Here is a 72,089-nt window from a genome sequence, read left to right as displayed (position 1 = left end):
GCCATTAGCGCCAGAAAAGCAGCAGACAATCCACCAAAAATACCCTCAGCAAAAAACTGGAGGTAAAAGAACAAAGGCCACAGCAATAAGGGCCCAGGTGAAAGCAATGCAAATCAGAGGCCCACAAAGGACCCACCCATGCACAACACACCCTCCCCAACACCATTCCACCAGTAGGAGCAGGGAGGACACAGCAATAAGGGCCCAGGTGGAACCGATACAAATCAGAGGCCTACAAAGGACCCACCCATGCACAACACACCCTCCCCAACACCATTACACCAGCAGGAGCAGGAAGGAGACAGCAATAAGGGCCCAGGTGAAAACAATGCACATCAGAGGCCTACAAAGGACCCACCCCTGCACAACACACCCTCCCCAACACCATTCCACCAGCAGGAGCAGGGAGGAGACAGCAATAAGGGCCCAGGTGAAACCAATGCACATCAGAGGCCTACAAAGGACCCATCCCTGCACAACACACCCTCCCCAACACCATTCCACCAGCAGGAGCAGGGAGGAGACAGCAATAAGGGCCCAGGTGAAACCAATGCAAATCAGAGGCCTACAAAGGACCCACCCATGCACAACACACACTTCCAAACACCATGCTGCCATTTGGAGCCGGGACCCTTGATGTGGACTTCTACCTGCTGCACCTGGAGCTACAGAGGCCTGCCAACCAGGCCTGGGCCCTGGGAGTGCAGGGGGCGGTGGGGATGAGGAGAAGGAGGAGGAGAGCAGCACCAGCAAGGTGGCCAGCTATCCCCAGGGTCAGGCCAACACGCTGGGCCCTGACTGATGGCCAGTTGGTGACTGAATATCGGCTGGACAGGGCAACCATCACCCAGTTGCTGGACACAATCCAGGCTGACATTGGCAGCCGCATAGCCATCAGCACAGCAGTACCTCCCCCAGTGAAGCTCGTGTCTGTGCTACAATTCCTCGGGATTGGCAGCTACCAACACATCGTTGCCATGATGCATGGCATGGCCCAGTCCACCTCCAGCGCCATGCTGGGACAGGTGGTGGATGCACTGTTGAATCATGTATTGCCAGCAACACAGGCACAGGTGAACCAGCTGAAGGGTCAATTCCATGCCATTGCCCAAGTCCCGAATGTAATAGCAGCCCTGGACTGCACACATGCAGCACTCGTACCACCCCAGGCACATGAGCCAGCCTACAGAAACCGGAAACAGTACCATTCCCTGAATGTGCAGATGACATGTGGCCCTGACCTCACCTTCAGCCACTGCTGTGCCAGCTACCCAGGATCTACCCATGACTCCATGGTCCTGCGCAACAGTACCCTGCCAGCGTACATGGAAAGGCACCAAGGCCAAAACACATGGCTGCTGGGTGAGTTCAAATGTATACCATATTGCATGTTAATCCACAACTGATGGGGCTGGTCACACACAATGAAATCCCTGAATGTCAATAGGCAGCACCATCAGTGCAGCATTTCAAATCAAGCACTTTGCACGTGAAACCTTGGACATGTCCAACACAGCAGAAGACACCCATTCAGGATGTAAAAGACAAGTGGCAGCACAGTGACATATGGAAGGCCTACCACCACAAAGCCTCCTGTGTGAGTAGCACTATGCCTTCCAACACTGACACAGTACAGACATCCCACCCAGCCCACCTGACAGTCATGCACATGTAACACAAAAGTCTCCACATCCACAAATGCACCACACATAAGTAGCCTGAGTAATGGCAATGTACATCCCACAAACCCTGTCCCCTGAATGTCGAATGAAATGCATGGAGAACATTACAGAATAGTGACAACCAGCAGATGCAACTGCAGCCAAAGGGAATGGCAATGACACATGAGGTAGCCACTTCTCGCATGCACAAGCAGATGGAAGGGCCCCCTTACCCAGTGACAAGTGAATGAGTACTGTCACATACTGAAACAGAGGCGTACCAAGTTGTGAGTACCTCATTGATTCAATGATGCTCGTAGCACAACACACTCCACAATGTTATTGACGAAATGACAAGTATGGCAATATGACACTGCTGACTGAGCCCTGTACACCCACTGATCTTACCTTGTCCCCAAACCTGCCTTCTCTCCCCTGCAGGTGATTCTGGATATCCCCAGTACACATGGCTGATGACCCCTGTGCGTCATCCACACACTGCAGCGGAGAGGGCATACAGCCTTGCCCATGCTCGTACACGGATCTGCGTGGAGAGGGCATTTGGACTGCTGAAGGCACGCTTCCGGTGCCTAGATCGTACGGGAGGGGCATTGATTTATGCACCAGAAAAAGTTGGAAAAAAATTGGACTGACATGTGCCATGCTGCACAACATCTGCTGTCGCAGGAATGTGCCACTGCCCACCTGATGCTCATGTGCAGCCACCTGAGGATGGGAGTGAAGGTGATGACATGCCGGAAGGTGTCGCACGTGCACAAAGGGTTGGGCTGAGGGAGTGGAGGTTGGCCAGACAGGGATTGATTGATGTTTTTCTCTGAAACGGATGACGGCTACATTTAACAAATGTCACTTCCACATTAAATAGCACTTTTTCACAATCACTACTGTCCATGCTTTGTGGTTTTTGAAACGTGATTTATTCTCAGTGTAACAATCCCCCTCCCCAGTGAACACCCAAAACACAATCCCCCCTCCCCCCAGTGAACACCCAGCACACAATACCCCCCCCAGTGTACTCCCCACAACAGTGCAGGTAGGTGCATGTTTGTTTTCAAGGCACCCACAACAATGCCATGTCCGACTAGAATGGTTGTGGACGCTTTCCTTGACCAGGCCCCTCTGGTGTGTGTGACCTCAGGTGGCGCATTGAACGGCGCCTACGAGACGGCTCCAGGTATCCCTCCGTGGGTGTGATGGAGGTTGAAGGGACTGACCCGGTTGCCTGCATGTACTGTCGGAGAAGGTTGTTCCCCTCCCTTGTCTGCTCAGCAAGTGCTGACACTGCCTTGCACAACTCCCTCACCCTTTGTCCAAACCAGGTCAGGACTTTAGTGCATTGTTTTACCAATCTGCGGGTGCGCGTATTGTCATGCGCTATGTACTTGCATCCATGGCGTATGGATGCACTGATAGCCTTGATGTGCCGGCAGTGCACCTTGGCCATAGATTCAACTTTGGCCTGTTTGGCCTCGATCACGTCCAGTCGGCCCATCACTGCTGCCCCCGTGATGAAGGGTACCCCTGGTGAGGCAGGTGCACATGTGCGCTGTTGGGGGGGGCTGCATGGGGACATGTTGCCGGGTGGGATTGGGCTGCCGCGCTCTGAGTGCTGGTGTTCAGGGCTGTCATATGATGGCGTGTCCTCGTCTGGCTGTGGTGTGCGGACACGAAGCACATGTACACATGGGGTTTGTGCTTGCTGTGTGCCTGGCCCTGGGGTCCCCTGTGGTGTGACCATCCCTTCAGCGTCACTGCTTCCGGGTGAATGCAGATGTCCTGCCTGATGCGCACGTGGAGGTGCCACTTCCACGTCGGGCTCCGATCCACAGGTGAGTCGCTCTGCATCGGGGCTATGCCTGGTGGCTTGGGGCGAGCTGGCCGTGGACTCCCTGCAGGCATGTGGGTGCTGCAGCGGTCTGGTAGGGCGGCGTTGTGGTGGAGTGGTAGGTGGCCTGCGTCGGTTCCCTTCCCTGCGGCCCCTTTGTGGGGTGGTGGTGCTGGTGGAGGCTCGCTGCCTCGGGCGCCGTAATGGTGTGGCCTCCTCCCCATCATCTTCATCCCGTGGGGTTTGCCGTGTGCCTGTGGGGTACATAGGGTGTGGTTTGAGTTCAAGACAACCTACATTAGTATCATGCAGTTCATGCCATCAAGTGGGATTGAAGACAGTATCAATCATGCATTCAACTTGCATTTTGTTCAGTCGCCATGTGGTGCTTGGTGTGAGTGTGGAGGTACACTGCATGGGAATGTTTGGGTGACAAGATTACATGTGGGGTTGGGGTGCACTGCACTCAGGGTCCTGGGGGTGTATTCTTGCACACTCACACTCTACATAGCTGTCCCATGAGTATGGATGTCTATCCCCTGCCACTTCTATTGATGCACTGTACGTGCACGGTAGTCTAGGCAGCACTACGGTTCAATGGATCAAGGGGTCACTTATGGGTGTCTGCAGTGCCTCACAGGCATTTCTTCACATTCAGTCACTCACGGTCTGCATTTGTGGTACTTTCAGTTGCATGCATTTGGGGTGGGACTCACCTGCAGTTGGATCAATGCCAGTGCCTGTCTCCGCTCCACCAATTCCCTCGATGGTGCCAATGTCAATCAGGGCACTCATCTTCTCCTCCCAAGGTGTGAGTTCGGGTGGGGGTGGTGGTGGCCCTCCTCTAGTGCCCCTGCTTGCACTCCTGTGCTGTGAGAGGATGCCGCAGACTCTGACACGCAGGTCATTGAGGCGCTTGCGCCAATCCTCCCCATCCCGGGGCACACGCCCCACTGCAGTGACCCTTTGGCTGATGTTGCGCCAAATCTGTGTTCTGTGCTGGCCACTGGTTTTGCGCTGCTGCAGCTCTTCGTGATGGATCTCGGCCTCCTCCACCAGTACAGCCAGCTCCTGGTCACTAAATGTGGGATTTCTCACCCTGTCCAGGGCAGACTTGCCCTTAGTGCGCTCCTGTGACATGATTTGGTGTTCAATCGGGTGGATGGCTTCCAGGGGCTGTGATATCCGACGGATTGTGATTTCCAAGATGGCCACCTCTTTGTTTCCCGTTCCGGCAGTGACGCGTTTCCCATGCGCTAATAGCGCGCGCTCATGGCATGCGCTATTAGCGCAATGTGGCTGTAGCGCACAGTGCGCCGGATTTACGGGTTCTACCCGTTGCGCGCTATTTGCGCTACCACCATGTCCCTGTGCGCGTGCACGAAAACTCGTGATCTGGCGGATTATCCGCCGGGGGAGCTTGGCGTTAGCGCTATTTACGTTCAACAGGAAAACCGCTGCATTACTGCCAAACTCGTGATGAGGCCCACTGAGTTCTCTGAATGCTTCCTCCAGTATACCAGGCGTTCTTATGAAAATAGGCTTGTGGAGATTACTTTGGATATGTTCAAGCTATTACCAGATGTAACCACAGTCCAAAGGTCTGATGATGGACAACTTTTTTGGCCTCTTGCTGCAGGGCTCAGCACTACTTCATATCCATCAAGGGTAGGTTTTTCACTTAGCCAGTTTTCCTGCAAAAAGATAAGATCATAATCCCCCAATTTAACATCACTTTCTGCGATCAAGTATTTTAAGCCCCTTGTGTTCCAAGAGGCCATCTTTATGCAGTTTGGTCCAGACGGTATGAAGATGAGGGGGGCTATTGTTGTCAGGAAAGCAAAGGGTGTCTTGGGTGGCTATGTGTAGTCCCGTTTAGCCAGGGATCCTGGAAGTCAGGACCAGTGTAAATGTTGCAGGTTCTGGTTTAGGTTCGATGAAGAAGGGATTATTGAGTTGCTTGATTCTGCAGGGCAGTCCGGTTTGAATGTGATATTCAAGTTACATCTCTGACCTTTTGGGACTCGACCAGAATCCAATGGGTCAAGAAGAAGTTGCATCTCCCTTGGTCTTCTCAAGGTCAAAACACCATGGAGAGTGAATTTGCATAATCATGCCGCTAGAACTTTTATCCCCCCGGCAGCCTGCTCATCATCATGTGAGACGTTCGGCGGGTCCACGGATGCTTTCACTGGGGTTAGGTCAAAGCCCAGCATTAGTAAGCTTTCCGCTGCATCCATCAGCATCCCCTTCAATTTGGGTTAGCAGGTGGATTGCGCAGAGGGGCGGCATCGATGGTTTGTTTAAGTCGGGTCTTAGTTAAGGTTCCCTTTATGCCACTGATAATCTTGCAAGTGTAGGGTCCGGCTGTTGAGGAGTTGGAAGTTTCTTCTCTGAGTTGATTATTCAGTCTGGGTAATCTGGCTCGCAGTGAAGGAGTCAGAGATCTTTTCCTTCTGCTTTCAGATCGAACATGGCTGGTCAGCTTTGTGTCAGGTATAAGTGACTTATTGTTCGAAAAGTTGCCATTACTGTGTCTCTTGGCCACTCTTTTCCTTTTTTCCGAGAGGGTCAAAAAGGAAGAGAGATGTGGGACCTCTGCCATTGGAGCAAGTGTGGCTGTATTTCCCCCACTTGTTCTTGGCAGGGATGTTGATCTGACAATCCAAGCTCAATCATGACCAAATTGGACTCGGAAACCTTCGATCGAGTACTGAGTCAAATCCATCAAGTCTTGCATTTGAATTTCGTAGTTGGGTGCCCGGTGCCCGAACTGAGGATCCCAGAGCTCCTGCTGGGCAACACGTTAAGGCTGGTCCAGAGATTATCAGTGTATCCTTTCTTAAGGCCCTCCTCTGGGCAGGTTTGGGGGCCAACATTTTGGGTGAAATTAGACAAGCAATTTCAATCAGCAGGGGCGGTGGAAGGGGACTTCTTACTGTGGCTTGATCCATTATGGAGGATGAGATTAAAACCTTGTTCCTCTCTGGCCTTGCACGAAAATTGTGAAATCGTGGTTATTATTAGCAGTTGGTGCTAGATTTCCTCTCACAATTGTTTCTTGGTTTGTCTCCCTTTGTCCCGGTGCGAGGACTAGATTTCCAAGGCTGGGATGATCAGTGGCCCCTCTCTTCATTTTTACTGAGACGGATATGGTGAAATTCCCTTCAGTGCAATAATGATCTCCTTCCTTATTTCCGGGGCTTTGGCTTTTGAATTTAGCAGACCATAACCAGTGAGGTCCGCTCATGGGCTATCCCATGACTGTGTCTGTGCGACTTGTTCACAGAGAATACCATGGACTCCCTTCCGAGAGTTTCTGGCAAGTTCGTGTTTGTCGCGATTTTCCCTTGCATCATAATTCCTTGCTTTATTGGCTGCGATGTAACCTTACATAAACAAGAGTTTAGAGTGCATCATGGTCATCAGAGTGGTGTGGTCTTTTAGAGTATCATTTATTGACTCGTACATTTTGGTGAATGGAGCCACTGCAATGGTTAAAGATGACACTGTGGTTAATAAGCCAGGTTTCTTCTGTTTCTTTTCTCTTTCTGAATGCGAGACTGAGTGTTCCAATCTTGAAGAATAGTCTTTGTTGTGATGGTCAGAGTGCAAGTTCTATGATGAATCAAATAAGGACGAGACATGTTCAGATGGAGTCCGCTGTTGTAATGCCCCCTCGGACCTACCTCTGGCAGGACTCATAAGGGTACAAGACCCTTTGAGGGCTGGTGATTGCTGGACCCTCTTAAGCTCTTTAGGCAGAGATATTGATCTCCGCTCTTCAGTTAGATGTTCTAGGGTAGATTTTTCCCCCTTTCTCGTTGAATCTGATGGCTGGACTAAAGGCAGATGTAACTTGTTCCGCAGTACTGCATCATTGCTACTAGGGCGAAGAGTGGTTTGAACCGGGAGAGGGTCATTGTCACGACCACTTCGTTCCAGGGCTCCTCCCTTCCCCGGGTCGTTGTGCGAAGAGATTCTACTGCTTGAGAGGGGGCTAGAGACATTAGGATATCATGTGGATGGAGGGGCTTGAGTTGATTCTCTCCGAAGGGAGGTGACATCTTTTGATTGAACGCTTTCCACCATTACCTTCTGGTGCTGATGACTCATCCGTGAATGACGGGATGCAGTACTTTGCCGCCTCAAGGAGTAAGCAAAAGAGTTTAGGATTTACCATTTTTATGCTCTTATGTTGAAAGAAGATGGACAAGCTTAAATCTGGGCAGATTCCGCTTTTGTTCACCTTTCAGTACATTCTCGGTGGGTTTGTTTTGCCCCCTCTCTGCTCGGATAAGTTGGATGTGTTGTTCTCTGAGGGGGTAGATTCTTTGACTTTCTTTTTGCTGACCTTTTTGGTCTGCAATGTCACAAAGTCTGAAATTGTTGGTACGTTCCCAAGGGACCTTACGAGTCTTTCATCTTCCAAGTGTGATGTTATGCAATTGCTCAAGTTTGAGATATCGTGATCAGGTTGTGGTTTAGTTGAAAAGTCAGCCTCAAAATCTAAACGATGTTGGAGGACTGCAAATATCGCACAATCCCGCTAAGGCGATGATCCATCTGGCGGGGGAGAGGTAGGGATTTCTCATGCTTCACGCAGGATTGAGTCTTCAGGCAAACCAGAAGCATGGCCAAGACTATTATGCACTTCCGTCTGTAGAGAAGTCCAGAACTCGGGCGGCTCTAAAGTAATTAAAGTCAGTGGGCTACGAAGTCGCCCATGAACAGGTTTCTTGGAGAGCCCAAGGGGGTTAAGGCTGGATCCACGTTAGAATTAGTTATGTCATCAGCCAGAGATGGAATTTCCCCCATTTCACACCACCTCTGGCCCTATTTTGCCTTACTAGGTTGTGGAGCAGAATTATTCTGTGCTTTAGATGATTCGATAGCAGCCTTCAAAATAGTTTTTTCTTGTGGAACCATACTGTTGGGGAGGAGCCAGGGATGCGACCTCTGTCATCTCCCCAGCAACACCTGGCATAATTCTGCGACCTCTGGCCTGGACTGGATCCTGAAGCTTGTGCATTTTTATAAATAGTTTGTTACAAACTATTTTTAAAAAACAAGCAAGCTCCAGACCTGACGCCACCCAGGCCTGCCCAGTTGACGCAGTGTGGCGCACCAATGCCTTCATGTCTGTTACTTGAGCTATGGTTGCTTATATTTGGAAGGATATCTCAGGGGCAACGCACTTGCTTGGGGAAAACGAGGATGCAGAGCAGCATGGGTTCAGTTCCTGTTCCAGTGCTTAGAAGCTGGAGGAGTCTGGCATTAAGCAAGATATAAAGGACCAGATAAAATAAAATGGGCCTTTCCTAGGGGTGATGTCGTGGAGCTGCTGCTGCTGTTTACATTTTAAAATGTATAAAAACCTGCAATTATGAGGACCTGCAACTATGGGTGTCACGGTATTAGTTTTATGGCGGTACGAAAATCTTCACGCCAAATGATGGTATATCATGGTTACCGCAGTATAGCAGGTGGAGTTAACAAATATTTTCTAAAAGGTCCCAAAACGAGGCACCCAGGGCCAGAATTGGGTTTTTCAACATACTTTCCACTGAAATGCCACCCCTTGCTTCCACCAAACACAAACGCGTGTGGAGAGGAGTGGGTGGGGAGGAGGCCTGCTGGGACTGGGAAAGCAAACTGAATAGCTTTTCCTAAGTGGTCATTTAGGCTTTTAGCTCCCCCACTGGCTACTGGTGAAGATGAACATGTTGCCATCTTGATAACCTGCATGCCACAGATCAATGGAGGCTGATGGTAGTATAAGCTTGTGCGCATACACACAGACACGCGCACACACACTCTCTCTTTACGTTACCGCCTTTAGTTTACTTGCGGGCCAAAAGGTGCTCAGTAATCACGGATATGTTACCCTTTGGTATGGCAGCCGGGAATACCCACAGAGATTAGTGCATTTTGCGGTTTGACTTATTATTTGTAAATTCAATGATAGAACCCGGGAAATCCCCCATTGCCATATGTTTAGCAAACATTATCCATTATAAATATATAAACCCCAAAGCCGCCAACCCAAAGTAAACCCTTTTCCTTCTAGGCACGGTACTTATTCTTCCTATTGCTAACATATTGATTTTGTGTCAGGCACGTGTGGTTTATATAATGGCATTAAAAACTGGTCCAACTGAAACTACTTGGCATACGGCACATCCAACAGTGCAAGACCAAGACTGTGCAGCACTTGCTTACTGCAGCCTTTACAAATCAGATTGAAAAGCACACTTAACGGTATAAACAGTATACCGGTGTAACCAACGTGATGGTTATTATTGTTCAATTAAGTAGTTCACGGTATCTTTAACGGTATACCGTTATACCGTTTCATCCCTACCTGCAACACATCCTTCTCCTCTATCTCTCATCTAACAAAAAGAAACTGTGGGTTACTTTCCAAATATGCAAACAGAAAGGTGATGGCTGGAAGGTTTTAAATCATTCATAACCACTGGCATAGCTCTGGGCAACCCTCCAGTCCATTGTTTTTCTGGTTGGACTTGTGTTGCTGAGTTGCTGTCTCCTGTCTGTGCCCAGACACTTGGCAGGCACTGGATGTTTGCACTTTGGGGTTTAGGACTCTTTGAGATTCTCTGTTTACAGTTTAGCCCGAGTGATGTACAATAGTCCAGGTGGTTGTGTTGGACATCTGCTTACATTCACAGTAATTTGGTAATATGGACCTGTACACACTGATATCAATGCTACATATGGCGTTCCATTCTTGTATGAAATGTATATCATATTACATTGATAGCATAACCATATTTCTCTTAGTGTACTGAGGAACAATGCTATGTGATGCCACTTCCTGTTTTGTCAAGGGGTGAAAGGTCATCTGCCACCACTTCCCGTGATGTCACTTGGGGTGGGGTCAAATGTCATCACTTCCTGTGATTTCATCAGAGGTCAAGGGTCATGTGATGTCACTTCCTCTACCCCAGGCATTTTTGTGAAATGATGTTCCTGCCAGAGATTTTCTGCTTGATACATTGGCTATGATTTCATCTGCATACAAAGACAAATTAGGGCTCATTACGCTTTCAGTGGTGAGGTGAAAAGTGACAGTAATTCTGTTACCACCATTTCTTTGGGGTACTAATGGAATTGCTATCAACAGAACGTTGAAGTCTGCTGAAAAAATCCTAAAAACCAATATGTAATAGAAAGTGCAGCAGATATATAATAAACAAAAGAAAAAACAATTAAAAACATCACAAATCACACATAGCAACAAACATACAGTAAGGACAGATTTAATTCGATAACGACCATAGGGAGAACACTCTTAAACAATGCAAACTGACAATGATTATAAACGTTTAAATCTTGATATGGTTAGATCTAAACAGTTACTTGAAGTGCATAAAAAAATGTGTACCGGGGCTAGTGGCCTGACACCGAGCAGAGCGGATGTGAGTTTGGGGAGCTTCGCCCACCCAAACTGAAAAATCCTGAAAGCATCCTTCCCTCTGAGGGTCCTACTGCACAGCGAAGCTGGTTGTGGCTCTCCAAGGGACTTCTGCATGACTTGCTGAAGTGGCTGGAGCATAGGCTACCTACAGCAGAAGAACAGTGCTGGAGACTGCGGGTACGACGCGGCTGCCATATTGGATGCAAGAGCATGCAGGTGATTGCTAGCTGGACGGCCGCCATCCGTGTGTTGAGCAGACCCGGCAGTGCGGGACCATACGGTGCGCCACCAGACACACAGATGGGCTGACATCAGGGTTCTGTGACGACCTGCGGGATACGTCATCTTGGGTGATGACCCCCTTGCTGTTATGACACTGTACGGGGAGCAGAGGGCACGCAGACATGGATCCACGGCTGGCTCCGGTGGCAGGGCTGGGAGCGACAGGACACCCTGCTGGGTGTTGCTAGCAAGGTTAGCGGCGTCGATGGTCAGTAGTAAGCATGGTCCGCTGCGCACAGATCGCACACTGTGTGGAAGGTGCGGGGAGCCGCGTTCTCTGCCCTGGTCAGGCCGCACAGACCTCTTAATTGTTACAGGGGACTGCTAGGTGACCTATGGGAACACTGAAGGACTGCTGTCCAGTGGTTCCCACTGAAAACTCGGACCTTTGGGCACGCCCACTATTGTACTCATTTGTTGTGGCACGTTCCGTGGATCACCATTGGGGCCTGTACTATTCCTGCTGCGTGAACTGCACAAGCATAGGGGCAGCAAGCTAATATCTAGATTTGGTGCGCCCACTCCTTGACCAGTCCGGATTCTTGACAAGCATTCATCACGGTGAAAGGCCAACAGCACCAGCAAAAACTCAGTGTTTGGGGACTAAAGGTGGTTGTGCCAAACAGGCTCAACAGATGGTGGAAAACGTCACAACAGACATGGGACCAGAGAGTGGGATCACGTTGGAGATATGCATGGGAGCGATTCAAGAATCCCACACGTCACTAGAAAACAAAGCGCAAACAGTGAGTGTTCAAGTATCCCTGGCCAGAGCCGACATTCAGAAAGTCAGCAAAAGAGTAACCAAAGTGGAGAGGATAATGGGAGACGTGTAGGATACAGTTGCAGTGTTACAAGCTAGTCTCAATGCTCTTCCTGCAACAACAATATCCTTAGAAGATCGGGTGGAGGACGCGCAAGAGTGTGCCCGCAGGAGCAACGTGAGGATTCCTGGAGTGGCGGAAGAGGCAGAAGGTCCCAGCATAGAGCTGTTCCAAGAAAAATTGCTTGTGGACACTTTGAAAATCCATGGCCTGTCGAAATGGTTTTCCATTGAGAGAGCACACAGAGTTCCGGTTAGATGCCCTCCTGTGGGTGCACCGCCGCAAGCCGTTGTGGTGAAGCTAGTCGATTTCCGGGATGGTGATGCAATCTTACAAGACGCCAGACGGAATTCGATGTATCAACTGGAGCCGGCCAGAATCATGATCTTCCCAGACTTCACTGAAGAAGTGCAAACGCTGCACAGATCCTACGACGCCATGCGACAAAAGCTAAGAGACAAAGGCTATAATTATATGATGTTCTTTCCAGCTAAACTGAAAGTACCAGCAGAAGGGCAACCTCTTTTCTTTCATGGCCCCAGGAAGTCTGGCACTGGCTAGGCACTGCCTAGCTGAGGGGACTGGCAGGAAGTGGTGGCTCGGGAAGAAGGCTGGGTGGAACTGGTGGAGATCGGGCAGTGGGGGGCACAGGTGGGCCAGCTGAAAGGGCTTTAGTGGAGGAAAACGGTACCTTGTTTATGGAGGGGGTTCCGAGCAGTGATGTTGAGTGCGGCTGATTGGGAATGGTCCTCTGGTGACCTCAGACTAATTGCAGAGTTTATCAAGTACTGGAATGTAGTAGGGAGGCTCCTTGGGTCTGTTATTTAAGGTGGTGGGACTACAGGTCTGAAAATAGGCTGTAGAGTGCGGGTGGGGATTCTTTTGGGGGGTCGGGTGGTCGCATGTAGAGCAAGGCGGAAGCGTGTGGTGTTGGGTTATTACCCTTCTCGCATGGAACCACACAGGCTGCTCTGGATCTGAGCAGAGAGGCTATGTTGGGTTACAGGTAAATCGAGTTTACAGGTTGAATGGGATGAGGGGAGTTGGGTGGAACACTTAGGTATTGGTTAGTTTTGGTTAGTTTTGGGAGTGAGGGTCTATTGTGTTACAATAGGACATCACAACATTAGAGGGCAGATCCATAAGATTCCCGAACTTGAAACCACTAGGTGCACACATCCTGAGCGACTGTTGCCACAGCCGACCCATTGGCTGATATACAGGACCGGAACATAGTAGCGCTGTCGTGGAACATCAATGGTCTGTGCGACAGAATTAAAAGAAGGGTGGTATTGCAACTGCTGAACAGGCACAGACTCGCATTTGTATTTTCTCTGGAAACACAACTGTCAGGTACCGAATGCATGTTCTTCAGGAGATCCAACTACCCCCCCCCCCCCCACGTGTTCATGCAGGATTTACAAGGGGATTACGGGGAGTGAAGGTGTTGGTGCGTAAACATGTACCATTTGAGGTCCTGGGTGCAGTTCAGGGGACGATATGTGTTGGTGATGAGGCAACGTAGAGGGGAGATTTAGGGGCAGATAAATATCTATGCCCCACCGCCCCTGAACAGGGATCTTCTACACAAACTCCAGGGATCTTCTATACGAACTCCAGGGATTGTTCGTCCAACGTCAGGTTGACAGATGGCTTGTGGACGGAGACTTTAATAAGGTGATGGATAGTAGCAAGGATGTCTGTGGGCTATGGCGCGGTAGAAATAAATAAATAAAATAAATAAAATAAGGACAGGTTTCCAGGTCCGAGAGGGACTCGTACGAGGCAATCACCACTGAGTGAGTTTATAAGTGCCAATGGGCTGATAGACATATGGCATCGTAAACACCCACATGAGTCGGGCTACTCTTTTCACTCCGGGGTGCACCTCTCTTTCAAGGATTGATTATTTGTTCGTGCCTCACTTGGATATCCATAAGGTGGCTGAAGCACCACTCCTGCTGAGGGGCATCTCTGACCATTCTCCCTTGCTGATTTCGATAGGATCAGTTACTAGAGGGGAACACTTCTTCTGGTGACTGAATGCGTATTATCTGGGGTTCCCAGAAATCGTTGACAAACTATGGGACAAGACAGTGGAGTACTTTGAAATGGATACCCCGTCTGTAGGGATTCCTGGAACACTCTGGCAAGGCTACAAGGTGGTTGTACATGTGCAAAACACGTGTCTGGGGTTGCTGTTGGTACTCTTGTTCAGAGGAGAATTGCCTAGCATTTTGGTGCTGGACTGCCCCAGGGCAGAACAAAGACAGATATGTTTTGGATATTTCTCCTCTGTGAAAGATAGTGAGCTACAGAATCTGGGTAAGGCTCTGGTAACCAGGACTAATGTCTGGCAGAGAGACTCCCAGGACCCCTCTTGTTAATTTGCATAATTTAAGTAGCTTTGGGTCTCACCCTAAGTTACTAGGGGAATCCTGACGTGGACCCCTTGTCACTAGTCTCAGAAAGGCACAACTCCACCCTACTGATGCGGTCCAACCAGACCGAAAAACGTGTCTGGGGTTGCTGTTGGTATTCTTGTTCAGAGGAGAATTGCCTAGCATTTCGGTGCTGGACTGCCCCAGGGCAGGACAAAGACTGATGTGTTTTGGATATTTCTCCTCTGTCAAAGATAGTGAGCTAAAGAATCTGGGTAAGGCTCTCATAACCAGGACTAATGTCTAGCAGAGAGACTCCCAGGACCCCCTTTGTTAATCTGCTGGTAGTGATGGCTCTAGATTTTGAAAAGGCCTTCTTCTTAGTCTATTGGAATTTTGTCTGGGAAGTACTTTTGTGCATGGGTTTCAGAACGACCTTCCTCGAATGGGTTAAATTGTTGTATGTGCGCCCCACGGGCGGGGGTCTGGGTTAATGGGGTACTGTCTAGCCATTTCCCGCTGGAGAGAGGCACACACCAGGGCTTTCCCCGGCCCTATTCATTCTGGTTACGGAACCCCTTTGCGATCTAGCTTGGAGAAGACCCTCTCATGAAAGGTTTTGTGTGGCCAACGGGATGGGCGGTCCGGGTATCCCAGTATTTGGATGATTTGTTGTTGCATGTAGGTGAGCCAATCTGGTCGATTCCAAGGATAACAGAGGTTTTACGGGTCAATTGTTCTAAATCGGTCTTCCTCCCGGTGAGGTCCGTCTGCCGGCGATCCCAGATTGTAATACAGTCATAGTGGCGACAAATTCATTTAAGTATCTAGGAGTCCAGGTGGGTCTGAACTCTGCTGCCTTGCTTGACCCCAACTTGAAACCTATAACAACAAGATTTGCAGCGGATGCCAGATTCTGGTCGGCCCTACCCCAGAATATATTGTGGAGAGCTGCAATGTTTAAAATGATGATGCTGCCCAGATTTATGTACATTTTACACAATACCCCGGTCAGGATTCCAGAACAAGAATTTCAGACCGTTATGGCAGGAATCTCACCCGAGAATAGCTCTGCGGTGTCTGTACGGTTCGGGTTGGGATGGCGGGATTGCCCTCCCAGACCTTAGAAAATATTACTAGGCCTCATAGTTGACGGTGGCGAATAGGTGGAACGGGTAGAAGACTAGTCCACATATTGGTGTGGAATGCAACAGTATGGTTCACAAAGATCCGTTGCCGATGCCGCATGGGCACAGGAATGGGGTCGGATTACCCCTTATTTCCCACCAAGTAGTGAGATTATGGGTCAAAGCCAGGAAGGAGATGGGATGGAGGAGTAGTAACATTGCAAGTCCACTATGGCACAACTGCATGAATTAATGAAGCTGATATTCACAACCAATTGGTGTGGCAAAGTTATAAGGGTTATGGCAGATGTGATAGTGGGTGGACATGTACGGTCATTTCAGGAACTACAACAGAATTCACAGTTACCAAGGCATGACAGTATCAATATGTCTGGTGCCGACATACCATGTGGTCACAATTCCATGGCAATTACAACTGCTCAGTACAATCCCCATTGAAGAACAATATAACTGCTGAGCCTTCAGTTTGGAGGGAAATAGCAACCCTATATCAGGTGCTTTGCAGTTTTACCAGATGTCCCCTGACGAGTCTTCAAAACAGATGGGAGACGGACATGGGCCCTCTAGAGGCAGAGGAATGTCAGGAAACCAGGATCTCCCGAGGCGCTATCTCGGGAGATAGCGCCCCGGGAGACAGCGAGTTCTATCTCATTTGTAAAGCTGTAGTGCATGCATTTATATGCATTCTTTGCATTGTTCACAAGGCCTTCTGCGGCCTGGGACCCACCTACCTTCAACGCTGCCTACCTAAATACTGTCCCTCACGAGCCCTCCGCTCATCTACCTTCAACCTTCTGCGAGGGAGCCGGTTCTCCGAGCAGAGATTTGGTGGGACATCCTTATGCTCAGCAGGTTCCTCCCTCTGGAATATCCTCCCTGCCGCTCTACGTCTTGAGCTAGATCTTCTGAAATTCCGGAAAGTCCTCAAGACCTACCTCTTCTCCTCTTCCTTCTCTCTCCCGCTTCCCTGCAAACCTAGTTCTCGGTTCTTTCCCTTGCACCCTCCTCTTCCTTGCAGCATGCTGACTGGCCGCCTGGTGTACCTCAGAGTCCCACTGGTTCCCTGCACCCCCACCAGTCCTCTCACACGCTTGCCTCAGGGCCCTACACCCCACCCACACTCAATGCACTGAGAAATTAACCCAAGAGAGTGTCTCTCTCTGCACTTACCTCAGTCTCAACTGACAGGGTGCACTTGATCCTCCCCTCCCTGTGACCCTCTGTGCACTTGCACGATCCGTACGCACCACACCTGAAGATCGTCTGTCTGTTTCCCCCCTGTCTTCACCCCTAATTGTAATGTTAAAATTGCAGAATCGCTGTCAGTCGTATTTGCTATATCCCATACTGTTAAATGTATTTTGTGCACTTACTCGACCTGTGCAGACTATTATCGTCTCAGATTGACAAGGGCTCTGCGCGATTGTTGTTTTTTCCCCGTGTTCCCACCCTCCTTCAGCGCTTTGAAACACTTGCCTGTGTATAGGCGCTATAGAAATAAACAATACCATACCATCCAGAAGTCACCAGAAGACCAACCGGTTTGATGTGAAATGCTCATTAATGCACGTCTTCATCAGTGGCGGGGATCAAAAGGCAGGTTCACCTTGCTTTGCGGGAGTGAGTTCTTGAACAGAACAGTGTCTCCCATGCACAGTTCTGCTTCCTTCCTTCTGAGACTACTTTCAGTTCTTTGGTGCTCCAACCTTCGTGCCGCACATCTATGCACACCCAAAACTGTGGTGTCTCAGTTGGGTGCCATCAGAGCTGTGGTTCTAGATAAAAAGCCAGTAGGGGCCACACCCGATGGGAGAATGGGTTCAGAAATAATAACAAATGACAAAGCAAGACTTGCGTGTGGTGAGGCATCCCATCACGCTGGACAGACTTGGGGTATAAGGTTAACTTGAGAGAGTGAACCATACTGGAATGTAATCGGTCCCAAAGTGCCAAGGAGTACAAAGCATGCACTGTGGGGTGGGGTTGGGGGATCACAGACTCCTTGCATGGCTCGAAGGAAAGTCAGAGCTCTGGCTACTCTGATCCCAGATCTGGGATGCCTTGGGAGACTGGGCCTTGATGACGAAAGTGGCCATCAGAACCACTGCTTCACCTAGGAAACTGACCAGAAGCCCTAAAAAGGAGCGAAAGCCTAACAGTTCTAACCTAAAACAAATCCTGCCACTCGCTTCTAACTATTTATCTAATTGAAACAGGTGAAGTCCACCAAGAAAAGGATCCCCCAACAATTCTTCACACCATATTTTGAGAGTCCCCCCTTCCCTGGATCCATTTGTTGTTTGGCCAAACCAATGGTAATTTAAGGCGCCCTCCGATAGCTCGTTTTTCACCTAGTGTTACCTACGATGAGTCAGTGGTGCACCATCTAAAGCAGTGCTCCTACCTCTCCTGCCTTTTCTGCCACGACCTTTCCCCACCAAAGGAGATGTGCTCTCTAAGTTTCCCTGAACTATTGCACTGTTCCTTGCTATTATCATGGTGTTAGCACCTGTTAACCACTTTAGAGAGAGTGAGTCAGTGTGTGCGTGTGTGTGTGTGTGTGCGTGCGTGCGTGCGTGGCAATCAGGCCTCCTCCCTTGACCTCACCCAAGGACATCTGGAAAGGCCATCAGCTGATAAACAGATGAAATACTGATAAGACCACATATCTTTGCTGATAATGCTTTGCAGGAATGTCTCGGTTCCTCGGTCGTTAGCTCCCACGTTAAATTGCTAGACAAGCGGCTTCAAATGGGATCTCAGTAGTTGCGTAAAGGCAGGTGGGCCTGGAGACGTAGGCAGGTGGGCTTGGAGACGTAGGCAGGTGGGCTTGGAGACGTTCTGGAACCTGATAATGCAGCATTGATTACATAATTTCCGAATACTGAAGGTCGTTGAATGCTGCAATATAAGGTGGCAAAGGATGTAACTAGGATATGATATGATATGATATATCATATGATATGATATGGCATTTATAACGTGCCCATACGCAAGTGTTTCAAGGCGCGACGAGGGGGGAACAGAGGGAAGACAGACAGCGATCCTACTAGGCCAAGTGTCATTCAGATCGCGCAAGTGCATGGGAAGGGGGGAAAAGGAAAAGTGCACAGGGAAGGGAGAGGGGAAGTGCAGTACATAATAGAATAAATAACAGTAAGTAAAAGTACGGTCAGCAGGTGGCAAGTGCAGGGGTAAATGCAGATAAAAAGTGTCAGGTGCTTGTAGTGGGACTGTAGAGATACAGAAACAGTCCCCAAGTGCAGGGGTTGCCTGGAAGGCAGTGCAGGTGGGCGACTGGCAGGGGAGGGGACCTGGGCCAGAGATCAGAAGGTGGCCGGTACCCAGCGCAGTTTCAGTTTCGGTCAGAAAGTAAGCAGGGGAGAGGAGGAGAAAAAGCAGAAGCAAAGAGAAACTTTTTGAGGTACTTCCGGAACCTGAGATGATTCTCCTCAAGTTTCAGGAAGGCAGGCAGTCTGTTCCAGAGGGAGACCCCAGCTGAAGAAAGAGATCTACCGCCAACTCGTTGCTTGGAGAGGCGAGTGACCCTGAGGGCGTTGGAGGCGGATGAGTGAAGAGCTTGTGAAGGAAGATATTTAGGAAGAGAGAGTTGGAGGTATTGAGGCCCCAGGCCCCAGAAGGCCTTGTGGACAATGCAGAGGGTTTTGAACTTAATTGTTGCAGCCACTGGGAGCCAGTGGAGAGATTTCAGTCCTGGAGAGATACGATCCCTGAACTTGATGCCAAGGACAAGTCTTGCAGTCCTGTTCTGGATGAGTTGCAGAGGGCGGGGGGTAGAAGCAGGAAGATTTAGAAAGATTTAGAAAGAGGCTGTTGCAGCAGTTGTTGTTGTGAGTTGTTCGATGCCGCAGAGACGCAGGCTTCGATATGAGCTCTCTTCTTGGTTAGGACAGAGAGCTGGTATTGCCTTTGGAGCAGGCGGCAGGCCAGTTTGTCAGAGGATGTACATGAAGCACACCATTTCCTCTCAGCCACCCTGCACTTGCGTTTAAGGGTGACGAGGTCAGAGTCGTACCAGGAGTTGAACTTGGCTTTGGGTTTCTAGCGGATCCTCATGATAGGGGCAAGAACATCAAGAGTATCAGATATAGCAGAGTGGAGAATGGAAAGGGCTGTGTCAGGGTGTGAGTCAGCCAAGAGGGGGGGGGGTGAGAAAGAGGCGACGGACGCCTCAACTGACACGCGCTTCATGGGTCGGATGACCGAGTTGGCTTGGCCTGATGGGTAGAGAGTGTGAGATGGGAGGAAAGGAGAAAGTGATCTCTCCAGGAGAGAGGAGTAGTGAGAGGGATAGAAATGGGAAGGTTTGAGGAGATCACAGTATCCAGAGTGTGCCCTGCAGAGTGAGTCGGGCCAGAGGAGAGAATAGAGAGTGAGAGATTGTCGCAAAGGTCGCGAAACAGTCAAGAGGAAGGACAGGAAGCATCCAGGTGGATGTTGAAGTCTTCAAGAAGGAGGAGTTGAGTGGCCGAGACCAGGAGGGAAAAGGAGAGGTCCGCCCACTCAGAGAGGAAGGAGGAGAGCTGACCAGGTGGCCGATAGATAGTAGCCACAGTAAGGGAATGGCTAGGAGAGAGAGCCTGCAGACAAGGCATTCGAAAGAGGAGTAGGCCTGCGTAGGAATGACAGAGGCAGGAATCCACCTGGGGAAGATCAGGGCTATACCCCCTCCGGAACATTTAGACCTGGGTGCGGAGAGGATCTTGTAGTGATCAGGGAGAAGAGTCTCAAAGCTTGTGACAGAGCTGGCCTTGAATCAAGTCTCGGCGAGACCGGGGACATCAATGTCAGGTTCCTCCAGAAGGCGGCAGATGTCAGAGGAGTGTTTGACAGCTGAGCGATAATTAAGAGTGGCGATATGGAGATGGTTGCCGTCCTTGAAAGACTTCTGGGGAGGGGTAGAAAACAGAGGTATGCCCTGCAGAGGTGTAGAAGAAGTCTGAGGGGGGGGAGAAGGGGAAGGAGGAGAGGGCAAGGTAGCCAAGAGGCGGCAGCAGGGGGAGGCAAGGAAGCCGTGGAGGGGGGAGAGGGGACAGCAGGAGAAGAAAGGAAATAGATGAGGCGCAGGAAGCGTCTATCGTAGAGGAGAAGGTTGGCCTGAGGGCCTTCGACCAAGGCGGTACCATTCAAATAAACATTACTGATGACCTTGGAGGAGAGGAAGGAGGCCGGGAGGACCTCCCACCGGGTGCCACCATTAATGGGAGAGGAGGAGAAGGGAGAGAGCACAGAGACCATGTGTAGGGTCCATAGGTCTGGTGAGGGAACGGCAAAGAGGATGTCGGTGAGAGATTCCATGGATGGAGGCACTGGTGTAGGTGTCAGCGATAGGGAGGCCTGGGTTGTAGACCAGGGTGTCCTTTTTAAACGTCTTCCTACCAGATCTAGTGAGAAGAGCAGTATAGTCGATAGAGAAGAAGTTAGAGAAGATAGGAGAGACAGAGAGCACCATAGAGTAGGTAGGGAGAGGAGAGAAGAGGAAGGGAGAGGGAGGCCATACGACTATGGATGGGACACAGGGCACAGTGCAAGCGGACGAGACAGAGAGGCAAGACAATTTGAACAATTGGACAGGACGACAGACACTCAGATTTAAAGACTATCACAGTGCAACAGGAGGAAAAACACACCTAAGTTTGAGAGTCCTGAATAGGGGGAAAAAGGCCTAGGTTTCACAATGCAATTTAAATACTTTCCCAGTGCGATTTAAATACTTTCCAATACACTTTTTTAGACAGGAGAAAAACACACCTAAGTTTGAGAGCCCTGAATTGGGGAAAAAAGGCATAGGTTTCACAATGCAATTTAAATACTTTCCCAGTGTGGTTTAAATACTTTCCAATGCACTTTTTTAAGACAGGAGAAAAACACACCTAGGTTTAAGAGTCTGGTAGGTGGGGGGGAGCAGGGTATCGTGAGGGTCAACCCTGGTAGATGGCTGGCAACTGGCTTCACCTGCGGACAACTGCAGACACAGCCAGGAGCCGCCTCTGTGGGAGCCGCCCTTTGCCTAGTGGCCCGTACCCGTGGGGTGGCTGGGCAGGGGCTGCCCTGGGGGGGTCAGTAAAGGCAGAGGGGGGCATCCAATCAGGGTGGTGGGCGGGAGACAGGGACAGGAACAACAGAAGGCACGCCAAGATTAGAGAGAGAGCAACGCAGGCACACAAAACAAAGAAGGAAACACCAGAAATGTTACAATAGGCCCAAGGAGGGTCTCACCAGCACGGTCCTGTTGCCAGCAGTCACCTGCTCAGCCGAGATGGAATGGCGAGCACGGGGTGCTCCAGCTAATGTTACAGTGACCAGGAAGTCTCTCCACCAATCAGGGTGGTGGGCGGGATAGAAGGCGGGAGGGAGGGGAATAACAGAAGGCACAGCGAGGGGAGAGAGAGAGCAACGCGGGTACACAAAACAAAGAAGGAAACACCAGAAATGTTACAATAGGCCCTAGGAGGGTCTCACCAGCACGGTCCCGTTAGATTATAATATATAATATACAGTACCCCCGTCCGGTCTCATTTCCACAGCAGACTCTCCACAGAGAAAGAACTTCCCAGTATCAGTGCTGGGGTAGGGGTTAATCTGCTCGCCATAAACTGCGATCAACCAGTTTATGATGGGGAGAAAGGAAGAGAGCTAATTTGAGGGTGAGGTGGGGGGTTAAGGGGTGAAGTGGGATGGGGTGCTGCAATTCTGGGTCCGAGGGGGCAGAGAAATTTGGGGTGAAGGGAATGGGACAAGAAAGGGAAGTAGCAAAGGCAAGGGACACATAAAGGAGGGAACGGCGGGTTTAGCGGAATACTGGGTTCAGGAGGGTGGTAAATTCAAGTGCTATGGGGTAGTGTGGGGTGGTGGAAAGGGAAAGCAGGGGACCCCCCTGCAAAAAAGATTTAAAGGAAGTAAGACGGGAAAAAGGAACAGATGAAAAGAAGGAACGGAAGAAAGGAAGAAATAGTGAAGCAAATTATAGATGAAGATGAACAGTGCATTCCTGGAGGCGACCAGTCACTACATTAGGATTAAAATGTAAAGATGTGTAATCCAGGAGCAGAGCAGTCTGTGTGTCTGACCAATTAGCACCACCAACAGACTTAGAACCCACATGTCTCTAACTGCCCCACTACAGCTCCCAGCTACCGTCTAATCTATCACCTAGTTGACACCATTGGTCAACACTCCCTTCTTCAGACTCTCTCACATCTTAACTCTCAGGCCACCTTAGTCACTTGGGTGGCCCGCTACTTGACTGACCACTCGGTTTGCATTTCCAGGAACACTGGGACATCCACCAGCACCCGTCTCCCAGAAGGGGTCCCGCATGGGTCTATCCTCACACCTCCTGCTTTGCATTCTCTTGTCGGCTCCTTGCAGGTGGGGATACTTCTCGTTCCCCTCTTCCATTAACTGCCTGTCTGTCATCCATCGCTGTATGACGCCGCGTTGCTTGAAGCTCACATCCTCTAAACCGGAAGTGATGCCCCCAGCTTTCAATGGCACACCTCTTTTTTAATATACCCTTGACCTCCTGACATGACTCAAGACCTGCAACATGCAGGTTCTCTTTACTGCAATCTGAAATATCAACACCACCAGCGCCCTGCGAGACTTACCCTCCTGAACACCCAACCAGTATCTCGCCATCACTAAGCACCCATTAGCACCCTGGTCCTACCTTTCGCAAGTTGTATTACTGGCCCAGCCTCTTCACGGCGTTCCCCCTGTATTCCGCGCCTCCTGTCAATAAGGTAATGAACTTTGCAACTCGTGCCCATGGAATGGCTATCCATACAAGCCATTCCCTATTCAATGTCATTCTTGTTTTTAAGGCCATGCATCGGCTTGCCTCCACCAAAGCTGCCTGTCTGAATCCATATCCTGATACTCAGCCCCTTGAACTCCTTACTCCTAAGCTCTGCTACTCCTAACCCTCCCTGTCCATTCTGTTCTGTCTCCTGCACACCCAATCACTGGAACTCCCTAATCTCTACAATTAAGGACATGTCAACAGTGACTGGCTTTAAGATCCCCCTTCTCAGCTAGGAGAGAGTCCCAGTGCCTTAGCATACAATAATCTCCCTTCACCTGTGATCCCCATCCACCATCACATCACCCCAGGATTGCATGTTTGTATCTGCCTGCAAATACTGCAGTTACTTAACAAGTGTATAGCAGGAGCCTGCAACCTTTGACACCCTTCTGATGGTTTGGACTACAATTCCCATTACTCATTCTCAGCACAGTCAATGCTGAGGGATCATGGGAGTTGCAGCCAAAAACATCTGGCGAGGCAACGACTGCAGACCCCTAGTGCATACAGTTGCTCTTGTGCTGCCCACATGGATCCGCTCAGTCCCCAACACATGCAGGTTTAACGTATTTATAACTATATCGTGACTTTGCAAAGGTTTTTAAAGCTAGAGATGATTGTACAGTTCAAACCCTCTACAGGCCCTGTGTTCAGTGCTTCTGGGTGAAACACTTCAATAAATACTGACAATGAAAACAGCATTGGAATACCAGTAGGAGCATCTATAATTGGTGCAACTGTTGCACGAGAATATAACACGCAGTCACACCAGCAGGAGTTTTAGGAAATAGTTAATTATTTAAAGTGAATATGTGTTTTACGGTAAAAACAGCCCTTACCTTGCAGCGGGCTGTACCGATGGGCCCTCCAAAACCCTCCTTTCCGAGGAGTCTGTGGCATGACATGATATGATAGTTTATTTATATAGCACTTATACACAATGGGCCTCATTACGATCCTGGCGGCCCCGGAATGAATGGTGCCGGTAAGGGATCGGCACTGTTCATTCCGGGCCACCTCATTAAGAGGTCTGCTGCGGGTCGCGCTCAGGACGCCTGGCCAGACCCGTTGTTAGCATCCTTCCCATTCCCATTGAGCCCTATGGGGCTTAATGGGAATGGGGATACATTTTTACCAGCGCCCAGAAAAGGGCAATTACCGGGTCCTCCAAGGTCGGCATGACCCGATTATTGCCCTTTTCTGGGCTCCAGTAAAAAATCATTGCCAGCGGCATAAGGGCACGGCTACCGCCAGGGTCGTAATGAGGCCCAATGTGTTTCAAAGCGCTTCAAGGCAAGGAGGGGAACAAGGGAAAATACAATGACATTCTTACAAGCCATGAACAGTAAGGATGTGAAATTAACTATCGTACTCGGCCTGACGACATTTCAGATAGTGCAGAAGCTAAAACATAGATAAGGAAGGGATGGGGAGAGTGGGAAGGAAATGAAAACAGACAGGTGACTACCGTACTAGGCCTGATGACATTTCTGGTAGAGCCGGAGAAAACAAAGCGTAAGGGAGAGGAGTGCTAAAAGGGAGGGGAGGAAATAAACAAGCGACTATCGTACTAGGCCTGATGACATTTTAGATCTTGCTGAAGGTGGGGGGCGGGCTCGAGACAGATGAGGTTGCTATCATGCTGGGACAGAGGACAGCGGTCAGCTCTCCCCTGTCCAGATGGAGTGGACTGGCTCTTGGAAGGGACAGCCAGGTACTAACTTTTTTTAAATGTATTTGTTTACGTTTTTTTATTCATAGTTTGTAACTGATTACAAAAAACATTTCTCACATATAAAAAGAAATGGATACAATTCAAATACATTTTTAAGTTACACAATATTCAGGGGAAAATCATAGAAATCGATACAAAATCTAAAAAGTAATGTACAAAGATGATATTATAGCATTGGCATTTATTCACAAGTCATTTCTAGCCCAAATCAGACTAACAATCAAAGTATTGACTACAATATCATCATTTTTATGAATACTTGTGATTCTGTTGTTATTTCGCAAATTTTTCTGGTGGTCTATAAAAATGAACATTAGTTAATAACATTTAATGGAATTCATGTAATTTAAAAATGTAATCAATGCAATAGTTAAAGGGACTTCATTTTCGGTTAAAATACATTAGCAAAGCCAGTCAGTTGTTATCCATTCTTTTGAGTGTACGAACCTATGGAATGAAGTGCTTCTTAATTAATTCAGGGCTGGACACCTAATTTACCCGATGGTCTAAATTTTCTTTTTCATTTTCCACTTCACGATATTAGCAGATAACTTTTTCCTTAGCTTGTAGACCTCCTAAACTACATATTTCGCCAGTAGGCAGCATATTTAGTCGAAAACGCATAAATTGCATATGCTAATATGCACTGGGAAATTTAATTAGGTATTTACGCAAAACATCGATACCTCTAATATAGATCGATAAGTGGCAATGCAATTTGTATTTTTAAACCATATCTCGGGTTTCCCACCAATTATGTATGAACAGTTTTTCCTTGGTCTCATTCGGATTTGTAACCAGCATATTGTTACCAGACTATTTTCACCCAGATGTTTTCACAGTCTATTTTTAAGGCTGGGAGGGGACCAGTTGTGTCCTTTAGCATTTAAAGTTGAATATCTACATATAGTGATGTTTTATGTGGGATCAGTATCTGTCTGTACAGTTGGATTTTCCTCCAGAGATACCAGTCTTCCAACGAAATCAGACCTAATTCATGTCTGATCACGGCCATAGGGAGACAATTTGGTAATAATATAGCAACTCTCCAAATAAGGCCTTACATTTTATTTAAATTGATATTTTTTTGCCTGATGGGTTGTTTCGAGACCCTACACAAGCATTGGAATGATTTCACCTTTAAAAAATGGAATCAAAGGTAATATGGAAAATCTGACCTACTTTCTTGGACAATTGAATCCAAACTCTGCTGAAATCTGATCCAGAAATATCATACCAACAAATCCAGTACTATAAAAAGAACAGCACCCCTGCAAAATAATTAAATCAAAGGAAATGCACCTCATAATCGCCTGATGAGCCACGCAAACAGTAGTGGGGAAACACGTGTTGAGGATGTACACAATTTGAAGACTCATTTAGAGGAATATTTAAAGAGGATGCGTACATATCTGACACATACTTTGGACAAAACCTTGCTAGAGTCCAAAAAGAGGAATACTTAAAGGGGATGTACACAACGTATTGAAAAAAGGACAGTGCACCAATTGGAATACACACCAAGAAACTATGTAACCTGTTGAAACCCAAACCTTTCAATCAATAGCTAAACACCAAACACCAATAAATGAGTATGTACACAAATTGAAGACTCAATTTTGAGGACTAGTTAAAAAGAATGTATACATTTTGGAAACCGGCTTTGAACAAAACCTTGTCAGAGTCAAAAAAGAGGAACACAATTTATTGGAAAAAGGACATTGGACCAATTGGAATACTATTGAAGAAACTGTTTATTGTGTTGAAATCTAAATCCCACAATCACTGTCTAAACACAAAAAACTACCAAATAAGAAACCATCGCTTTGAACACTCTCGTAGTTTGTGAATATTTATTGATAACACCCAAGGTTGGCGCAACTTGTATGACAAGAATCAGAAATCAACATGCTTTAAGTTAATGCACTTCATTTGACTGATATATGATGTTACTTTCTCAACAATGTCACCAGTGAAAGCTTCATTATTTTTGTATGATCTTAATTTAAATCCCAGGTATGTACATTTTTCTACCGTACTCAGGCAAAAATGTCCTATTTTCCATGTATAGCCTTGTCTTTTGCACGTAGATTTGGTGGATCTCATGACTTGTGTCTTCTTGGTAGTCACAAGTAATTCATTGTCATGAGTACATATTTGTTAAAGGCATGAATTAACCTTTGCAATCCTATTTGGGTGTGATCCAATAGGCTCACATCGTCAGTATATGTTGGCAAACAGAGTTTAGTAGCCCCCAATTAAGGTGAAATAAAAGCAGATTGTTTCAAAAAGTCACCCATATTGGACACACATAGGTTGAAAAGGCTGGGCGCCAGCCTTGCTACATGCCCTTAAAAGTTGGAATATCTTTAGTGATGGCACCCTGTGAATCCAATCTTATTCGTATTTTAGTGACTTCTTTTTTTTAAAGGTTGGAGGAGAAAGGGGACAAGAGCGCTGAGCTGGGACTCTCTGGGGGGGGGGGGATTGAAACCCCAAACAACGCCCCCCATGGGTTGAAGAACTCCTGGCCATGGCTGTGCATGCCAAAAGCACCTGCCTGAAGTTAAAATCACAGGCAGCGTGATTGGGGTGGCCCGGAGACAGAAATATCCAGTGGGATATGTCGGCCTGCCCCGTGCCCAATCATGGTGGGCCAAAACGATTTCATCCTCCCCCAGTCCCAGACCACGTGGGTTGTACGGTTTGGGAACAAGCAGTGGCCTGAGAGATGAGCCAACCTGCCCCAGAGCCAGACGGGACAGGCACAGAAGATTGTAAGTCCCGGGCCTTGTCAGTGTTGTGGCCCGGCTCAAGACCTGGGCGGGTTGCCCCAGACGAGGGGGGCAGCAAAAACCGGCGGACCCAGAGGCAGACAGATAAAAACCCAGACATAGATAAAACCCGTAATACCCCCCATGTACCACACAAGACATTGGGTGAGTGTTGGCAATAAAAAGGCTGTTGATTTTTATTGTACATCATTATGTGATAATAAACAAAACAATCATAATCATAATAACCATAACATAATGTCTACTTTTGGGCACGGGGTCCTGAGGTTGCGCCCTCTGGCCCATGCCACCTTCCTTGTCCCACAAGAATGTGGGCACCGTATGGTGCCCTGTCTTCCTTCTCCTTCTTCTCCTTCTTTTTCGTGGGTCGGAGGGTTTTGGGAAAAGAAAAAAAGTGTTCTGCATAAGCAAAGTACTCGTTGTTTGGGTCCCTGTGCAGGGTCCCAAACTAAATTCTGCTTTCTTGCTGAAACGCAGCTCCTTGTATTGGTCCCAGGGGCTGGCCCTGGGCTTTGTTCTGCCTGTGTGGGGGCTGTGTAGTCCAGCTCCCGGCCGGCTGGCGCCGGCGGCATGTTACACCCTGAGGTGCTTCTTTTGTTATTCCCTACCTGTTTCCTGCATGCCCTACCATAGGTGCTTAGCACTTTTTTGGTGAATTTCCTCTCATCTCCTGCTGTCCCCTCCTCTCCCCCCTTGGCTAGCTTGCCCTCTCTCTCCTCCTCCTCTGCCCCTCCTAGGGCTCTTTCTCCTCCGCAGGGCGTACCTCTGATCTGTACCCCTCCCCAGAAGGTCTTTAAGGCTGGCAACCTTCTTCATATTGCCACTCTCAACTCTCGCTCTGCCGTCAAACACTCCTCTGACATCTGCCACCTCCTTGAAGAACTAGACCTTGATGTCCTTGGTCTTACTGAGACATGGTTCACGGCCAGCTCTGTTACGAGCTTTGACACTCTCCTCCCTGATGGCTACAAGATCCTCTCAGCACCCAGATCCTCCCGGTCCGGTGGGGGGGTAGCCCTGATCTTTCCTGAGTGGATTCCTCCCTCTATCATTCCCACTCAGACCTACTTCTCTTTTGAATGCCTTGTCTGTAGGCTTTCTCTCTCACCCACCCATTCTCTTACTGTGGTTACCATCTACCGGCCTCCTGTCAAATCACCTCATTTCTCTCTGAGTGGGCAGACCTCCCCTCCTGCCTCCTGGCCTCTACCACTCAACGCCTCCTCCTCGGTGACCTAAATATACATTTAGACTCTCCTTGATCCTCCTCTGTACTCTTCCGTGACCTCTATGACTCCCTCTCCCTGTCCATCCTCCCCTCTGGCCCAACTCACTCTGCAGGGCACACACTTGATGTCTTGATCTCCTCTGACCTCCCCCTCTCCATCTCTCTGACCACTCCTCTTTCCTGGAGAGATCATTCCCTCCTCTCATCTCATCTCTCCCTCTCTTCCCCCCAAGCCAAGCCTACCCCAACACTGCCACCTACCTTCTCGGACATCCAGCCAATGAAGCGTGTGTCAGTTGAGGCTTTTGCCGCCACTTTCTCTCCCCCCTCTCCACCTTTGGCTGTCTCTCATCCTGATATAGCCCTGTCTCTGCTCTACTCTTCAATTTCTGATACGCTTGATGCTCTTGCCCCTGCCATGAGGATCCGTTTGAAGTCCAAAGCCAAGTGCAATTCCTGGTATGACTCTGACCTAGCAACACTTAAATATAAGTGTAGGGCAGCTGAGAGGAAATGGAGGACTTCCTGTTCATCCTCTGACAAACTGGCCTGTCACCTGCTACAAAGGCAATACTGACTCTCTGTCCTCACCAAGAAGAGAGTCCATATTCAAGCTCGTGTCTCTGCGGCATCTAACAACTCGGCCGAACGCTTTAAAATCTGCAAGGAGCTGGCCAACCCTGCTGCAGTCTCTACCCCTCCTGTTGCCTCCCAGGCTCTTTGCAATGCCCTTGCCTCTCACTTCATTTCAAAAACCCAGGACATCCTGTCCACCCTCTCCACCCACACTCCTCCTCTTCCCTCTCCATCTGTGCTTGCTAACCCTCCTTTAGCCACCCTCCCACCATCCTTCTCGTCCTTTCCTCTTTTCACCCCTGACGAGGTTGCTAGACAAGTCCGATCTATGAAAGCCTCTTCAAAACAGGTTCATCCCTGTTCCTCTAAAACCATCAAGGACCACATTGACACCCTCGCTCCGGCCCTTGCTGATTTTTGCAACCACTCCTTTGCCTCTGGATCCTTCCCCTCCCCTCTGAAGCACTCCTTTGTGCATCCTCTTCTCAAGAAACCCACAGCTGATCCTTCTTGTCCAGCTAACTATCGCCCAATTTTCATTACTCCCTTTCTTGGCAAACTCCTGGAAATGTTGGCCATCTCTCAGTTTAACCTTTATTCCAATTCTGTTGGCTGGCTCCATGACCACCAGTCTGGCTCCAGAGCTGCCAGCAGCACGGAAACTGCTCTCCTAAACATCCGTGAAGATCTGCTCACCAACCTTGACTCTAACATTCCCTCTGTCCTCATCCTCCTCGATCTCTCTTCTGCCTTCGACATGGTCAACCATACCATCCTGCTCAACCGTCTCCGTGAAAACGTGGGTATCACTGATTAGGCCCTGATCTGGCTGACCTCTTTCCTCTCAGTTCGACCCTCCCAGGTCCAACTTGGGTCCTTCCTTTCATCTATCTTCTTCTCTACCTGTGGTATTCCCCAGGGGTCTAACCTCTCGCCCTGGCTTTTCAACCAATACCTGGCAACTCTCGCCCACTGCATTGCCATTTTCTGCTCAAATTTCCAGTGCTACGCTGATGACACTCAGCTCATTTTCAGGCTGCTCTCTGCCACCTCCTCTCCCTCTCTCATCTCTGATTGCCTAACTGGCATTCAACATTGGTGTGCCGCCAATGATCTTTGTCTGAATGCCAGCAAGACGGAGATCCTCCTCATCGGCACACCTTCACCATCCTTTCCCCTCACTCTCTGGCCGGCCTCCCTTGGCCCTCCTCCTACCCCCACCTGCGAGGCTAAGAACCTCAGGGTCATCTTTGACTCCACTCTTTCCTTCTCCACCCTCATCTCTGAGGTCTCTAAAAAGTCAAATTTCCGACTGCACCTCCTCAGAGGTACTCTGCCTTTCCTCTCCTTCCCCAGAAGCTCATGGTATCTCAAGCTCTGGTTCTCTCTAGCTTGGACTATTGTAACAGTCTCTATCTAAATCTACCTGCCTCTACTCTCCGCCCTCTGCAACTAATCCAGAACAGGAATGAGAGACTTGTCCTTGGCCTCAAGCCCTGGGATCGTATCTCTCCAGCTCTGAAATCTCTCCACTGGCTCCCAGTGGATGCAAGGATTAAATTCAAAACCCTCTGCATTGTCCGCAAGGCTTTCTGGGGCCTAGGTCCAAAATATCTTCAGCTATCCCTCCGCAAATACCTCCCCTCTCGAGCTGTTCACACCTCTACCTCCAACTCACTCAGGGTCAGTCGTTTTTCTAAGAAACGAGCTGGGGGTAGATCTCTGTCTTCGGCTGGGGCCTCCCTCTGGAACAGCCTCCCTGCCACTCTAAAACTTGAGGAGAACCATCTCCGGGTCCGGAACCACCTCAAGACCTTCCTCTTTTCGTCTGCCTTCGCTCCCCCTCTCCCCTGCTGATCTGTTCTCTCTTGGCACCGTGCACCTACCCACCCTCTGTCTTTTGGGCCCAGGTACCTGCTCATCCTGCCACCCTCCCGCACTGCCTCCGGGCCACCCCTTGCACTGGGGTCCAGGGGCGTTGCTAGGGGGGGCTAAGGGGGCTATAGCCCCTGATCTTTTGGTTGTAGCCCTGGATAGAATCTCAGGAGCTACAGCCAAAAGACTAGCTAGCCCCCAGTCCCAACAGTTCTGACACCAGCGTAGCCCCGGGTCTTTTCCAGACCTAGCAACTCCCCTGCTGGGGTCTGTATCTGTACCCATACAGCCCCCCCCTTTTTCTTCCTGCACTTATCAGACCTACCCTGTCTGCTGCCTTAAACCTAGCACTTGCAAATTGCTGGCTGCATTGCCACTGTTTGTTGCCTTTATTACTTATTTATTGTTATTTATCTGTTTCTCCTCTGCTTCGCACTTTCCACCTCTCCCCCCTTCCATGCACTTTTTCCCTCCCCCCTCTCCCATGCACTTGTGCGTTTTCAATGTCACTGGACCTAGTAAGATCGCTGTTTTGTTCTCCCCTGTTCCCCTCCATTGCCTTGTCGCGCTCTGAAACACTTGTGTACGAGCGCGATAGGAATAAAATATCAATCAATCAATCAATCAATCAAGAGGCCAAGATGTTGCTTCCACCTTGCCCTTCCTCCTGCCTGGCCCCAGGAGTCATAGCAACTGACAACAAGCATAAAAGAAGAGGAACAGGGGGTTTCGCACAGAGAGGTGTTCATGCCCCCTCTCCCTATCCTGTCTGCCATGGGGCACAGGTTACTGGCCCCACCCTGGAGCTGCGGGGTTCCCCCTATGCGGCATTGGCTACAACCTTTTGCCACAGACACAGCCCACCACAGGCAGCAGAAGTCCTGGGCTGCATGTATGGTTCATCGTGGGTGAAGAAGACAAAGATCCCGCCGAGGTGATACGGGAAAGATTGGGTGAGCCGGTCGCCCTCTGCACTGAACAGGTGGGGAGTGAGAAGTGGGTCGGGGCTCGCGCCTCTTCCCTGTATTGAGAAAGGTAACAATGGTTCTGGCCATGATGATAATCGTTCCAACCTGCGGCTGTGACAGCAGCACCCCCCAGGCGCAAGTCATGCTATAAAGACAGCATTACCATGAGCCACATTGGTGGAAAACGAGCAGGAAGTGGGTCCACACACCCAGAGCACCAGCAGGGAGGTGGGCCCCACCCCCGGGAGAGAGCTCATGCCCTGCTCAGGCCACAGAGGTAATGGTGGAAGATCAGAGTAGCGCAAGGAGCGTGCAGGGAACGCATGCACCGCGGGCCAGGAGAAAAGGGACTGAGGTCTGTAGGACAAATGCAACAGTTAGGTTTAAATAACTGTTAATATATGTATGTATGTGTAGCATGTTACTGAAGAATTCATTGTAAAAAAGTGGGGGCTGATTAGAGCCAATGGCAATGTCATATTTTTGGTTCAGGACATAGGGGTAGTACAGGTTGGAGTAATAAGGTAACGTGTACAGGTGAATGATGAAGTAGAGGGTGTCCTGTTATAGGCCCTCAAGAGATTGGGGGGGGGCACGTATGGTGGCATAGAAAAGGACATCTGGCCAGCAGGGTCACACAACATGGTCACTTAACTCCCCATGTCTATGGATAGCAGATGAGTGACTGGAGCACGGGTGGGGGGGCAGTTATAGATGCCCACCCTGGGATTCCCCTTTGTGACTATCTTGACACTGGGGTTACTGGGTAGAGCAGGACCCTCCCACCCCCCACCCCCGGAGAGGAGTGATTGTTGGACTACGGGCATTGGAAGAAGAGGTTTCGAGCATGGTCAGGTTGTGTTTCAAAGCAAAAACGGCCGATCTCCGTTGGAACCCCACAACAAGTCCATCCAGGTGTTATGTGTTTATTGAGAAGCAAGATCTAGTGTGTCTTCCCTTCGTATGACAACATCAAGAAACTGGGGTGAAGCCCTTCATCCGTGCGGTAATGGTAAGATCCTAAAGCAGGTTGCCTATCCCCGTCTTCCTTTGCAGCTCGCCTGGGAAGTGGGCTGTTGATAAGAGGTGAACCCACTCTGGCCTGGGAGTGAGGGAGCTCAGTAGCTGCCAGGCCATGGCAAAAAGACCAGGGCTCCAATGGAGGTGCTGCTGAGATGCCGGGCCACTAGGTCCCTGAGGCAGCGACACCTTCGAAACATCCTTGGGGCACATTCTAGGAACAGGAATGTTCCCACAGGGGGAAGCAGTGTACACCCTGGCACAATTGGGCCTAGCTAGGTGGGGCTACACTTATACATGTAACCCCTATAAGCAAAAGAATCAGTGAAAATGCACAGGTACACCATGGGTTTATACAACAGCCTACTTAAGGGGACTCCTGAGAGATTTGGGGACAGATCGTGGAAGGGAGAGCCTGGGACTGAAAGAGATGATCAGCACTATTAGGAGAAAGGGGGTTAGTAAACTGAGCTGAGATTCTCTGCAGGGCCGCGGCCTGGAGTGCCCCCCACAGGTCTGAAGAACTCCTTGGCTGGGCCGCATATGCTAGACCCGGCCTGGCTGAAGCTGAAGTCCTGGGGCGGTCCAGGGATGGAAGTGGCCGGTGGGATATTTCGGTATGCCCCGGGGCAAGTTGGGGCGAGCCACGTGAGCAGTACGGCCGGGAACAAGAAGTGGATTGAGCAGAGAGCCAGCCTGCCCTGGGCAAGGAGGGCTGGGCCCAGAAGATTCGAGGTCCCAGGCCATGTTAGTCTTGCAGCCCTATTTAAGACCTCCCTTGGTTGCCTTGAGCCCGTGTACAGGTACAGCCTGGTGGTGCAGGGAAAGCCCACCCCCCCCCCGCGCCCCTGGGATTTAAGGAAAGCAGCACAAGCATTAGCAGAAGTCCTGGGGCACATGTCTGGTGCATAAAAAGACCCCGCTGCAGAGGAGGAAGCATACCCACCCTCAGCACTGCACAGGTACATAGTGAGAAATGGGTGGGCAATAATAGCAGTGCAGGCTGGTGGCAGTGACGTCAGTGTCCACCTGAAACCCAGAGAAAATGTGCTTTACGAACAAGTGGGGTGATTAAAGGTGCCCTGCCATGATAATTTTACCAGCCGGCGGCAGTGACAGTATTTATTTTTTATTTTATTTGCATTTTTAAAACGCTCACACAGCCCAGGTGCATCGAGGCGGGCATCAAGGCACTGTTACAGGAATATGTTTCTTAGTTATGTATTTATAACCTAGTTAATACCCAGAGGTTTTAAAGAGCAGACCCAGGGATCAAACCTGTGTTGCTTCATGTCACCTTGTTTCCAAGGCGAACATGTTGCCGCTGAGCTATCCTCCCGGGACGGGACAATGCCCCCACTAAAAGAGCATTGCCTGAGGTGGCCCTGCTCACCAGGAGCGTCAATAAGGAGGTTGGCCCTCAATTTCAAGAGAGCCAGTTGTGTGCTTGGACCCCGGCAGTGATTGTGGAACACCTGTGTAGCATGGGGAGAGTGTGCGGGCAGCACACACACAGTGGGCTAGGAGAAAAGGGACGGGGCTCTGCTGGACTCTGTTGGGGGTTGGAAGGCCCCAAGGAATACACGGACACCAGCAGATGAATGGACATCTTACTTTATTTCAATACAATCTCACAAGTGCTGTTCCCCGGCACCTTCCTCCTCTCCTCCCGTCACTTCCTGTGGTGACGTCTCACCACCTAACGAGGGCTGCCTTAAAGGGGCAGCCACTCATAACAACACCCCCGGACAAATATCCTTGTAAGTGATTTTGAAACTGTCCAACTGACAATAACCTTAACACTCCTCCACTAACCTTGGAGGTCTCCTGATGCTCCTTTGGGGTCTTCCTCGCGGCTCTAGACTTGGGCCGCCACCAGCGTCTTCCTCAGGGTTGACCTGATGTTGAACATGTGGTCCGAGGGGGACCCACACTTCATCGTGAGTGTCAATATGTTCGAATTCAGAATCTTCGGGAGGTGGCCTGTCTTCTGTTCCTCTCACGACATGCTTAAACCTCGAGCTGTTGCGAGTCACTTCGCGCTCTCCATTCGCGGCTGTGACCATCGTTCCTTTCACCGCTATTACTTGAAGCGGCTCGGGTGCAAACTGTGAGTCTGTCTTTCTTGTTACAGCCCTTTGGACCCACGCTTCATCTCCTAATTGAAATTCCTTGGACTGGGCTCTCCTCCTTCTGTCAGTCTGCTCCCGAGTTTTCTCTTTTGTTTCTTCATCTCTTTTGATGACTTCTTGGTCTGCTTTAGGCCGCCTTGCTCGATTGGTGACGATTCTGGTCCTGACCTGGTATTTCATCTTGATGGACGCCATGAACCTTTCTGCCATTCCGTTCGCTTGCGGCCACCTTGGTGTTACTCTCTGGTGACGGAAACCCATGTGTTTTGCAAACACCCCAAATTCATGACCACTGAAAGGCGTTCCATTGTCTGATTTCAGTGTGTCCGGTATTCCCCAATCGCTGAAGACTTCATTGAATGGGCAAACACTGTTGACTTCACACATTTCACAATGGGGAACCTGGATTGTTCATCGATGAACAAGTAAGTAATCACCTTCCTCCCGTGGTCCATAAAATTCAACCGCGACTCTTTCCCAGGGATGTTCCGGGATTGTGGTTATTCTGGGCGGTACTGGGGGTTCAGGTTTTGCAGTGCACTGACATGCTGCGCAGTTCTTAACCCATCGGTCGACCATATCGTCCATGAAGGGGAACCATACATTGCATCTTAGTTGCTTTTTCGTGTTCTCTGCTCCACGATGTCCCTCATGTGCCGTCTTGATGACTTCCGAGCGTAAAGTAGTGAGGATAACTATTCTGCATCCTCGTAATAGGTTAGACTCATCCTGGACTGCCAATTCCGTGTGCACTCTGGCCAGTCTCTCAGTCTCATCGCAGCATGCGGCTGGGTGATTTTGGACCGCTCTGCGAAAGTCTTTCCATTTGCAGTTTACTGTTAAGCTGATAGCAAGCGCCATTGATGGGTCTGCGGCTGACGCAACAGCAATAGTTTCGATGGATATGGCGGGTGGTAACGCGTTGGCAGTGACATAGCTAATGTATTCCGAGTCACCCTGCCCTGGCGTGTGGTTATCAACCGGTTGTCTAGAGAGGTAGTCCGCTGGATTGTTCACCCCTCCAGGTATGTGTATGATGTCAAAATCATACTCTTGCAGACGGATACCCCAGCTCTCGATCCTGGGGGGCATTTTCGTACGTGGGTAGCCAAAACGGGACAGTAAGGCTTGATGATCTGTGATTAAGGTGAACTTCTTACCAATGATGAAATTATGGAAGTGTTCGCACGCCCAGACAGCTGCCAGGCTTTCCTTCTCTGCCTGGGAATAGGCAGATTCAGGCGGGGTTAGGGCTCTGCTGGTGTACGCCACTATGTGCCTCGGGTGCGTGTCCTGACCACTGGTTTGTGCTAGGATGGCGCCTAGGCCCACCGGACTGGCGTCTACCACTATCTCCGTGTGCTACTCGGGGTCGTAGAATGCTAGCTTCCTCGCCTCTGTGAGGGCGTGTTTAATAGTGTCAAAAGCTGCTTGGAATTCCTCAGACCATGCAAACGTGACATCTTTCTGCAGTAGGCACCTCAGGGGTTCAGTGATGGAGGCAAAATGCGGAATGTAGCGAGCGCAGTACCCGGCCATCCCTAGGAACGATCTGATGTTGGCCACCTGGGTAGGTTTGTCCAGCTGAAAGATGGTTGACACTTTTTCAGGGTCAGGGGTCATTCCATCCGCTGAGAAAATGTGGCCAAAGAACTTGAGTTTGGCCTTGCTGAACCGACATTTGTCAATGTTGAGGGTTAGTCCAGCATCCTGCACTGCCTGGCATGCCTCTCTGAGAGCTTCATCATGTTTGCTGTGAGATTTTCCAAAGACCAGGATGTCATCACTGTAATTAAGGGTCCCTTTTACAGGACGTATGATCTGTCGAATTGTTTCATGAAAAATCTCAGCCGCAGAGGAGATCCCAAAATTGAGCTGCTTGTAGCGGAATAGTCCATCGTGGGATGCGAATGTGGTGATGGGTCGTGAATCAGGATGAAGTACCAGCTGATGGTATCCCTGGTATAGGACTAACTTCGAGAACAGGACGGCTTTGTTTAGCTGAACTATCATGTCCTCAATCTTGGGTCCCGGGTGTCGCTCTCGCTGAATGGCCGTGTTGGCTACTCTCATGTCCATGCATAGTCTCAGGCGACCACCCTCTTTTGGGACAATTACGAGAGGTTAAACCCACGGTGTCGGTCATGTGGCCCTTTCAATGATGTCGTCGCATAGCAGTTGGTCTAGCTCTTTTGAGAATGCATCCTGTAGGTGGAATCCTACCCGACGCGGGTGTTGTGGGACTGGTTGAATGGCTGGGTCTATGTGTAGCTTAATCGGTGGGCCTTTCATTTTACCTAGACCCTGACACAGTTGTGGGAATTCCTTGATGATGTCAACTTTCGTGATGACAGAGCTGTCATGAGATGCCATGGTACATATTTGTCCTTGCTTGTTGGCATTTGACTCTGAAGATCCGACGACATCTCCCTCTCGGACTGGTATATTGATTAAACCTGGACATGATGCCGTCCTGTAACTCATCAAGCAGCGCCCTTTGGTGGGGCTTCTTATGACGTGAATGACGGTGTCGGTGGATTTATCGGCAAAAGTTAGTCTCCTTTTGAATGACCCTATGCATTTCAACGGCGCATCTGCTCCCCATTGGTATATTTTCGAAGTTGACGGGTGCAGAACTGGTTTGTTGTGAAGTGATTGAAATTCTTTTTCTCCCATGACGTTTACTGTCGCTCCTGAGTCAATCAGAAAACAGAATCGGTTGTCACCAATGTCTATTGGTATTCTGGGCGCTTCCTGGACTTCCTGTTCATCCATTATAAGATTGACAAACTCATCATGGGCATGCGGGTCAAATGCGCTATCGTAGTCGTAGTCCCTCTGAGAATCGAATAGCGATTTGCGTCGTATCGATGGTGCTCCATCATATTCATCCATGACTTGCACGGTTTGTCCTTGCGCCGCATATTCCTGGCTGTCTTCATCAGGATATACTTCCTCCACCACTCATACATATCGCCTCGGTCCTTGTGGATAGAACCGTGCCTGGTGAGTTTGGGTTGGAAACATTTTTTGAGTCGGTCTGTTCGGTGAGCTCACACCCAAACGTGGTGTGGGAAATGGTATTCCTTCCCTGCATACAGACTGAATATGTCCTTCCCTGCCACAGTTGCCACATTTTTGGGAGAGCGCCGGGCAGGAACCTGCATGCGGAAATGCCATCCCACATCTGTAACATTGTCTTTGCATGCGTGGGGTCGATGTACCACTTTGGTTGCTGTTTCTGTCGTAGCTTTTGAAATTGCCAGCCTTGATTGCCACAATGACGTCACGCTTGTCGTGTTTTGTGGAGGTGTTGCTGGCCATGTGTGAGGCTTGTTTTTCTACTCTCTCCAGTATGCGTGCCATTTCGCTCACCTCTTCAATAGTAAGAGGTTTTTTTAGAAGCTGCTTCTGTAGCGTCGCTGACACGCATCCCTCAATCACCCTGAGTCGAAATGCTTCATACAGTGAAAACGCGTCAAACTGGCATTGCGCTCCTTTGAGGCGAAGTCTCGTGAGGAATTCATCTACCGTCTCGTCGCTGCGCTACGAACATTGGTTGAAGACATATCTTTTGTAATCCCTGATGGGGACAATGATGAGGCGCTTGTTTAAAGCGGCTATGAGACTGTCAAAGTCAGTGATTTCCGCTGGTGGAATGGTTTTAATCAGCGTTTTTATCGCTGTACCCACCTTGTTAATGAACATACTGCGTAGACGTGGGGAGGTTTCTTCCCCTGCAGTATCAATGAAGTTATTGAAGTCCTCCAGCCATTCCACCCACCTTGCCCCTTTTTCAGCTTGAGGCGTCATGGAAAACGGGGGCGGCATGCGCCACGCGGTGGCGGTGGACCTCGTGACTGCAGGTGGTTGTTGTGAGCTGGAGGTAGCTTGATCTGCTGCAGTACTCAGGGTGAGGCGATTGTTGTTCCTCACGGGGAGCGTACCTCTCAAGGGATGACACAGTTGGTTGGGATGACCGTGTTGTGATGATCAGTGGTGCCAAATTCAGTTGGGAGGGGCTCTCTTGGGCGTTTCTGTTGTCGTGTGGCAAAAGAAATGCTTTGTGGTCGTTTTTCTTTTTTTTCTTTGGGCTTGCCCACGTGTCACATACTGTGATGAGGAAGAGGGTTGTAGCAGGATGAGGAGTAGTCCATAATCAAAAAATATATATATTTTTTTCTTAGAAATGGCCGCCAGATTCTGGGGACCCCGTGAAAATGTCTTGGGGGCCTGGCATGTTGCACACAACTCCGGCAGCAGCCTTGATCCTGCTGCCTGTGCACCGATGCGTGTGGCGGGATCACTTGCACAGCTGTTCCTCCGCTTAGTGAGACTGCAGGCGGGAGGGAGGCGGGATGCAGGGATGGCGTCCACCCAAGTGCGACGCGCGAAGCAGGAGCGGGGATCCGCCCGCCAGTGGGATCACCGGGATATCAGGAGGCGTACACACGGAGGGATCTCCGGCGTGGGCAGGAGGAGGACTGCTGGCAGGAGGTTTCCTCGTCGCCAAATGTTGGGGGTTGGAAGGCCCCAATGAATACACGGACACCAGCAGATGAAAGGACGTCTTACTTTATTTCAATACAATCTCACAAGTGCCGTTCCCCAGCACCTTCCTCCTCTCCTCCCGTCATTTCCTGTGGTGACGTCTCACCACCTAACGAGGGCTGCCTTAAAGGGGCAGCCACTCATAACACACTCCCAAAGGGGACACTCTCAGAAATAACATTGGCCCATATTATGTCATGACATGGCTGGCCGTAGCAGTCTTGTGTAAATAACTGTGCCCTCAGAGTGCTATTATCTGTCCAGCTGGAAACTCTGCTACCCGAGCTGCCCCGGGCACTTTTCTCCTGCTTTGCTGCTCTGAAGAAAAAACAATTTAAAGGAATCCTTGCCCACAGACGCTCAGCGCAGTACTTCATTTATGGGTTGCGCGCATCCATGCGCGCGCCTCCCTGAGTGCCCTCAGAGTGCTGTTGGCTGTCCGGCTGGAAACTCTGCTACGAGCTGCGGTGGGCACCTTTCTCCTGCTTTGCTGCTCTGAAGGTATTGGAATATCATCAAGCTCTAGTATCCCAACTGGTCTATAGACTTTTTCTATACAATTACGTGCTCTTATTAGGCTTGTTCTATTATTGTTCTGTTATTATTTTAACATAAAAACCACTTTAAAGGAAGCCCCGCCCACAGACCGCCTAGCCCAGTACTTAATTTCCGGGTTGCAGGCAAACACGCGCGCGCACCCCAGAGGGCCATCTGAGTGCTGTTTACTGGCTTGTGGTGCTGTGGTAGGTGATAACATCTCTCTCTGCCCCAAAAACGGGTACATTAAATGGTGTTAAATGCAAATGGAACAGGGCAGTACTATGCTAAGCTAATCTGCTCGTTCTCAGGGGGGATATTTCTTGATTGATTTCGTGTTGCTTGACTGGAGAGTATTTTAAGGGAAAATGTATAAGCCTGAAGAACGCACAGCATCTTCAAAGAATGAAATAACTAGCGCACCCCTGATCTTTACATCAAGAAGGAACAGTCTTTCTCGGGCGATGACTCTGCCACCCTCCTTCCCCCGAGCCGGTAGATTCTGTCACAGCTTGTTTAAGATCGGATAGAACGACTTTTTGTGGGTGTGCTTCTTGTGAAATCACATCCAACGACCCCTACCAGACTCCTATGGAGGATGTGGCGTTGCCCCTTTAAGGGACACGCACGCGGCGGCATGATGTTGCACGCCGCCGAATGCATTATAAAAAAAGGGGGCATTCCCGACCGCGGCAGTGCGACTGGGAAGCCCGATGCGAGCAGACGTGTCTGTGTGAGTCTGTTCGTAGTTGGGGGCTTACGGGCATCGCGAGTGGGGGTCATGATACACTCCCAACAGTGGCGACGAGGTCGGTGTTATGCCTGGGCCCGGCGGTGAAAGTAACTTAAATTTTTCTTCCTGGAACAGGGATCTTTGAAGATTTTCTTTTCAAACCTTAGGCCGTGCATCAATCACACGGCAGGTGGCCATCTTGGATTTCGGGCCATGGACACTCACTGAGCTCCGGTTCGGCCGGTGAGAGGCATCCAGGCCCAATTTTTGGACAAACTGATTCCAGGCAGTTATACCTGCACATCCATGCCCGGATTTTGGATTTTTATTTTATTTCTGGGCCTCCTACGTTGAGTGAAGGCGAGGTGAAGGGCTAAAATGGCTGGGCCTGCTTAGCCCAAATCCTCCCTGGCTCAATTTTTGGGACCTCTGTGCCTGCCCACCGCATTGCTGCAGCTGTGGACATCCAGTGGGTGTGGAGTACTGCCACTCATCATCTTCATCATGATCACCACCAGGTTTGGACTTGTGTTTGCTGGGTGTGTCTGGACTGGTGGCAAGTGGTTCCCAGGAGGGGACTGGACTGTGGTGGTAGGGGCGAGTTGCGGCCCCCAAAGCCACACTGGGGGGTGCCTGTGCGCTCTAACCCATGAATGTGCCTGGTGACCAGGACGGTGGGCAGCCTGCAGACCTGCAGCAACCTGAAGGGTAGCCACAACATCAAGCGCAGCCTCAAGCCCCGCAGTTGCCTCAAGCTCCACCAGTGGCACAACCAGTTATACAGCAGCCCCCTCCAGCCATGGCGCAGATGCGGGCTCCGGCGGTCCTGCCGCCCATCCCGGAGTTTGAAGTCTCGGGCCCACCATCCAGCCTGTGGCCCAGATGGAAAAGGTGGGTGGACCGTCTAGATATGTATTTTAGGGCAACAATGGAAACAGACGAGGACAGCAGGCTTGCCACTATGCTGTATGCGGCTGGACCTGCGGTGCAGGAGATTTTTGAATCGCTCCACAGAGCTGATGGCACCTATGCGGCTGCAAAGACTGCTCTTCAGGCTCATTTCTTGCCCCTTGCCAATGCCGACTATGAGAGGTTTGTGATGTTGTCGGCTTGGCAGAAGGTGGAGGGCCCGTCTCCGAGGGTGTCCCCAATTGTCGTGGCAAGAAAACCTAAGCAGCCTGAATCCGTCTGCATATGTGTCGACATGAGGCTACCCAACAAAGCCATTAAGCGGGAGAGACATCTTACCCCAGCTATCGACGACATCGTTGCGGAGGTGCAGGGTGCTCAGTTTTTCTCCAAACTGGACCTCCGGGCCGGCTATCATCAGGTCGTTCTACACCCGGAGTCGAGATACATAACCACATTCTCCACCCACTGTGGACTGTACCGGTATAAGAGACTCAGTTTTGGCTTATCATCGGCGGCGGAGGTGTTTCAGAACATCATCCGAGGAGCCCTTGCTGACCTGGAGGGCGTTATAAACATTAGTGATGATATCCTAGTGTTTGCCAGAACTGTGGTGGATCACCTGCGCAAGATGGCAAGGACTTTCGAAAGGTTACAATCGCTCGGCCTCACGCTTCATAGGGAGAACTGTGAATTCCTGCGGCCATCCAATGAATTCTTTTGCTTTGTATTCAAGGCGGGAGGGGTGTCACCAGATCCAAGAAAGGTTCAGGACATTAAGAAGGCCCAACCGCCTGAGTCGGTGTCGGATGTGAGGAGTTTTCTTGGCATGGTAACCTACTGTGGACGTTTCATCCAGAACCTGGCCTCAAGATCTGAGCCCCTGAGGGCCCTTACGAAGAAGGAAACCACCTGGCAGTGGGGCTCCCTCGAGCAGATGGCCTTTGACGATATTAAGCGTGCACTCACGGCAGAAGACACCATGGTGTTCTTTGACCCCACCCCGCCCTCAGAAATCATCGTGGATGCCAGCCCATTTGGCCTGTGGGCCGTGTTAACACAAGTCGATCGGGATGGCGGTGTCCGCCCAGTGGCTTATGCCAGTAAGGCGCTGTCCAACACCGAACAGCGATACTCACAAATCGAACGTGAGGCTTTGGCAGTGCTATGGGGCTGCCGGCACTTCAGACTCTATGTCCTGGGGTGCCCGGTGACTGTTGTAGCAGACCACAAGACCCTGCTTCCCATTCTGGCGGGGTCCTCATCCAAACCACCAGTGAGGATAGAGTGATGGATGCTTGCCCTCCTGGAATACGGGGTCACTCTTGTGTATCGGCCAGGAGTGAACAATGCAGCAGACTATTTGTCCAGGCATCCAGGCATGACAGGAGGGGAGGAACAGGACACCTGTGCCCGAGCAGGCAGACAACCATGTTCGCATGGTGGTGGAAGCGGTGTAACGCTCACCTGATTTCCACGGAGGCGCTGCGCTGGACTGAGCTGTCGCCGTGTCTTCTAGTGTGACTCGTAGATCTCGGCCTTCTCCTAGGGCTGGTCCCCTTCTCACGATGTACCGGACGTGTAGAGTGAGGTGTCTGCAGACGGAAGAACAAGGATTTAGGAACTGGATTGACTGAACTTCTCCTTCCTCAGTCCTCTTATTCGAACCAAGGGCGTGGCTTGCTCACCTTAGATATTTTAAGGCCGGGCTCTCCATCCTGCGTCTTTGCAGGGGCGCAAGTACCAGTTACTTCACTGGTTCACTGACAATCCTCTTGATTGCAGAGGTTGATGTTGGAAGATACCGCCGTTTACCGCACGAGTGGTTTCTTGATAGTTATTGGAGCACCCTTAATTTAGTCCCATGCTCAGTCTCAGGGTGTCAAGATTGAAATTGTAGAGGAATGATGCGGCGAGCAGGTGAGTAGGAAAGATGACCGGTTGCTGTCACCCTTTCTAATGTCTCTCTTTGTCCTGCAGGTTTAGGTGCAATGGACGCTGATGAATAAGTGCCCAGGATCGTGCAAGCGCGTATGTACGAAGAAGATGAAGCGCGGTGCACGTAAGTAAAATGACTGCTGTTTGTTTCAAAAGCCTTAATGTCTCTTTTGTCCTTGCAGATCGTGGATGCAGAGAGCGTTGCTAGATGGATGCCGGCGAACGTGCGAGCGCGTAAGTAGAAAGTTTATGGTTGGTGTAGAATGCGCCTTAAAATGTCTCCCTTTGTTTTGCAGATGCCGGCATGCAGCGCTTCTTGAAGTTCAGAACGTGCGGAGCGCAGGTAAGCAATTCAAGAATGCAATGCTTAATCAAGTCCTTTTCTTTGCAGATGTCGATGGGGAGCCGAAGAAAGCGGCGGAAGGCTTTGGAAGATGCCGCCGTATTTGGTAGGTAAGAGCGCTGCTCTCGAATTGAATTCTGCTAACCTGTTGTTTTGTCTTGGCAGGTGCAGCTGAGGATCGGATCTCTAGCAGGTAAGGAATTCGTTTTCACAGGAACTGGAGCTGAAGAATCTCAGGAAGAATGGAGCTGACACGGTGAGCGTCCTGCTGCAGATGCAGAATAACGCGAAGCACGTTTCATCAATCGGGTGTGGTTTAAATAGCCTTCTGTAGTGCTTAGAAGTCTTCTTCCACAGCCTCGCCCAGGTAAGAAAAGAGTTCCTGTGTTCTGATTCCAGGGAGTGGCTCCTGCCCCACCCAGACAGGAAAAGTAGTTCCAGGCAGAGAAGGATCAGAGGACCATCGAGCTGGTAAGTAAGCAGCATGGTCTGCTGCAGGTAGGTCCACCCAAGCACTCTTAAGCATTATGAGCCCGGCGCTTCCAGCGCCGGGTCCGGTCATCTTTATGAGCCTGGTGCCACTGGCGCAAGGACAAGGTCCAAAAGGTCCCGATAGGGACTGGCTGGTACCCAGGATCAAGGTTATGGGCCTGCTCCCAAGGATGTGAGGCAAGTCCTGACCCCTTGGAAGCAGGGATCATGACAGCACCCCCCCTCAAGGCCCCTCCCAAGCTTGACTTCTCCGGGGTTCTTGGTTTGTTAGGAAATGTTCGATGAAATTTCTTGACTAAACGAGGTGCGTGGACATGTTCTGCAAGTTCCCAAGACCTTTCCTGGGGGCCATAACCTTTCCAGTCAATCAAGTAGTATAGCCTTGATTTGGAGATTTTGGAATCTAAGATGTTTTTGATTTCAAACTCGAGTTCTCCATCAACTAGGATAGGTTCTGGAGATTTAGTCAATCGGGTCTCTGGCTGCACAGGTTTTAGTAGCGAGACATGGAAGACTGGGTGCATTTTCATATGAGGGGGCAAGTCCAACTTGACTGCCACTGGGTTTATTATGGTAGTGATTGAGTAGGGTCCCAGGTATCTTGGGTTGAAGGTGCGCGGTCCTTTTAGGGGTAAATGTTTGGTGGATAACCAGACTTGATCTCCTACTTGATATTGAGGGGCCTCCTTCCGATGTTGGTCTGCTCCTTTCTTGTATTGTTCCTTAGCCCTTTGCAGATGAGAAGTGGCTTCCTTAAAGGCTTGGGTGATTGCAGAATGCAGGTGGTCTACTGCTGGTGTCCCTAGATCCTGAGGTGGATCCAGACTAGAGGTTCGAGGATGGCTACCATATAAAAGAAAAAACGGGGTTTTTCCGGTTCCAGAGTGGACTGAATTATTGTAAGCGTACTCGGCTATCCAAAGGATGTCCTTCCAAGTTCTTTCTGTTTGTTGCAGCATGCAGCGTAAGTACTGTTCCAAAGTTTGATTGGTCCTCTCGGTCTGTCCGTCGGTTTGGGGGTGGTGACTGGTTGAAAGCCTTACATCAATTTGAGCCAACCGACAGCAACTCTGCCAAAAGTGGGAGACAAATTGACTTCCTCTATCCGAGATTAAAACTGAAGGAAATCCGTGCAACCGAACGATGTTTTCGAGAAACTCCCGGGCCAGGATTGCTGCTGACGGTAGACCTTTCAGTGGGATGAAGTGCGCCATCTTGGAGAATAGGTCCACGATTACTAAGATCGTATTATATCCGGAACATGAAGGTAAGTCGGTGATGAAATCCATGGAGAGAGTATGCCAGGGACGAGGTGGGTAGTCAAGTGGGCGTAAGAGGCCTGCTGGTTTCTCCTTTTGACTTTTATTTTGAGCGCACACTCCACAGGACATTACAAAGTCTCTGATATCCTTTCTCCAAGACGGCCACCAGAAGTGACGCTTGATCTTTTCCGAGGTCTTAGCCATACCGGGGTGTCCCTCCATTAGGGAGTCGTGATAACAAGAGATGACTTGATTATGTAAACTAGCACAGGGTAGATATAACCGTTCTTGGAAGTACAATAGGTCGTTCTTCACCGTGAAGTCTTTTCCCTGAAGATGCCAATTCTGTATGTCTGCTGGAGTTATAAGTTGTTTAACTTTGGCTTCAACTTCTTCGATGGATTGTGTGCCGATTAGACCTAGGATTCTTTGTTCGGGAATAATAGGTACGGGTTCAGGATTGACCATGTGCTCTTCCACTCCCATCCGGGAAAGGGCATCAGCTTTACCGTTCTTGTTGCCTGGTCGGTAGGTAATGACGAAGTCAAACTCGGCAAAAAATAGTGCCCAGCGGAGTTGTCTGGAGGATTGAGCTTTAGCTGTCTTTAGGTATTGTAAGTTGCGGTGGTCTGTAATCACTGTGACTGTGTGTCTGGCACCCAGAAGATAGTGTCGCCAGGCCTTGAAGGCGGACTTAATAGCCAGAAGTTCCTTATCGGTAATGGTGTAGTTGATTTCAGGAGCCGAGAATTTGCGGGACCAAAATGCCACGGGGTGTAACTGGTTTGTTTCTGGATCTCTTTGCGATAGGACTGCACCCATCGCAAGACTGGAGGCGTCGGTTTCTACGATGTAAGGAAGCTCTGGGCGGGGATCTCTCAAAACAGGAGCGGAGATAAACTTGGCTTTTAACTCTTGGAAGGCTTGCTCCGCCTCGGTAGACCACACAAAGCGTTTGTTTTTCCTTAGAAGGGCAGTAATGGGCTGGACTATTCGGGAGAATTCTGGAATGAATCTACGGTAGAAATTGGCGAAACCCAACATGCTTTGGACTCCTTTCACCGACGTTGGTGATGGCCACTTAATGATAGCGTCTACCTTTCTTGAATCCATGTGGACTCCATTTGGTGACAGAATGAATCCCAGAAATTCGACCTCGGTGACATGGAAAACGCACTTCTCAAGCTTGGCAAAGAGTTTATGTTGGCGAAGCCTCTCAAGAACTGCCCTGACGTGTTTCCGGTGATCGGCCTCAGAGGACGAATATATAAGGATATCGTCGATGTAGACAACTGTACACACGTCAATTAGTTCTCTGAGGACGTCATTCATGAAGTACTGGAAGGCGGCCGGGGCGTTACATAGTCGAAAGGGCATTACTTGATACTCAAATAATCCATACTTGGTGAGGAAGGCCGTCTTCCATTCGTCGCCCTCTTTTATTCGGACCAAGTGGTAAGCTCCTCTGAGATCCAACTTTGTATAAATGCGAGCATTCTTGACTTGGTCTAGAAGTTCAGGGATCAATGGCAAAGGATATCTGTTCTTGACTGTAATCTGATTCAGTGCGCGATAATCGATACATGTTCTGAGATCCCCTTCCTTTTTAGGAACGAAGAACAGAGCTGAAGAGCCTGGAGACTTAGAAGGACGAATAAATCCATTGGCCAGGTATTGGTCCAAATACTGCCTAAGGTGGAGATTTTCTGGTTCGGTGAGAGCATAGATCCTACTACATGGAGGAGTGGACCCAGGTACCAGGTCTATCTGACAGTCGTATGACCTGTGCGGGGGTAGGGAGTTGGCTTGTTCTTTCTGGAAGACATCTTGAAACTCTAGATATTCAGGAGGCAGTTGGGGACCCTCGGATGTAATTGCTGCCAGCTTAATGTCGGACTTCAGATAACAAGTGGAGGCACATTCCGGAAACTGAATCGTCTTTGCTCGCCAATCAATTTGAGGATTGTGTTTTTCTAACCAAGGGATCCCCAGGATAATTTGAAACTGAGGGGCCTTGATCACATCAAACACGATCTCCTCACGATGTCCATTTTGGCTTACTAACGTCACTCCCTCGGTGGTATGGGTAACTGGTCCGGAAGCTATTTCCGTACCATCCACTGTGGTAATAACGTCTTTAACCATTTTAGGACAGAGAGGTAGATTCATCCTGGATGCCATCTCGCGATCCACATAATTGATGATTGCTCCACTGTCAATGATGGCCTTGATGGCATGCAAACGATCTGGCTTCTCGGGGCTTATTAGGACCATGGGCACGATGAAATGCGAGGTCAAAGAACTGGTTTTAACGCTCGGCAAGCGGACCTCTACACTTGTCGGGCGAGGTCGTTTCCCGATTCTGGCTTTTCGATGCTTTTGTCGGAAGCTCCCACGGTCTTCTTAGCAGGTTTCACCGGGCATTCACGAAGAAAACGTCCTGAATTCCCACAAAAGAGGCACAATTGCAGCTGTCTTCTTCTTTCTCGTTCCTTTTGTGTTAATGGCCCTTTCACGACTCCTATTTGCATGGGTTCTACGGTATCGACTCCTTTGGCGGAACTCTGTGGTCTTGAAAAAACCCGAGCTTCGAATCTGGAGTGATCAGCCTTCCTATTCTGTAACCTGTGATCCAGTTGAACCACCAGGTCAATATATTCAGAACAATCTTGCGGAGGATTTACTACTTGGGCCAGGACATCTTTGAGTTCTCCACGCCACCCCCTATAAAACAGCGTAATCCTTTTATCCTCGGGCCATCCGGCTTCAACTACCAGTCTGTTAAATGATGCAATATATGCCAGAAGATCCTGATTACCTTGTCGTAAAGAGAGGAGTTCGTTATCTAAGGCCTGTCCCTGAGAGTGTCTGGCAAATAGTCTTTCCATACTGGACTGGAAGGCCTGAAAATTACGAAGAATCGGGTCATCCTGGGTTACCAGGGGAATTGACCAGTCTGCAGCACTGCCACTTAGATATGAAAGTACGAAGGCCACTTTGGCCTGATCAGTGGGAAATGCAGCTGGCCTACACAGGAAGTGCAGACGACATTGATTGATGAACACTCCAAACCTTTTGGGATCGCCTGAGAAGCGTTCGGGTGGAGCCAAAGGCACATTTCCAGGTAGATTAATTTGTACAAGATTAGTGGAGGTCGCTGGGATATTACCCCCCCCCCCTGGGGTCGGCAGCGGTGTTTGCCCCACCTGCGTTTGTAACAACTGTCTAGCAAGATCATCTGTGCGCTCTTTGGACACAATTATCTCCCTCCTTAGGGCGTTCGTTTCCTGGCGAGCTGCTAGTACTTCTGCTCTTAATTCCCCTAGCAACTGGGCTAGTTGGTCAGTATCTGAGGTTTCCATTGCGCCTGGTTGGAGGATTTGTGGTGGGCTTCGCGTTTTGTAACGCTCACCTGATTTCCACGGAGGCGCTGGGCTTGACTGAGCTGTCGCCGTGTCTTCTAGTGTGACTCGTAGATCTCGGCCTTCTCCTAGGGCTGGTCCCCTTCTCACGATGTACCGGACGTGTAGAGTGAGGTGTCTGCAGACGGAAGAACAATGATTTAGGAACTGGATTGACTGAACTTCTCCTTCCTCAGTCCTCTTATTCGAACCAAGGGCGTGGCTTGCTCACCTTAGATATATTAAGGCCGGGCTCTCCATCCTGCGTCTTTGCAGGGGCGCAAGTACCAGTTACTTCACTGGTTCACTGACAATCATCTTGGTTGCAGAGGTTGATGTTGGAAGATACCGCCGTTTACCGCACGAGCGGTTTCTTGATAGTTATTGGAGCACCCTTAATTTAGTCCCATGCTCAGTCTCAGGGTGTCAAGATTGAAATTGTAGAGGAATGATGCAGCGAGCAGGTGAGTAGGAAAGATGACCGGTTGCTGTCACCCTTTCTAATGTCTCTCTTTGTCCTGCAGGTTTAGGTGCAATGGACACTGATGAATAAGTGCCCAGGATCGTGCAAGCGCGTATGTACGAAGAAGATGAAGCGCGGTGCACGTAAGTAAAATGACTGCTGTTTGTTTCAAAAGCACGCCTTAATGTCTCTTTTGTCCTTGCAGATCGTGGATGCAGAGAGCGTTGCTAGATGGATGCTGGCGAACGTGCGAGCGCGTAAGTAGAAAGTTTATGGTTGGTGTAGAATGCGCCTTAACATGTCTCCCTTTGTTTTGCAGATGCCGGCATGCAGCGCTTCCTGAAGTTCACAACGTGCGGAGCGCAAGTAAGCAATTCAAGAATGCAATGCTTAATCAAGTCCTTTTCTTTGCAGATGTCGATGGGGAGCCGAAGAAAGCGGCGGAAGGCTTTGGAAGATGCCGCGTATTTGGTAGGTAAGAGCGCTGCTCTCGAATTGAATTCTGCTAACCTGTTGTTTTGTCTTGGCAGGTGCAGCTGAGGATCGGATCTCTAGCAGGTAAGGAATTCGTTTTCACAGGAACTGGAGCTGAAGAATCTCAGGAAGACTGGAGCTGACACGGTGAACGTCCTGCTGCAGATGCAGAATAACGCGAAGCACGTTTCATCAATCGGGTGTGGTTTAAATAGCCTTCTGTAGTGCTTAGGCGTCTTCTTCCACAGCCTCGCCCAGGTAAGAAAAGAGTTCCTGTGTTCTGATTCCAGGGAGTGGCTCCTTCCCCACCCAGACAGGAAAAGTAGTTCCAGGCAGAGAAGGATCAGAGGACCATCGAGCTGGTAAGTAAGCAGCATGGTCTGCTGCAGGTAGGTCCACCCAAGCACTCTTAAGCATTATGAGCCCGGCGCTTCCAGCGCCGGGACCGGTCATCTTTATGAGCCTGGTGCCGCTGGTGCCAGGACAAGGTCCAAAAGGTCCCGATAGGGACTGGCTGGTACCCAGGATCAAGGTTATGGGCCTGCTCCCAAGGATGTGAGGCAAGTCCTGACCCCTTGGAAGCAGGGATCATGACAAGCGGCTACCCCCAATGCCATGCCACTTGAGTATCTGGAGGCAGCAGCAGCGGGTGATGAGTGTTTCCAAATCCTGAAACACGCCATGCAGCAGGGTTAAGATGGTGCTGGAGTCCCTGGCTGGGCGCACACAAGATGCCAAGACAGGGCTCGAGCAACTGTGGAAGGTGCGGGAAGAGTTGTCATTCTCGGCTTCCGGTCTCCTGCTGAGAGTCTACCGCATAGTAGTGCCCCAGTCAAAGATCAAGGAAGTGATTACTCTGGCCCACCATGGACACCAAGGCGCCGCAAAGATCAAGGCCCGGCTGCGCCTCAAGGTGTGGTTCCCGGAGTTGGAGCGGAAGGTCGACAATTGTGTTGCTGCCTGTGTCTGGTGTCAGGCGGCGTCCCCGCAGCAAAGAGAGCCGGCGATTGAGGTCATGCCCCGAGGTACGAGGCCTTGGGAAGTGATACATGCAGACTTTGGTTCCAACATGCTGGGCACCCACTTCCTGGTCATCGTGGACGAGTACTCTCGGTATCCCGAGGTGGAGTTCATGAACTCGATGGCCTTTGAGCATGTGGTGGTGGCCATCGAGAAGGTGTTCGCTGCCCACGGATTCCCCCACACCCTGTGCTCTGACAACGGGGTGCTATTCCAAAGTGAGCGGTTCTCAGAGCTGATGGATGGGTATGGGGTACAGCACAGGAAGATCACCCCACTCTGGCCGCGGGCGAATGGCGAGGCAGAGAGACTGATGAGGACACTGAACAAGACGTTCAGGATAGCCCAGGGCCAGGGATCGTGCCCCTTACCAATTCTTGCATGTATATCGCACCACCCCACATGCGTCCACTGGAGTGGCGCCAGCTGAAGCCCTGTTCAGGCGGTGCCCCCGAGGGCTGCTGCCAGAGGTGGGGGAGAAGGAGCCCGGGTTATTGATGATCAGCAGGTGGAGATGGATCGCAGGCTGCGGACCGAACAGGAGAATGCCAGGAGAGGACTTTGCCCACAGCGGCTGGAGCCAGGAGATGAGGTTCGGTGCTTATCAGGAACAGACACCCCCATGGAAAAGCTCTCTCTCCCTTACGAACCTGAGCCACTTGATGTGGTCGCCGTCAAGGGGTCCATGGTGATGGCCTCGGATGGGCAGTCGGCTGTCATCCGGAATGTGAGCTTCTTTAAGAAGCTACGGGACCCCAGAACTGAGCCTCCCCTCGAACTGGACTGGATGGAAGTGACTGACGACGGGGGAGGCCAACCCTCCATGCCCGTGTCTCCTGCCCGGGGAGGGCCACCGGATGGACTACCCGTGCCAATTACATATTGGGACATATTTCATGAGTGGCCCGCAGATTCACAATATTAGTTAAGGGGATCCAGGGTGGCTGTGAATAAAGGGGTGTGTGGGGATTTGATGTTTTTGTTGAAGTGTTATGTTGAAATGTTATTTTGTGATTGTGTAGGTTAGCCAAGTATTGTTGTTTGTCCTCATGGAAAAGGAGGAGTGTGGCGTTGCCCCTTTAAGGGACGCGCGCGCGGCGGCATGATGTTGCACGCTGCCGCGTGCATTATAAATAAAGGGGGCGTTCCTGGCCGCGGTAGTGCGACCGGGAAGCCCGATGCTAGCAGACGTGTCTGTGTGAGTCTGTTCGTAGTTGGGGCTTACGGGCATCGCGAGTGGGAGTCATGATACACTCCCAACAGAGGACATAGGTCCCTTGCCCCAAGTTATCCAGAGCCAGACAATGGGGGTAGAAACAACGGCGGTGGTTCTGCCGGTAATAAGGGTACTTAACGAATCACTGTTAAACACTCCTCCCCTGTTTTCAATGGGAGAAATGTCCCTGTTAGCACTATCGGAGCATTTTGAGGAAGAAAGGTGGGGGGAGCTCTCATTTAGTTCTACGCAAAAGCTTGGAAAAACCTCCTCACAAGTTGATATGGGCAGTTACAATGACAATCCAAGTTTGCAAATAATGCGAATGGAAATGCTAAAAGAAATGAAAGCACACACTAAAGGTATATCAGAAATAGGCTCCTTAGTAGCTTCACTGATTTGTGTGGTCAGGAAAAAAAAAGATGATTGTCAATTAAAATTGGGGATTTGGAATCAGCCACTCGGGGCTTATGTGATGCAGAAAGATAAGATGACCCGAACGGAACTTGCAAATATACCTAATCCTATATGCCTGAGGGACACTGTGATCCCCACACCTGTAAACAACAACGGGGCGGACGCCAGCAAAGATGCTCACAGCAACAGAAGCTCAAAAAAGGAAACAAAATAATAAGAATAAGAAGAAAAATAATAAAAAAAACATTACCAAAATGCTTGAATAATTCTTCTTGAAAATATTGCGACAGGTTGCGTTCACTGATCTAGAAGATTGTGAGCTCATTGAGGAATCTCCTTTGCTGGCAGATGAGGACGATGCTGATTGCAGGATGGTAGGGGAACTCAATGTACACAGACTCATGTCATTCGAAGAGCCAAGATGTAAGATGTAAGCAAATACAAACTGTCAATTTGCTAACTTTCTCAAATAAGAACTTGGCACCAAGATTAACCGACGCAATGAAACATAATGCTGGTGACCTAGTGGTAGGTCCCGGCCCAATTTGCGCAGTTCATAAGGATGAAACCTACCCTTATGTTCCAAACAAGGTTTAAAGTAATTCTGTACCCATCTAAAAGAAAAGAGTATTGAGGGGGGAAGCCAGTACAACCGGGGGCAGAACTCACCACAGAAGTGGAGAAGCTGTGCCCGGGTATCTTGGTCAACAGGAAATAAGAGAAATTGTGAAAAATATCCTGTCCAGGGACCCACTATATGTAACCCAAACTAAGGGTTCAGGTTTCCAGGGCTCAGGGGTGGGCCCAAAGGATGCTTCAACGTTAAGTATGCCCGACCATAATAAAGAATACAGAGGAGCCGGTTGTACAAAGCAGTGTTGGTCGATGAGTGAGTTACTGAGACATAACATTTATGAGTCATCTGTAAAACCGGGACCCCTGAATGATATCATGAAAAGTGGACTCTCTGCATTTAGTGGTCAATATAAGGGCTTGTTAGTCATAGATTGTATGAATCACCTCTTAGATGGGTCAAAGCAAAGTTTGTCTCTACCTATTCACCATGTTGATACCGTAACTACCATGGATCGTAAAGTAAAACAGGGCCACGGGGCACACTCAAACCAATCCTTTCTTTCAGATAAGGATCCACCGATGAGAGAGCTGGAATTTCCAGAAGACTCTAGTATCACTCTTAATTATATGTTTGATAAAGGGGGTCCAAACTCTTTAAATAGATCATATATACTGGCCTTGTTTTGCAGCAATCCCAGCTCTCATATTTGTAAACTCGAAGGACATAAAACTCGTAGACTATATACCTCCCAGACGTTATGATCATGTCAGACTTGTCATCCCTTCACGTACAATCTATGAGATTGTGTTAAAGGAGGAATCCCATCTTCAGAGAATGGGGTTATGATGTGATCCCATTTTCCGAGGTGCTCGGTCAACACAGGGGGAACCGAATGAAGCATGAAACACACAACTCTGTTAATGTTAATGTTAATGTTAAAGGGCATTTGTACTGCGCACTGTCACCACTGAAGTGGTCCCCTGGTGCTCTGGTGGCTCTGAAAGAGGAGGGGAGGTTGAGTTAATGGGAGCAAGCAGGAAAAGTGCAAGAGAGCAGTGATGTGCTGTTGGCGGCCTCAGCCCGGTGGGTCTGTTGGCTGGGCCTGGGGTGTTTGCGGCCAGTAGTCGTCGTGTACTGTTGTGCGAGTCCATGTGTATTTTTGTTTTGTTGCAATGTAGTGAAGTTTGTGCGGTTTGTTGTGCTGTAGGTTTTGATTGTGTTTGTTTTGGAGTTTGAGAGGTGTATGCAGAAGGGGTAATTGTTAGTGGGGTTCCTTACTCCTCTGGCCCCCAACTCTATCATGCTCTCTCATAGCCCCCCCTGTCCTCCCTTGATACTCCTGTGGCCAGTGCACTTGCCTATGTCAACATCTCAGGTAGTGTGGTGATTGCCAATATCTCGCCAATTCCAAAACACTGTGGTACCTGGCGGTAACTACGGGGCGGGCGAAAGTGTTGGTGGGGTTGGCTGGGGTAGTTGACTCAGTCTCCGTGCATGTCGCCTGTGTTCCAGTCCATCCGGTGTCACCCGTCCAGGTGCCGTGGGAGCTTCTCTTTTGGTTCGGGGTTGTCCGTGTCCTTTCCAGTTTAGTCATCCTTTTTCATGTTTCAGTTTTCAGTTTTTAGTCTGTGGTGTTGGAGAGCCAGGTTTTTAGTGATTGCCTGAATTTTGGGTGATCTTCAATGTTTCTTATTTCTTTTGGGATGTTGTTCCAGGTTTTTGCGGCTAAGTGGTAGAAGGAGGTGCCTCCAAGTTTTTTCTTGAGGTATGGTTTGAGTTCTAGGCGGATTTTGTTGCTTGATTGGAGGGGTTTCGTTGGTTTGTAGACTGTTATTTTCTTTTGTAGGAATTCTGCTCCTTGTCCGCTGATTGCCCTGTGCGTTATGCACATTGTTTTGAAGGTGATGCGATGCTTGACTGGGAGCCAGTGTAGTGTTTTTAGGGCTGGAGTGATGTGGTCTCTTCTGGATAGTTTGAGGAGTAGTCCTGCTGCTGCATTTTGGATCTGTTGCAGTTTCTTCAGGAGGTATTCTGGTATTCCGAGGTAGAGGCTGTTTGCATAGTTGATTTTTGACATGATTAGGGTGACGATAGTGAGTGTTTTGTGCGTATCTAAAATGAAGACGGGTAAATAAATTCTGGAGGGGATGACATTGGGAATAATAACTACGGTCGCTTGATCTGTCCTTTCTCCCTTGCTACCCCTGGGGTCTCCCTTACTTACCCTAAAAATGAAAAAATTAAAAAATGTTTTTTTAAATGCAAGCATTTGGGCTGTGGCCAGCGCCATGTGGCTCTTTGCATCTGGAGTGGCTGGCTTTGTTGTTCAGGTCTCTTAAAAATTAAATTTTAAAAAAAGAACATGGGTTCAACAAGTCTAACACTTTCAGCAGTGACCCCAAATAAGAAAGAGTAGGAATACCAAATAATGTGTCTTTCTGGAATTCTATACAATAATTGCTAGGCTCATTAAAGGTTTATTTCAGGCACACTTCAAGGGTGAGTCACTGATTTAGCCTGTTCTTAAACACCAACTCAGCCTTTCATCCTTCTGAGGTTGATAAATGAGTACCAACTCAGGTTGGGTGATATTGTATGTATATTTTTTCTATATAAAGCACTTAAGCGTAAGTGCTATATAACAACACATCATTATCATTTGGCCATAAAAGTCGGCTTGCAGGACTGAGGGTAGAAAGGAAAGTCTATTCTTTAGCCTGACATGTATATTGGCAGCGCAGGAGTGAGGGTAGGAAGGGAGCTCTATCCCTTCGCCTCACATGTATATTGGCAGCGCAGGAGTGAGGGTAGGAAGGGAGCTCTATCCCTACGCCTCACATGTATATTGGCAGCGCAGGAGTGAGGGTAGGAAGGGAGCTCTATCCCTTCGCCTCACATGTATATTGGCAGCGCAGGAGTGAGGGTAGGAAGGGAGCTCTATCCCTACGCCTCACATGTATATTGGCAGCGCAGGAGTGAGGGTAGGAAGGGAGCTCTATCCCTTCGCCTCACATGTATATTGGCAGCGCAGGAGTGAGGGTAGGAAGGGAGCTCTATCCCTTCGCCTCACATGTATATTGGCAGCGCAGGAGTGAGGGTAGGAAGGGAGCTCTATCCCTTCGCCTCACATGTATATTGGCAGCGCAGGAGTGAGGGTAGGAAGGGAGCTCTATCCCTACGCCTCACATGTATATTGGCAGCGCAGGAGTGAGGGTAGGAAGGGAGCTCTATCCCTTCGCCTCACATGTATATTGGCAGCGCAGGAGTGAGGGTAGGAAGGGAGCTCTATCCCTTCGCCTCACATGTATATTGGCAGCGCAGGAGTGAGGGTAGGAAGGGAGCTCTATCCCTTCGCCTCACATGTATATTGGCAGCGCAGGAGTGAGGGTAGGAAGGGAGCTCTATCCCTACGCCTCACATGTATATTGGCAGCGCAGGAGTGAGGGTAGGAAGGGAGCTCTATCCCTTCGCCTCACATGTATATTGGCAGCGCAGGAGTGAGGGTAGGAAGGGAGCTCTATCCCTACGCCTCACATGTATATTGGCAGCGCAGGAGTGAGGGTAGGAAGGGAGCTCTATCCCTTCGTATCCCTTCGCATCACATGTATATTGGCAGCACTGGAGTGAGGGTAGGAAGGGAGGTCTGCTCGGGATGACCCCCACATCAGTCTTCTTTGTGAAACTCTTGGCATCTGGTTAGTAGGTGGAGCCGGACCCCCTGGAGAGGGGCGAAGCTAGGACTAGGGTTATTGGAGTAAGAAGCTTGAATGTTGTCAGGTCAAATACTAAGTTGTGTTTCAAAGAACAAAATACAGGTCTCCATTTGGACCCTACAAAAAGCCTGTCCAGGTGTCACGTGTCGGCCTGGGAATGAGAACGTTCGGTAGCTGCCAGGCCAAAAACACCAGGGCTACATAAGCACTTCTTATGGGAGGCAGAGTAACAGTAAATTCCCATTCCCATGGGCTGGGAACCACTGAAGCACCGGTGCTAGTGCTCAGGTGCATTATCTGCAGGTAGGGGCCTGAACTACCAGCAGGTCAGGCCTATCAGTAGTTCACTACCCCGACCAGCAGACTCAGAGTATGCCGGTCCGGAAAAGGTGCCGATACACGTTGTTACCAGTATAGCCAGACCGGCATACTCGTAATGACCCTAACTGTTAACATTAGCACAGGTGGGTGCATTGTGTGCGCTGTATACCACATACCTCTATGGTACAAATGAATCCTGTTTAACATCTCAACACAGAAACGAAAAACACCTGGCCACCCACAAGTTTATGGTATGGTACATGTGTGGCTTGAATTGGGAGGGGAGTGTTGTGGGGTTGACGGGAACGTGCAGTAGACAGAGTAGGATTTGGAGTAAATGGGCAGTGGTGGCAGTGCAATGTATATTTTAAACTCTGAGGTGGCTGAACCCCAAATTGGGGGTGTGGGATTTGAGGGGGCAGGCCATGGGTATGTTTAGCCTGCAACCATTCCTCTTCCCCACCCACAGAGAGCATGGACCAGCAGTAAGCATAGAGCGAGGGTAACACATCAGTGACACTATGCTAAGGTGCAGTAGTGAGAAGAAAGAGAGAGATGAAAAGAAGCATACAAACCATTCCTTCTTAGCGCGTGTACTTCAAGGTGACCTCCAAGCCCATCACAGAACACAATAGTGAGCACCAGGGCCGAGCCCAAACCCAGAGCCCCTTTCATCTGAGTCCGCCCCAGCATACCAGTGGCTGCGCAGACCATGGGAGGATAGCTCAGGGGGAACATGCTCGCCTCGGATGCAAGTGCAGGTCCGGACTTCGAAACCTTTGGGTATTAAGCGCCTTATAAATAACCAATTACAATTACAATTTTCTTTCTGAGCAGCTAGCCTCGCAGCAGGAGGAAGACAGCATATGGGAATATAGCTACCCTCTTTACAAAAAAGAATGAAGAAAGCAAAACAAAAAAGTAGTGACAGGAAAGAAACAAAAAGAAAAACGAAGAAAAAGGATTCACCTAGCAGACCCTGCGCATTGCACCTGGACGCATAGTGGGGACACACATCCACACCTACGACAAGCCTGAAAAAATAGGCCAGCACATCCCTCTTCAAAGAGGCTGATGAGAACAGACTTCCGCTTTGCATGGACGTGCGTAGCCTCAACTTGACCGTGGCAATGAACCACTATCCCTTGCCTAAAATGGCTGATCTGTGAAAGGTAACATATAATGCACTTCTTCTCAATAAAAGCCACACCACAGCTCAAAACATCTCACAGCATTCATGACACCACAATGCACGTGGGAGGTAGATGGGTCATCTTCCTTTCCAAGGGCTGCTGGTGGAGGCAGAGGTGAGAGAGAGGATGCAGGAGATTGTGGGACCTCAGCTGTGGCCCATGCATTGCCCCCAGCCTGTTTTGGGTGGAAGAGTGGCAGCTAGCCCTCTTACAGCCTAACAAGAAGAAATAATGAAGGTGCGACACGCCCCGAGTGAGGTCGAGATTGTTGTAATAAGGGGGGCCCCGGGGGGAACGCGAAGCGTTTCCCCCCGGGGAGTTTTTGGCGATGCGCATGGTCAGCGAGTGGCCGTGGGGCAGAGCGCCTCCTGGGGGGGTATTTAAGGGCTCAGGGAAGGTTCGGGAGGCAGGCGTCAGTTAGGACTTGATGATTGTCCTGTCGCCTGCTCCCGAGCCTTCCCTGTAGCGCCTGGGTGGAGTACTTAGAGCAGGTGAGGAGGGGAGTATCTGGAAGGAGGGAGTTTAAGTTTAAAAAAAAAAAAAAAAAAAAGAAAAGTGTCGGTTACTTTCGGATTACATAGGAGGGGTGCCGTAGATAAGACACCCCTCACATTTTACCTTATCTTCGGGCCGCCGCGCTTTCAGCCGGGTTTATCCCGTGGGCGGGGGGTGTGAGCAGGGACCTGGGGGGAGCGGCAATCCGTGCCGCGAGCGTGCTTCGAGTTGGCTTCAGGCCAAGTAATTAGCAGAGCGGCGGCGGCTTCTCCACGGCTCTTTACGTGGGTGTGCCCACTGCGAGCGAGCGTTTGTCTCTGTCTGGTGGGCCGGGCAGCGGGCTTAAAGGGGCCGTGTCCTGTACTCTTAGTGAAGTGCGGTGCTGTCTGGGCACCGCCAGGGGGCAGCGCTTCGCAACAGGGAGCAAGCACTAATTAGTGCTGTTTTCTTATAGTGTGTTTCTGTTCCCCCCCCTTTTCCCGGGGTTTTTTGCTAGGAGTAGGGAGGGAGGGATTTTATAAGAAAGTTTGGTTAAAAAAAAAAAAAAAAAAAAAAAAAAAAATTTTTTAAATTTTCAAATTAGTGTAAGGAAAGCAGCATAGCGGCAACCCTGGTAATAATTGGTAATTAGGTAGGATAATTGGGTTAATTTTTTCTCTCATTAATTTTAAATTTAATGAGGTTATTTTCGGGTACTGACTGGGGTGGTGTTTGTTGTTTTGGGGGCTGGTTGTTTTAGTGTTAGGTTTTCGCAGGGCCAGGGTGTTTTCCTCGGGTAGGTCCCGGCTCGGGGGCGTAGAGTAAGTAGTTTTAGTTAAAGGGGCATATTTTTGGGCACACGCGTTTAGTGTGCACTATGACAGGCCGGGGGGCGAGCAAGAAGGGGCTGGTGGACGCCGGGGCCTTGAAGAAGGCCCTGGAAATCATTAGCAGGGCAACTAATGCCCAATTGGAAGAGGCGGTAGGGGAAGTTACGGGAGAGGAGGAGAGCGGTGGGGGCCGGCCGCAGCGCAGAGCGGCGGCAGACGGTGCATTGGCGGCTGTGGTGGCTTGCACCCCTACGGCAGGGAGAGGGGAGATTTGGGAAGCTAGGGGCAGGAAGATGAGGAGGGAGATAGACAGGAGGGCGGACGGGGGATTAAGGAGATCAGGGGGGCAGCTAGGGAGGGAGGAAGGGTATGATAGAGCTAGGGAAGTGGGTAGGGACCAAGGGAACACCAGGGGGGGCAGGGGTGGGGCGCAGGTGGGGGTGGCAGGGCAGAGAGGAAGAGGGGGTAAATACCTACAGAAGAGCGCAGGTGGGAGAAGGAGGGAGAGGTCCCCGTCAATTGAGGAGGGTAGGGTGGGGCGCGGAACGGCCCCCCCGGATAGGAGGAGTGGGGGCGGAGGGCGCTGCGCAGCTCCCGCTGTGCAGATGGAGGGTGAGGGTTTCGGTATGGCCCCTCCTCGGTTAGCGCAAGGAGAGCCTAGAGGGCGCAGCACAGCCTCTAGCAACGAGAATGTCAGGGTGGAGGTCGGAACGCCTCGCCCAAGAGAAGAGGACCAGGCAGAGGTTCCCACAGCCCCGCCGAGAAGACGTCAGAGGAGTGGCGGGGCGGACGCCCCGGGCTCGGAAGAAGATCAGCAAATAATCTCGGGCAGGAGCCCGCATCCTCAATGGTATTTAAGGGGTGATGAAGTTGGTTGGGAGGAATACGGGGGGCAATGGGAAGTTGAGGATTACAGGGCGGAAAGGGAAAGGGCGGAGGAGAGAAGAAGTTCAAGGTGGGACAAGGAAAGGGAAGTACAAGGGGGTCGGGGTGAAAGGGGTCAAGGAAATTATTGGCTGGGTGATTGTGCTGACATGTTTTGTCCCCGCAGCAGGAGCCCTCTAAGAATGGAGATGAGGAGCACCGGTGTGGATGCCAGGCCGCAGATGGCAGGCGTGGAAAGAGGTGAGCGGGAAAGGGAATGGTCATCTGCATGGCAGAGAGGGGTCACAAATAGGGGGTTGGGGGATGACCGGGGTGGTCTACAAGGTGTGATGAAGGAAGTAGGGGTGCAGGCTTTTGGAGCTGAAGGGGTTGGAAAGAACATTTGCTCAGTGGAGGTCCAGACGGACAAGGTGGTGGAGCCATTGGGGCTCGAGGTGCAGGCGGGAAAAGATAAAGAGGTGGAGGTAAAGGGGAAGGAGAAGAAATTGCCATACATGGGGATAACAAAACCATTGGGGGCACATTTGATGGCAGCGACCAGGGAGAAGATACAGGGAGGTGAATTTGTGGATGTCTTCAAATTGCTTCATAGGGAGGTGAGAGCGAAAGAGGGCTCTAAGGAGGAAGAGAGAGAGCTGGCTTCACGCCCGAGGGTCCCGGTGACCATTGAGAATTGGACGGCGGCGTTTATCATTTATGCCAGGGTGTATTGCGAAAAGTTCCCGGAGCGTTGCGTGGCCCTGTTGAAATATATGGATGTAATAAGGAAGGCTTTCACGAGTTTTGGGGGCTTTGCCTGGGTAAGGTATGATGAGGAATTTAGAGCGAGAATGGCAGAGGACAGTCAGGCGGTCTGCGGGGAGATAGATATGGATCTTTGGCTGCAATGGATGGCCCCAACGAGGCCTGCCCCGACATTGCACACAGCAAGTGGGCTGCCTGTGCCTTACCGGCCCTTTCTTGGTCGCCCCGCCCATGAGGGGGCGGGGGGAGGAGGCGGAGGACAGCTTTCGACAGCATGTTGGGCGTTCAATAAGGAAGGCTGCACGAGGTGGATGTGCAAATTTAAACACGAGTGCAGCAGGTGTGCGGGTCGGCATCCGGTTACAGATTGTTTTCAGGCAGGGGACAGTGGGTCAGGGTGATTGAGCGGGGCAAGGAAATGGGGGGGAAGGACCGCATGCCAGGTAAATTGGGGTGTGCTGGTAGGTCGGGCTCAGTTTATCGTAAAGGAGGTGGGGGGCACAAGGTTTGATGAAAGGTTTGTTGGGAGCAAATTAAAGGGGACAGGAGAAAGGTGAGGAGGAAGTTGCGGAGGTAGGGGAGGGCCCAGGGGGGAGGTGTCGGTGGAAATTGTTAAGGGAGAGGTAGCTGTCGTTGGGAGGGCAGGGACGACGGTGGTGAAGCCCTCACGCTTGCCGCACGACAAGGTGAGTAGGCTTCAGGCTGCATGGACGGAGGTGCGGGAGCGCCTCTGGTGCAGCAGGGGGAAGTGAGGAGATGGATCTGCATGGACGGGGGTGCACTAGGGCCCCTGGTGCAGCTAATAAAATTTTAAAAATAAATAAATAAATAAATAAAAATAAAAGAAGTGGAACAGAGAAGCGAGGTGCCGGAAGAGGAATTTATGTGTAATGGTCTGCATGGACGGGGGCGCAGGTTTGGCCCCTGGTGCAGCGGTGGAGAGGAGTAAAAGAAAAAGGGGGCCTGCATGGACGGGGGTGCACTAGGCCCCCTGGTGCAGGTGGGAAACAGGTGGTAATGGACGCAAGTAGCTTGAAGATGGTGTTATGGAAGGAACTGCATGGACGGGGGCGCAGGTTTGGCCCCTGGTGCAGCGGTGGAGAGGAGTAAAAGAAAAAGGGGGCCTGCATGGACGGGGGTGCACTAGGCCCCCTGGTGCAGGTGGGAAACAGGTGGTAATGGACGCAAGTAGCTTGAAGATGGTGTTATGGAAGGAACTGCATGGACAGGGGCGCAGGTTTGGCCCCTGGTGCAGCGGTGGAGAGGGGTAAGGCAGAAAAGGGGCATGCATGGACGGGGGTGCATTAGGGCCCCTGGTGCAGGCGGGAAAAAGGTGGTAAGGGATGCGAGGAGCTTCAAGAGTTATTTGGAAGGGACTGCATGGACAGGGGTGCAGGTTTGGCCCCTGGCGCAATGGCGAGAGGATTAATAATCTAAAGGGCCTGCATGGACGGGGGGGTGCACGTGGGAGCAAGGTCTTATGCCCGGTTCCGGGTGCTAGGGGTATTGCGGAAGGAGTTGGTGGCGGTGGGAGAAAAAAGAAGAGGGTTTTTGGGACTCATTACTTTAGGAGGGGCGCAGCATCTGTGGGTACCCGGCTGGGTTTTTTCAGAAGACAAGGTGGAAAGAGTGGGACGTTGAAGGTCTGGGAAATACAAGGGGTACGGCAGGGAGTTTGATAATGGGGATGTTGAAAAGGTGGTTAGGGCTTTGTGGGCCAACTGTTGTTGAAATATTTTTGACTTGTCAGTAATTTTGTATTTTCTTTTTCAGATGCTGCGCGAAAGGAAGGGGAGTTGGCGCAAGTTTGATTTGTTGGCCATTCAATTGTTAAGTGGGCCGGGAAGGAAGTGGAGTAAGGGGTTTGGAAGGTAACAGGGGTGCAGTTACAAGGAAGTGGTGGTGAGTCGGCACGGGTTGGGGGGCCGGCGGTGGGATCAGCTGCTTCCTATATTGGCAGGGACGAGGGAACGCTTGGGGTTCCAGAGGTGGTGATTATGCATGCAGGGGAGAATGACCTGGTGAGAGATTTGGGGTTGGCTCTGCTAAGGGAAATGAAGAGGGACTTAGGGGGGGTGCGGGAAATGTGGCCTCAAGCAGTGGTGGTATGGACTAAGTTGTTGCCGCAATGAGTGTGGAGGGGATTGGAAAGGGGGGAGCAAGGGAAGGGCCAGGAAGGGGATAATCAGAGAAAGGGTACAATGTTGTGCCTCGGTGGCAGTGCAGGTCATGGACCATATAGAAATAACATTTGAGGGCCTCCTTATCTTTAGAGAGGTTGGGGTACACTTGTCCGTGTATGGGAATAATCACTACCTGGCGGAATTTGGTGCTTGGCTGGGAGAATGGGTAAAAGTTGGAGGTAGAAAAGTGGGGGGGGGGTTGGGGCAGAAAGAACTCCTCGGGGGAGGGTTTTTCTGGTGCCGGGGGCATGGCCCCTTTTGATGTGGGGGGAGGGAAGCACAATGGGGGAATGACACGGGAAAGGATGGGGTGGCGCTGTTTGCACAAGCAGGTCACCCCGGGGGAACAGGTATTGAGCCTGGAGGGGCATGGCCCCTGGGAGAAAGCGGGACGCCTGGAAAAGGGGCAAGGAGACGGTAGGATCCAAGGGATCATTAGGGAGGAATTGGGTTATTTAATTATTTAATTGTTGGGGGAAAATGAAAATGTTTAATTTATTTAAGTGATGGTTAAAATATTCCTTTAGTTTGTTAGGCCATGGAGCCAGTTAAGCGTTTGATTGTAAGCTTTGGCCTGTCACATTAAAGCGACCTTTTCCACTTTTAAACGAGTCTGGATTTTTGTGCATTAAGCCAAAAGGGGGGCCCCGGGGGGAACGCGAAGCGTTTCCCCCCGGGGAGTTTTTGGCGATGCGCATGGTCAGCGAGTGGCCGTGGGGCAGAGCGCCTCCTGGGGGGGTATTTAAGGGCTCAGGGAAGGTTCGGGAGGCAGGCGTCAGTTAGGACTTGATGATTGTCCCGCCCTCCCACCCCCTTTCATTTTCGTTAGGGTAGTGTCTGGTTAGGTAATATGGGGGGGGCCATTGTTCATGGGATTATGCAGGGGGTTCTTTAGATGACATGGCGGGTTCATGAGTTTTGGGGTCTGTTAGGAAGGTAGGGTTGGTGGTTTTGTGTGACAGGTCAGGGCATTGTGAAAGTGTGTGTAATATATGTTGCTGATGTGGCAGGTCAGGCTGGCTGCAGGTCATAGGAAGGGGGAGTTTGGTGTAGAGGGGAGTTTGAGGGGTGTGAAATGGGTCCGGGCGCCGGGGGCATGGCCCCTTTTGATGTGGGGGGAGGGAAGCACAATGGGGGAATGACACGGGAAAGGATGGGGTGGCGCTGTTTGCACAAGCAGGTCACCCCGGGGGAACAGGTATTGAGCCTGGAGGGGCATGGCCCCTGGGAGAAAGCGGGACGCCTGGAAAAGGGGCAAGGAGACGGTAGGATCCAAGGGATCATTAGGGAGGAATTGGGTTATTTAATTATTTAATTGTTGGGGGAAAATGAAAATGTTTAATTTATTTAAGTGATGGTTAAAATATTCCTTTAGTTTGTTAGGCCATGGAGCCAGTTAAGCGTTTGATTGTAAGCTTTGGCCTGTCACATTAAAGCGACCTTTTCCACTTTTAAACGAGTCTGGATTTTTGTGCATTAAGCCAAAAAGACGTGTCTAAACACGCTCCTGGTTCCGCGTCCTGATTTGATTGTGGACGCTATGTGGGCACTGATTGGGAGACACACATGCAGGGCTGGCCTTAGTGGCAGCAGCGCCCTGGGCGAATTGGCGCCCCCCCCTCGCCGCACGCCCCTGGTTAACAGGGTGAGGGGGGAGGCAGGCGTGTCACATTTTTCTTTCTATCTCTCCCCGCTCCGGCGCCTGCCAGTTAATCACTGGAATGGGGCGCTCATGCCAACAGAAAATACAGCACGCCAACACGTGTTGGCGTATTTTCTGTTGATTAAATGCATGTAACTTTAAGAACCACTTTGCTGTCAGCTTTTTTACTGCCAAAGTGAAATTTGAGGGTTCAAACACCTATCTTCAAATAGCCTATTTGCATAAACACTGGTGGGGAGCGCAGATAGTGAGGCACTTCTCACTTCTAATTCCCTACCATTCCCCTCTCCAAACACCAAGCCAGAGGGACACGATGGCGAGCCAACCACCCTAAGACCACTCCTCCCCCGAGCCCCACCATCGACCAGCCAACGTTAACCATGACCGCTTCCCTCACTATCATTCCAGGCACACCCCGCCCTACAATCATCCACCCCCCGCTTTGCCCACAAACCCCCGCCACCTTCCCCCCCAACCGCACCCTTTCCCCTCCCTGAAAACTGCACGCATAGCCCTAGCAAGAACCGAAGCCGCATCCCTCTCCCCCTCTGACCCCCCATTCCTCTCCCACACTCCAATCGCAACAAAGAAACTAAAGAGGAAACGTACCTGGTCCCCCTCAATCTCTCAGCACTCTTTGCCTCCCATGTCTCGACCCACCACCTCATTCCCCCAATCACCTCCTTCCCCCGTGGCTTCACCCTTCCTGAAACCCCTCTCCCTCGATTTCTCATCAACTGCAACTGAAACTCCTAACCGCCCAGACCCCACCTTCAAACTCCCTGAACCAAACCCGATCATCCTAACACACGCAACCACCCAATCCTGCCCAAAGCCCACCAATTTTTCTGCTCGTCCACTATTCCCATCGATCATCACCCACCCTACCCCTCTCCCTCTCCAGCTTCCACTCTCTCCGCCACCACCCCCTTCCACTCCAGCTCTGAAACCAACCTCGTCTGCCGATGTGAACTGCATCCTATTTAATGCCCGATACGTAGCAAAAAACAGACACTGCATCTTTGACCTCCTCGCCTCTGACAAACCAGACCTGGTTTTCATTACCAAAACTTGGTTCTCTGACGACTTTGCCCAATTGCTAATGAATCCTTCCCCCCTGACTACTCCCTCATCCCACTGAACCGTCCCTCCAGAGGAGGGGGAGTAGCATTCGTCTTCAAGTCTCTCTTCCACGCCTCAATCATCGACAGCCAACCTTGCATTCCTTCCTGCAAATCTCTCCTCGTTAAACTATCCCTCTCCCCGTCGCTCTCACACAGCTTCCTAATAATCTACAGGCCCCCTGGCTACAATAAACAATTCGCAAACAACCTCTGCGACTCTATTGCCACCCTTCAACTAAACCATCCCAACCTCACCCTTCTTGGAGACTTCAACATGTGGCTCGACATCCCCACCAACCCCATGACAGAGTCTCTGGTTGACGGTTTAGGTGCAATTAACTTCCAACTCCACATAAATGGTCCAACTCACTATAAAGGACACACTCTTGATGCCATCTTTAGCTCCAACACCCGGATTCATTTAAACCCCCCGACCCCTATCATCTGGTCTGATCACTTCATTCTCTCGTTCGCCATTCGCTCACCCGACCCCCCTTCCCGTACTCTAATCTGAACCTCCAAATCTACGCAAATGCTGGAAAAAACTAATAATCGTCCCAGACCTAGCCGACGCACTCCTCCAGTCTCCACCACCTACCTCCCAACTCAATAAACAACTAACCCCGGATGCCTTTGACTCATGGCTCAACGCATCTCTGATGCGGCTCACACCCCCTTGCAAACCATCAACCCACCGTGGCCTCTTCCCCAGATAGTTCACTCCTGAGTTGAAGACTACTAAACAACTATATAAATACCTAGAACGCAAATGGCAGAAAGACAAAACCCAGGAGAGCAGGGCCACCTAGGCCCGACACCTTTACCCGTACAAAGCCGAAATCCAGAAAGCAAAAAAAGCCCACTACAACTCCCGAATCCTAAACTGCAAAAACCCAAGCAAAGAACTCCACAAAATAATCTCCGAATTCACAAAACTGGCTTGCACCACGACCGTCCCGACCCCCTCACAATCACTGTGCGACTCACTCTCCCTCTACTTTTACACCACGGCTCTTGAAAGAACAAATACTCTAGCCACCAAACTGGCCCTCTTACATCCACCAGGCAATTCTCCCCCCATACCGGCCAGCCCACCGGCTGCGACCACTACGCAACCAACGTTCGAATCCTTTAGTCCAATATCACCAGAACAATTTCTCAAACATCTATCTGCCCGCAAACCATCTGGTTCGCCGCTGGACCCTTGCCCAGCCACAACCCTCAAAGAAATGTTCGCTTCCACCTGCGCAGGAGAACACGCAAGATCCATCATAAATGCCTCCCTTTCCTCTGGTATCTTTCCCGACGCATTCAAAACGGTTCATGTCAAACCTCTAATTAAAAAACTTTCCCTCGACCCTCTCAAGCCCAAAAACTACCGCCCCATCTCAAACACCAGGTTCCATGCCAAACTCATTGACCGAACCGCCTACTCCCAAATAAATGCCTTTGTCGAAGCCAACAATCTCCTAGACCCCGCCCAATCAGGTTTCAGAGCCCGTCACAGAATTGAAACCACCCTAACCTCAATCTGGGATAACCTTAAAATGACGGCAGACTCCGCGGGATGTGCCGCACTAATCCTTCTTGACTTATCCGCCGCCTTTGACACAATAAATCACTCAATCCTCCTAGACCGCCTCCACTCCCTAGGAATTTGTGGAACCGCTCTCAAATGGATAGCTTCATTCCTCAAAGATAAGTACCAAATAACGATACTCTCCACCTATGCCTCCCAAGCCCGACCAGTCGACACAGGAGTCCCACAAGGAGCATGCCTATCCACCCTCCTGTTCAATCTCTACTTGATCACCCTCCCACCAATAATTCGTTCACATAACATCCTGTGTTACAACTACGCCGACGACACTCAACTTATTCTAAAACTCCTGAACTCAAAACCCAACTCCAGACCTGACCTGGCCTCCTGCCTCTTAGACATAGACCTCTGGATGACCCAAAGCCACCTCTTGTTAAACCCCTCCAAAACGGAAATCATGATATGTGGCAACTCCGCACTTCTTCCGCATCCACTACCCTGGCCATCCGCCATGGGCAACTCACCGACCCCCCCCAACTCAGTGAAAAATCTTGGATGCACCCTTGACTCTGACCTAACACTCTTGCGCAAAGTCAACAACGTGTCAAAGTCCTGCCACTACCACCTTAAAACCCTTAGGCGCATCTTTCCATATCTCTCTTTTCCCAACAGACTCTCTGCGGTCCAATCAATCGTTATATCAAGACAGGATTACGCAAACCCCCTATACCTCGGATTCCACGCCTGCCAACTGAATAAACTCCAAAGGGCACAAAACGCGGCAGCCAAAATGCTTCTTGCGCTTGGTCCAAGAGACCACATCTCCCCAGCCCTTAAGATGCTGCACTGGCTTCCAGTAGCCCGAAGGGTGACTTTCAAAACCTTATGCATCTCCCATCGAGCACTGCATAAAACCGGACCTCAATATCTTCAAGACAAGCTAAAACCCTATCACCCCCCACACACCCTAAGATCAAGCTCAACCGGCCTCCTAATCATACCGAAGACAAACTCAGTCAGGTTAGGTGGATCATCATTCTCAGCCTTGGCCCCCATGCTATGGAACTCACTCCCACCCCACATCCGCCTAACTGAGGATTTAACGTCCGTCCGCAAACTGCTGAAAACCTGGCTCTTACCCTAAAACCAACCCGTACCAAACTAACCCAAACATACTAACAGCATCTCAATGACACCAATCCAAAAAACTACTGGATGCGAGAAATTGACAGATAATAACCCCTAATATAAACTAGAAGGACAAACAGAATTAAACAAGTAAAATAGATCAAAGCAGTGAAGTGGTTAGTAAGAGTAAATCATACGGAAACAGTAAAGAGATTTAAACTCCTGAAATGGACAAAATGCATGAGGAGCGAACGAAGTGAATGGCGTGGATGAAATAGCTAGAATGGATGAAGAGTGTGGAACAGATGAATGCTCTGAGTGGAATAACAGATGACTATATAGTTCGAATGAGTGTGTAAATCGAATGAGTATGTAGACCGGATGAGTGTATAGAATGGATGAACATATTGAGCGGATGAGTGTGTAGAGCGACTGGTTGTGCAGAGCGGACGAGAGGGAAAATGGATGAGTGCATAAATACAGAGAAGCGGGTAGAACACAGGAGTGCGTAGAACAGATGAATGTGCAGAACGGATGATCGTAAACCGGATAAGTGTGTAGAACAGATAAGTCTGTAGAGCAGATGAGTATGTAGAATGGATGAGTATGTAGAGCGCATGAGTGTGGTTAGCGGATGAGTACGGAAGTGCGGAGAGTGTGCAGATCGCTTGAGCAGATGAACGTGCAGACCTGCCGAATGTATAGAGCGGATGAGTGTATGGAGCGGATGAGTGTATAGAGCCGATGAGTGTATAGAGCGGATGAGTGTATAGAGCGGATGAGTGTAGAGAACAGATGAATATATAGAACAGGATTACTGCGTATTAGCGAATGACTTTATAAGGCTGATGGGTGCATATTGCTGTTGAATGCGTGGAAAGCACAAGTGCATAAAGCGGATGAGTGCATAGAGCGGATGAGTGCATAGAGTGGATGAGTGCGGGGAGCAGATGAGTGCGGGGAGCGAATGAACGTGGGGAGCGAATGAACGCGGCGAGCGGATGAGCGCTGGGTTCGAATGAACGCGGTGAGCGGATGAGCGCGGCGAGCGGATGAGCGCGAGGAGCGGATGAGTGTGTAGAACGGGTGAGGGTGGAGAGCGGGTGAGGGTGAAGAGCGGATGAGGGTGGAAATCGATGAGTGTGGGGAGCAGATGAGTGTGGAGAGCGGATGTGCGCGGGGAGCTGTTGAGTTCGGGGAGCGGGTGAATGCGGGGAGCAGGTGATTGCGTAGGGTGGGTGAATGCGTAGAGCAGATGAAGGTGTAGTGCATGCAAGTGGATAAAGTGGACAAATGCCTAGAGCAGATGAGTTACACAGACCGGGTGAGTGCCTAGAACGGATAAGCATGTAGAACGGATGAGTGCAGAATGCATGCAGAGTGCGGGGAATGGATGGATGAGCTGAGCGGAAGAATGTGCAGAGGGGAGGACTGCATAGAACAGACTAGTGGGCAAGGGCCGGCAAATATATAGAACAGAAGAGTGCATATGAGCAAATGAGTGCATATGAAAAAAGGGGTACGTAGTGGGGATGAGTGCATAGGGGAGATGAATGCGTAGAGGGGATGAGTGCGTAGAGGGGATGTGTGCGTAGAGGGGATGAGTGTGTGGAGGGGATGAGTTTGTGGAGGGGATGAGTGCATGGAGGGGATGAGTGCATGGAGGGGATGCGTGCGTAGAGGGGATGACTGCGTAGAGGGGATGCGTGCGTAGAGGGGATGAGTGCATAGAGGGGATGAGTGCGTAGAGGGGATGAGTGTGTAGAGGGGATGAGCGTGTAGAGGGGATGAGCGCGTAGAGGGGATGAGTGCGTCGATGGGATGAGTGCGTCAAGGGGATGAGTGCGTCGAGGGGATGAGTGCGTAGAGGGGGTGAGTGTATAGAGGGGGTGAGTGCGTAGAGCAGGTGAGTGAGCAAAACTAGTGAATTCATAGTACGTGTGAGGGCATAAAGCGGACGAGTGCCTGGAGCGAACGAGTGCCTGGAGCGAACGAGTGCCTGGAGTGAATGAGTGCCTAGAGCGAACGAGTTGCGCAGAGCGGATGAGTACGTAGAACAAACGAGCGCAGATTGCATCTAGTACTGATGACTGCGTAGAATGGATGAGTACGTAGAGCTGCTGAATGTGCAGAGCATGGGGCAGGCAGGAGTGCATGCATCGGGCCGACAGGAGTGCATGCTTAGGGCACACAGGAGTGCATGCGTGGGGCAGACAAG

This window comes from Ambystoma mexicanum, chromosome 8, assembly GCF_040938575.1.
Source record: "Ambystoma mexicanum isolate Mex_15411 chromosome 8, UKY_AmexF1_1, whole genome shotgun sequence".
Lineage (NCBI taxonomy): Eukaryota > Metazoa > Chordata > Amphibia > Caudata > Ambystomatidae > Ambystoma > Ambystoma mexicanum.
Note: the sequence above shows the minus strand (reverse complement) of the source record.